The sequence below is a fragment of the Lolium rigidum genome, chromosome 7 (assembly GCF_022539505.1).
Source record: "Lolium rigidum isolate FL_2022 chromosome 7, APGP_CSIRO_Lrig_0.1, whole genome shotgun sequence".
In the NCBI taxonomy this organism is placed as follows: domain Eukaryota; kingdom Viridiplantae; phylum Streptophyta; class Magnoliopsida; order Poales; family Poaceae; genus Lolium; species Lolium rigidum.
Window position 1 is genome coordinate 194,458,975 of NC_061514.1, and position 71,342 is coordinate 194,530,316.

General features: G+C 45.5%; 2 protein-coding genes and 2 long non-coding RNA genes across 7 annotated transcripts; all 4 read left to right on the forward strand.

The window, feature by feature from the left end:
• The first annotated feature begins 32,325 nt into the window (after positions 1–32,325).
• Positions 32,326–44,911, forward strand: LOC124670157 (CLIP-associated protein-like). Of its 3 annotated transcripts, none has more exons than XM_047206663.1 (21): positions 32,326–32,661; positions 33,483–33,638; positions 33,735–33,797; positions 34,491–34,559; positions 34,774–34,939; positions 37,073–37,234; positions 37,765–37,862; positions 37,978–38,052; positions 38,132–38,200; positions 38,283–38,368; positions 38,439–38,556; positions 39,213–39,311; positions 39,412–39,769; positions 39,905–41,694; positions 41,779–41,877; positions 42,210–42,314; positions 42,402–42,476; positions 42,568–42,636; positions 42,739–42,807; positions 43,155–43,256; positions 44,462–44,911. In XM_047206663.1, exons 1-21 carry the CDS (start codon positions 32,326–32,328, stop codon positions 44,618–44,620), a joined length of 4,323 nt encoding a protein of 1,440 aa, XP_047062619.1. In that variant the 3' UTR covers positions 44,621–44,911. The 3 variants fall into 3 exon arrangements, with proteins under 3 accessions (XP_047062619.1, XP_047062620.1, XP_047062621.1); XM_047206664.1 differs by having other exon boundaries at positions 39,950–41,694; XM_047206665.1 differs by lacking the exons at positions 41,779–41,877; positions 42,210–42,314; positions 42,402–42,476; ... (2 more) ...; positions 43,155–43,256; positions 44,462–44,911 and having other exon boundaries at positions 39,900–40,212.
• Positions 44,912–46,708: 1,797 nt separating this feature from the next.
• Positions 46,709–48,316, forward strand: LOC124676649. Of its 2 annotated transcripts, XR_006993727.1 has the most exons (5): positions 46,709–46,772; positions 46,893–47,099; positions 47,785–48,012; positions 48,106–48,190; positions 48,284–48,316. It is a non-coding gene; the product is annotated as an uncharacterized LOC124676649 (long non-coding RNA). The 2 variants fall into 2 exon arrangements; XR_006993726.1 differs by having other exon boundaries at positions 47,785–48,190.
• A 1,034-nt stretch (positions 48,317–49,350) lies between these two features.
• Positions 49,351–50,807, forward strand: LOC124672417 (benzyl alcohol O-benzoyltransferase-like). The gene is made up of 2 exons (XM_047208645.1): positions 49,351–49,794; positions 49,887–50,807. Exons 1-2 carry the CDS (start codon positions 49,351–49,353, stop codon positions 50,805–50,807), a joined length of 1,365 nt encoding a protein of 454 aa, XP_047064601.1.
• Positions 50,808–56,965: 6,158 nt separating this feature from the next.
• Positions 56,966–59,655, forward strand: LOC124679449. The gene is made up of 3 exons (XR_006994983.1): positions 56,966–57,078; positions 57,812–57,868; positions 59,466–59,655. It is a non-coding gene; the product is annotated as an uncharacterized LOC124679449 (long non-coding RNA).
• The last annotated feature ends 11,687 nt before the right edge of the window (positions 59,656–71,342 follow it).

Consider the following 71,342-nt stretch of genomic DNA (forward strand, 5'->3'; position numbering starts at 1 on the left):
ATGAGCTTGTCGATGGTCTCCGCCTCCGTCTCCAGAACTTTGTTCTTTGATACCAAGGAAGTAACACGGCTTTGGTTCTTCTTGAGTTTGTCGTTCAGTTCCGCCAGGTCGCGAGCGTGCTTCGGAGAGCTCCTTCCTCGCCCGATTCTCCTTCTCGGAGGAGTCTTTCATGAAGGTCTTGAGGGACTCGTTCTCCGCCTCCAAAGACTCGGACTTTGGCGGATAGCTCGTCAAGCTTGGAGTGCTTGCGCGTCTCTTCGCAGCGGAAAGTTGCACATATTATGCATTTTTGGACATTTATATCAGCACAAAGAGTAAGACCCGGATCTCGTACCCTGAAGGCGGGTCTCAAGCAGCTGGATAGCCTTTTGGCTGTTTTCCGCATTCTGGCGCAGTCCCTCGATCTCTGAGATTTGCTCTAGCACGTGCACGTGCAGATCTTCATGCAATTTCCGCGTGGTCTGCAAGGCAGCAAGGAGTTAGCCGGATATTTAAAATCTTGGGGGCTAGCGAGGAATTCAAAGTCTTTGAGGTATAAAAATTTTAAATTTCCGCCTAAAGGTACATTCTGGGAAAGCATCGGCTAATACATGTTACACGGAAATATATCACCCAATGCTTGGGGGCTAGTGTTACCTGCCGCACTTCCTTGTGCTTGGCGAAAAACACCTTCAGTGCCGTCCTCCGTGTCGGCAAGCTCTCGGATCTCCTCGTCCGGCTTTCCCCACACTTTGTTCAAGCATGGCGGAAACTTCCGCGTGGCGCCGTGCAAGGGTAAGTTTTTGAAGGGATGGAGTCTGGCCGAGGGTCGACCCGAGTCGTGTTGGTGACTTGAAGGAGCTTTGCCTTTTGCTCCTCGCTCTTCCTCGTGGGTTCCGCGAAAGCACCGCTTGGTTGGTCTGGCTGAGGAGCTGATGAGGAGGTCCCCTTGGCAGAATCCCCATGATCAGCAGGACCTTCCGGAAGGTCATCAAGATTGATGACATCTTTGGGATCCGGCTTGGAGGCGGATGAAGCTTTGGGCGGAACTTCAACCTCGGGGGTGACAGGAATTGAGGCCGGAGACGGTTTGGTTCTCTTCTTCAGTATCCTTGGAGTTTTGGGGGTTGGCTTCCTGAGCTTCAACGAAGAACATAAAAGTATAAGTAAGAGTTTGAGCGTGAAACCGGAGCTTGGATCTTGGAAATAGGCGCTTACCCGGAAGGTTTAAAGAAGTGCTGGATGTCAGGTTGGCCTTTGTTGCTGGTATTAATCAGTTTAAGGCGCTTCGCCTCCGCCTCCGCCTTTCGGGTAGCCGCAGTGCTAGGCACTCCGCGGGCGCGTTTCGCATAAGGGCTCGAAGGAGCAGGCTTCTTCCTCTTAACGGGGCGGGAAGCTTCGGGAGCTTCCGCCTCCGATGCGGCTTCCGGATCCGTGTTACCGGTGGAAGGAACCCGGATGATAGTTCCGAGTTCGCTTTCTTCGAGCGCCTCGAGCTAATACAGAGTTAAACACTTAGACAAAAGTTTGAATGCAAAAAGAAACAAGAGACTATAGTCACGCTGACGTACCGCGGTTCCGGAGCCATTCATGTGGATATCCTTGTTGCACACGTGAACGTGAAGTTCACGCGGAATCTTGATGAGGACCCGGATCCTCTTGTCGATGGCGTCGGCGGAGAGATTATCCTTTGTGGCGCGCATCGGGTCGTCGCGCCCGTGTACCGGAACATCAAGCGGTCCCCGTGTTGGAGCGGTTGAATCCGCTTGGTGAACCAGAAAGGGTCAAGTCCTTTCCCGTCAGCCCCTCCTCCGTCGCTTGCGTGATCCGCCTGACGGCGCGCGTGAGCTGAAGTGACTCGGAGAGGTGGGGGCAATGCGACCATGCCGGAAGCTCGGTGGCGGGGGAGTTCTTGAATGGTGGAAGTTTTCTTGTGCTCACGGGGTCGGAGACGTCCTTCAAATAGAAGAAGCCCCCGGACCAGTACCGCGCGGATTCGTGGCGGTCGGTGTGGGGGTAGACGCGGCCAGGGCGGATCATGAAGGTGATGGATCCGCATGTCGCCAGCTCGGTGGACTGCCGGATTCTCTCCTTCTTGACAGTAAAATAGTATTGGAACAGGGAGAGCTCGGGGGTTACCCGGAGATGGCCCTCGCAGAGGGTGACATGGTTGCTGATTGCAAGCACGCTGTTCGGCGAGATGTTGTGGGGTTGGAGCCCATAGGCCTTCAGAATCTCTAGGAAGAAATCGAAGGCGGAAATGAAAACCGCGCTCCACCAGCGCTTTCGTCAAGACCATCTCGTTGTCCTCCGGGCTGGGGCTAGTTCATTCGGAATCGACCTCCAGCCTTCCGTGTTGCGAGAAGCCTTCCGCCTCGAGGTTCTTCAGCCTCCATGTCGGTGGTGGTGCAGTGGCCACCATTTCCCTTTGGCTTCCGAGTCCCGCTGGCGGGCTTTGGATTTTTTGGCAGCAGCTCTCTTCCGCCTTCTTCTCCACCTCCGTAGGCTTTCTCCGGACAGCCGAGGTGCCTTCGGTGTCCTTGCCGGAGTCCTTAGTGGGATCCAGCTGTACTGGAATGAAGGGAGGCGGAGCGGAGGAGATAGGTGTCGCCATGATCGGCTCGCTGGTGGGAGGCGGAGTCGTGGAAGACATCTGAAGATGTAAAAAAGATCGCGGAAACGTAACTTAGTCGAATCCTACATCGTCAACCTAGCGATCATCCCTACCAACTACGGCAAAGGTCGAAGCTCGGAGCTTACTGTAATGGACTTCGCGGTGGTCGGAGTAGCCGGCGACGAGGTTTTTCGTACGGTGGCTCGCCGGAGTTAAGAACACGAAGAACACTGCGGTGGTGAGCGAGCTCCGGTGATGCTCCGGCGACTATTCCGGCGGGTTCCGGCACGGCAGAGGAAGAGCTCACGGGGGGCGCTCGCGTGGAGAGGTGAGAATGGGGGTGAATGAGAAGTTAGGGTCGACGGCGGATATTTATAGGCCGAGGGACGAGATTCGTGCTCCGCATCCTCGTGGTCGGAACGCAAGCGTCGCGCCGTTGGATGCGAGACACGTGTCCCAAACCCTAACCAGTAAGAATGGCTAGAGATAAGTTACCGCAGATATCGCGCGAAAATGGCGCCGTGATTGGCGGAACCGTTTGAGTCTGTTAAGATTCCGGGTAAAAGCGTGAAGATAAGCAATTCTCATTCACAAGCAGGGAAGTAACCCGGAGACATGTTTGAAATTGTCGATGGATGAAGTCCCGCGGGATGGGGGATTTCTTGACTAAAGGTTAGGAAAGAAGAAAATGTAAAGTTGGAGTTCTTCAAATTTCTCCGCGTTACCAACGATGCCGGAGACCTGAGGTGCAAGCATGGCGGAAACTGCAGGCGAAACTCGGAGAACTCTGGGGGCTACTGTTGTGGGTATACTTCATGGGTGTACCATCGACAAGTTGCCTAGATCCGGCAAGCCCGGGTGGCCCACGAGACGGTGATGAGGCATGTGGCCCATCGGGCGGCCCAGCTTGTCGTTGATCATGAAGGAAGAAGTCCGGCCCAGGATCGCAAGCCGGATCCGTACCGACATTAGGAGGAACCCGGATCCGTGGAAGCCCATGAGGAACCCGGATCCGAGTATGACGTATATGGAAGGCGGATCCGTGACGTACACGGCAAGACATTGTACCGTAGTTAGGCTATCCGTAATCCGGCTAGGACTCTCCATGTAAACCCTAGATCCGTGCGCCTTTATAAGCCGGATCCCGGGAGTCCTAGAGGCACAACCACAACTCATTGTAACAACGCGAAAGCGCCCGCATAATTCCGGCATAAGCAGCTAGTAGGGTCCCGTCATCGTGCAGGTGTTCCGAAGCTGGGTAACTCGCGTACCACCGTCCCGTGTGCACTCCGCCCTATGGCCCCTACTTCTTCTCTCCCTCGTGAGGATCCCTCCTCGGAGGTACCGTCGATTAGGCAACGACGCTGACGAGACGCGGGTCCAGGGTGTCAACGTCAGGGAGGCCATTTGCTTTGTGACCTGCGGCTCCTATCTATAGCTAGGAAACAGACTTGCATCCTTGGATTGGACTGCAAGATTAGTTGCATTTCTGGATTGGTTTCTGTTTGGGGAGGACGCAGGCTCTAGCGATTCATCAGTACTGCCGGTAAGGATACTGGTTGTAGCACTTGCTCGAGAATTGGAAACCGAGCTTATGGGCATTTAACCCCCATCGAGATCGGGGAAAGCACCGGTACTGTGGCAACCGAATTTGAACTGAACAATCTTCTTCTGAATCGTGAGTTCGCGACCACGCTATACAATTTATATTTTTTTATGCAATCACTATTGACAAAAGTTCAGTTAGATACTAGATAAAGTAAGTGTCTACTTGCCGAAGCATGTGTTTACTTCTAGACAGTTTTACATTGATGTCTCAAGAAGGACATATAAAATGGTTTAAATATCCTTGCAATGGATGAATCTGCTGTGCCAACTATGAAAACAAGGAACATTGTATGGCAGAAAGTATTTAATTAACCATCTTCAGAAATATAGACTGCAACACTTTCATGTACGTTCAATACTTCTAATATATTTAATTATTTATGTTATGGATCATAATAACTACTAAATAGTTTATGCTTTTATTTTATTTCAGGGTACATTTCATGCTGATGGTATTAGGTGGTCCAGAGATATCCATGTTGTCTACGTATGCCTTACACTGAAACTACTTGAGATAGTGATGGTTGCCGGAACTAGCTCTAGGATCCACATATATATAGTTTGTGCATTGGCCTGAGGCCTTTTACAATGTACAGATTGTGCACAAACACTGTAGTTTGTTTCCAACTATCACATCTAAACGATGAACTGGCCTTTTTATTGTTGGCTGTTTTGCTTCACATTGATATTTACTGTTTACTATCAGACCTGCACATTACATTAACGTGATTTAAAATATAACTTACTCTTTAACTCCAAGCTGGGCACGGTGGCACGTCGCGCCTGTCCTTTAAAGGTCCATTTGAAAACTTCTATTAAAAATTGTTAAGAGCCATTTTGCAAAGTCCGGCTAAAATATGCTATTTTTTGGGGCAATCTGCCAAAGTGCGGCCAAAGATGTATAGAGGCAATTTGCCTAAGTGCGGCTAAAGATGTATGCATGCAAATTCCAAAATGCGGCTAAAAATGAATAGAAGCCATTGAAAAAACTGCGGTTAAAAATATATAGAGGTAATTGATCAAAGTGCGGCTAAAAATATATAGGGGCATTTTTTAAAGTGTGTCTAAAAATATAGAGGGGCACTTTTGAAAGTGCGTATAAAAATATATAGGGGCACTTTTGAAAGTGCGTCAAAAAATACTATTTTTAGGGGCATTTTTTCAAAATGCAACTATAATTTTTAGCAACATGATTAAATTGGGCACCTTTTAAATGCCCCTAAAAATAATTAGAGCCACTTTAGTTATTTCTAGGGGCACTTTTAAATGCCCCTAATAATCTGCTCTTCCGTAGTGAGTAGGGAAAACAGAAGTAAAATTTGGTGAAGAATATGTCTACCAGCAAAGCTACTCTGTCCATGCTAGCTTGCCAGAGTAGCCTTCGCCACTCGCGCGACGACTCACGAGTCGTCAGTGGCGCGCGTCCGTCCATGGACTCCACACTCGATCAGTTTAGAGTTCAAAACGCCATTGCAAGCCTCCTCTGCGCCCGTCCGCCATAACCACCAGTCGTACCTTCAAGCGTTGGAGAGGCTGGCTGGCAGGTAAATTGATAAGCCTCTCCTCGGATACCAACCGGTAACTCCCACCAGAAAGAAGCTTGATATGGTCATAATTCAGTCGCGATAGCATGCATGTACTGATGTACTAGTAGTACCGACGTCCGTCCGTACGTACTGGCCGCTATTACAGCTAGCTCAACGGCCATCCTTGCTAGCTGAAGCAACCTGTAGGCTGTAACTGAAAGAGGTACATGTTCCCATGTTCTGAATATACCATACTCCGCAAAGCTACACCGGCCGGCGTAGACAGCTACGCCACCACCGGCGGCCGGCTCCCATTCATTGTGTGGTGATCGATATACCGTGCCGTGCTGCCAATATCGGATGCGCTATGCATTGCAGGACATGTCTGGCAATGCATGTGAAATTCATAGCGCGGTGCCGCGCGGTGGGGTAGAAATTTTTAATTTTGAGTGACGCCATGGACAACCTCCCCAGCTACCACATCCAACCGATCGATCATGTGGTCGGTCGATCGATCGCTCGCTCGCCGAGGTAAAATAAAAGGAAGCACCGAGGTGCAGTGCAGTTACACAATTGTTCTGCCAACCATGAATTCATAGTACGATTCGTCCAACAACGCGATAGTAAGCTCAGATCTGTGGTGGCTGGTTCAGAGAAACAACATTAACTCTGCACCTCTCGCGTTCTTGAATTTCCTGAGCTCTGAACGCACAGGCACAATCGTTTCTGCGCCGCGGAACAGCCAGCGCACAGGCTGCGGAAGCTTCTCGAGACAGTAAATCTTCTTCACAGTTCACAGCACTACAAACCGCGGAACGCAGAGACCTGTACTGGAACAGGACGCAGGTTAACTCGATCGACCGATCGCCAGCAGCTTGCTGCCGATCGATCTAGCTACCAACCGTAAGGCCTGCAGCAGGCATTTATCTCGCACAGCAGCGGCGGTTACAAGCCGACGTGGCTCACTGTACCCTGGTGGTGAGAAGATCGATCTGACAGCAAGTACCGTCGCCAGCTCGCGATCTTCTACCTGGACGCTAGCGCGAACCGGCGATCACCGTGGGGTTTGCCGTTTGCACTTTGCACCGCAGAGGTGAAAAGCTGCGATGCCTGGCTCGCCGTAGATCGAAGATTCCGATCGATCTTTGCATGCCCACGCCGGCCATAAGTTTCGACTGTGCGAAGTGAACATTTGCTCGGGTCATTCAGATCCGCTTCTACCGGGCTGGTTCGTGCATCGTGCGTGGATAGATGCGGTAATGCTGGACTTACGGAATCCTGCTTACGGAAGACCCTTACGGACAGACGTGGAGAAAATTGATTGGTGTACTTCGCTAGCTCTCCTTGATTTTAGGCGCGTGACCCCTCCGGCTGATTACCACGATATTTCCGTAAGCTGATTTCCGTAGAAAATATCCGTAGATGTAGCATTACTCGGATAGATGCGTGCACGAATGTGCTGGTGCGCAGCTCGATCCCATCCGTGTCACTTTATAGCTCAGCCTGCCAGAGTTCAAATCCTAGATTTAACATCTATATGTCTCATAAGGCGGAATATTTTTTCAGCGGGAGACGACGTTACCGTCGATAGCGAGGCGCCCGTGGTGACTTCGTCAATTTTAAGATTCAATCCGCCGGCTTAGTCTTCCGGAGGTGCTCATAAGGGTAGGATATGTGTGTGTGTGCGTTCATTGGGGTGAGTGTATGCGCGTGTATGTGAGCATCTGTGTTTATATTGTGTTTATCAAAAAAAGAAAAAGATGTGCGCGTGAGTTACCTTGAGATCGAGATGGTGTGTTTTCACGGACCAACTGATTGAGCGGCGCTGCAGAGTTTGTTTACCTTGCAAGGGCAGGTGGTGGACAGAGAAAGATTGTGTGCCCTTCCCCAACTTCAGCACATCACCCCACAGAGATGGATCCCCACCCACCCCCCACCCCCCCGATGAGTCTTACAACATGCAATTGAACCATAGTGATCAAGAGCTTGCTGGAGTCGAGCCTCAACACCATGTCTGGAACCTGCTTACCGATTTCTTCTTACATCTCATGTTTTGCTAATTGAATTGATAAACAATAGTTTTATGGTGTCACGAGCTTCTAGCCAGGCTTCCAAAATCACTCGATTAGCTGATGTGCATTTCCCCAAAGATGTCTAAATTGTAATACTCCGTACAAATTTCGTGGTCAGAGTTGGCATATGCCAAACATGGACACCACCTGTTTGATGCTATTCTTTGGCGAGTTCGGATAGGCAGTAGAGTTGGTCGGGTTTCCTTTGTTGAAACTCATCCAACATTTATTTAGCAAAGTTGATGATTACATCAATGTTTAAACCCTCTAGTGTAGGAACCACAAGTATCTACCTACCGGCAAGGAAGAAGCGGACCTTGCCAATCTATGGGCTTCACCGTTCAATTCCCTCCTTTCATGGATGAAAGCGGTACTACCCCTAGCTCGAGCTCTCTCTCGAATTTCCCTTACAACGCTGCCAAAACAGCCCATGTTGAATTCCTCCGTGTTCAAGACCTCCTCTCTGCGCATGTGCCTCGTCGTGCCCTGCTCGTTGGTGTCCCTGGTGTCGTTGAGCTGAGGTCTTTGCTTCTGCCAGTCGTAGTGCTTGTTAGTGTAGTGTTGTAAGTTATATGGTTCGGTCGTTGTGGTGTGGTGTGGGGTTGTGTTGTAATGCCGAGTGTACTCCGGGCCGATTGAAGGATTTGTTAATTCAAAGTTGGGCTTTCGAGCCTTATGCTTTAAAAGAAGAGTCCATGTTTCCTTCTTACAAGCCTCTAATTACCTCAAGACATTTTTGAGGCCACATGTATTGAACCCAACGCTACGTCATCAGCAGCATCGAGTGCTTCATGACATGCCAGTGCTTCAAAAGTCCCAAGGTGAGAAATCCCCGCATAGACTGTCGCGGTTGCTACTACGTAGACGCCCTCCCGCGATTGGCAGACATAACTTGTGTAGCCCCTTGTGTAGTTTGAAGCGTGGCATCGAAAAAGTTGGGACTGCCTAGGCCACCGATGTGATCAAAATCTCCTCCCCGTAAATATTTGCTAGCCAAGAACCTTTTGTCCATACTTTGTCCCGTAAATATTTGAAAGCAGCATTCTTGGAGCTCCCAACATTAGATGGCATCCCCAGATGTTTCTCACTAAGGGTCTCCATATGAACATTTAGTTCCTCTTTTACTCCTTCTCTAAGCACCGTTGGACAGCCTTGGTAAAGAAAAATGAGAACTTTTCCATATTACAGTATGTGTCCAACACATTCATTGTCTCAAAAGCACCCTCCCTTGCCTTGAGGGACAACATTCTATCATCAGTAAAGAGTAAGTGGTTTACTGCTGGAGCTGACAACGTTGTCACTCTTAATCCCGCAAGCGCTGACAATTGGTATTGGTCTTTGAGGAGGCACGAAAGACCCTCTGCTGCCAACAAGAGCAAGTAGGGCGAAATAGGATCTACTACTAGGAGCCCCCCGCCGTAGGGGCAAGGCCACCGACCCAACGCTATCTTCTCTCCAACTCTCGTCGACCATCAAGCCGGCCATGTTGTCGGTGGCATCGGCCTTGACCTTAACCACACCTACACCGACTCACTGGCCATCCGTCGGGCACTGCTCTTCACCGATGATGCCGGCGAAAAGAAGAATTTCGAAACGTGCACCACCGCGCACATGGAGTGCAACAAGTTGGGCAATATACAAGCGGCGTGCAACAAGTTTCATGACAATTATCACCAGTGTGATTAATAGGAATGAGAGTGGCGCGGCAATGGAAATTGAAGTAAGGCTCAAAACCGTGCAGTTTCACTTCTCGGAGGAATTTGTTTGACCTGCAGTTCGGTCGGGCTACAGCTACAGTATAGGCGTCCTGAATCCCGTACTACTACGTACGAGGGAGAGATAAACCAGCAAGTAACACAATAGGAAGTTGAAAAATCTGTACTGCATGCTTCAGAAAACAACGTCTCCGCGCCGCGCCGCGCCACTCACACTCTTGAATTTGTGAACTTCTGAGCACGCGCAGTCATCTCTGCATCGCGGAATTGAACAGCGAGCACGCCAGCTGCGGGAGCTTCTCGACCAGCCAGCCATTCACGCGGAGACAGGTAAATCTTCTTCACTTCTCTCCAAGCCAGCTGCCGATCAATCGAGCTACCAACCGTAAAGCCTGCAGCAGGCATTTATCTCGCACAGTCAGGCTCTCCCCCAGCGGCGGTTACAAGCCGACCTGGCTCAGTGTACTCTGGTAGTGGTAAGATCAGGCTGGTCGATCTGACAGCAAGTACCGTCGCCAGCTCGCGATCTTCTACCTGGACGCTAGCGCCAACCGGCGATCGCCGTGGTGTTTGCGATGCAGAGATGAAAAGCTGCGACTGCCTGGCTCGCCGTAGATCGAAGATTCCGGCCGACCTTCTGCCCACTCCGGCCATAAGTTTCGACTGTGTGACTGCACAGTAGCTCGGGTCATCCAGATCCGGTTCTACCGGGCTGGTTCGTGCGTGCATGTGCCGGTGTGCAGCTCGATCCCATCCGTGCGACTGTATATCCTAGCTGTGCGTCTGAGTTAACTTGAGATGGTGGGTTTTTTAGGGACCAGGTGATTGAACGGCGTTGTGGAGTTCGTACTTTGGTAGTGTGCACAGCCAGCTCCCTGAACCTGCGACAAAAGCTCGTTCAAACGCGACGCGCCCATTCTCTACCTGGATTTTCCCGCTGAGTTTGTGCAGCACTTCGAATGTTTACCGAGTCTAGAGGTTCGGATCAAGGGTACTCCGCTGTTTGCAACTGAGGGACTGAAAGTTCCGAGAAGACTCTGATCATGTTCTACGGCGAGTTTGGGTGGGCCGTGGAATTTCCTGGGTGGGCACCGCTGCATCGGCCAGGGGCCATCTTCAGTGCGGCATCAAACGAGCGTTGCTCCGCTGAGCGTTGCCAAACCCTGTTCTCCACTCTGTGCGGGAGCAAATCCCTCCCGCCTGAGGCGGTCGGCAGGTGAGCCGGCCCAGTTAGGGCCGACGACGATGGTTTTCTTTAGTTTTTTATTTCTTTGTTCCGGTTTCATGGGTTTTATTTCGGTTCCAGTTTTATTTTTCCCTCCGGGTCTTTCAGTTTTGCTGGTCAGGTTTTATGAACATTTCTCAAGTTCAAACTTTTTAAAAATTTGAACATTTTATTAATTTGAACAAATTTTAAAATTTAAGATTTTTTAGTTTGAACTTTTTAAAATTTTGAACAATTTTTAAATCTTAAAAAGGAATACATGTTAGTGGGCATTTGGCGTAGCCCATGATGGAAACGGTACAGGCGGGAGCGAATCCATCCCGTACAAGGCGGAGAGTAGGGTCTCCCTTGAGCGCTCGGTTGGTAAATCATACTCGATGGCACGCGTACTTTCACACTAGCCGGCGCAATAAGTTCAGATTTCCTTGTCCTTCTTCTAACTGGCAACCTTTGATGTTTTATGTTTTATTTTTTAGAAGACATAATACAAAAAAGAAGAAGATTGCACTCGCTGCGAACAACAAGCGATGCGCCTCCTAGCCTAGCTCCTTTGCTTCGCCTTACCTATGCGTGTGCCAGAGTTGATAAATTTGCCTAATTTTTAGGGAATGCCAAATCTCCAAGAGTAACATGCAGAACTCGTCGGCCGAACGTGGTCTTGTTTGGTGCTCAAGCAAACTCAAACTCTCAAAGAATTGTGCTCACCTCACATTACTAGGAAAATGGCTATAGCTGCATGGAATAGTGCCGGCGCACCATTATTGACGCCGGTGGCAAATACCGCCGGCGCGCCATATTAGGACCGCGCCGGCGAAGAACAGATACTGCCGGCGCACCAAAAATTTATTGCTCCGGGAATAAAATTCGAAGAGGTCTGAGCAGATCAAAAATTATGTGCACCCCTACCCCCGGCGCGCCTCTGTGGTGGTGCGCCGGTGGTAGACAATTTACCACCAGCGCACCTGAAAGGATCGTATGCCGCACCTAGAGGGGGGGGGGGGGGAATAGGTGCTAACCAATTTTTAGTTCTTTTTCAATTTAGGCTTGACACAAAAGGTAAATTCTCTAGATATGCAACTAAGTGAATTTACCTATATGACAAGGCTAACAACTAAGCAAGATATATCTAAGCAATATAGAGATAGAGTGGGATAGAGGTAACCGAGAGTGGAGCACGCGATGACACGGAGATGATTCCCGTAGTTCCCTTCCTTTGCAAGAAGGTACGTCTACGTTTGGAGGAGTGTGGTTGCTACGAAAGCCAAACCAACAGCCACGAAGGCTTCACTCGGATCTCCGGTGAGCAACGCCACGAAGGCCTAGCCCACTTCCACTAAGGGATTTCCTCGAGGCGGAAACCGGGCCTTTACAAGGTTCTTGGGGCACACATCCACAACCAAATTGGAGGCTCCCAAATCTGTTACAACACAACAAATCAACAAACATACATCAACAACAACCACTAGGGATCCAAAGAGGAACACTAGCAAGGGGGCCCTCAAGCATAAGAGGGGAAATGAAAAACGCTTCGGTGAGGATGTAGATCGGGGTCTTCTCCGTCGATTCTCCAAAGCACAAGGGATTTGGGTGGTTGAGGAAGGAGATCCGATGGATTTGATGTTCTTGGTGGCTCAACAATGGTGTATGTCTTTTTAGGAGGGGGAATGAGCAACCCTAGCATAATGGAGAAGAAGCCTTTAAGTAGTAGCTGCTGAACCAGATGTTGGAGCCGTTGGAGAGGGGTGGCCGGTAGTACCGGCCAGTTTGGGCCGGTACTACCGGTCCTAGGCGCGCGCGCGAGGCCACCAGGAGAAGGCCACGTGGCCAAGGAGCTCGGTCCGGGAGGGGGGGCCGGAGCCTCCGGCCGGGGTACCGGCCGAGGTACCGCCGGGGCTCCAACCCCCCTGGAACTTTACTGAGCCGCTCGCCGCGCCCCCGGTACCATGGGCGGTACCATGGCCGGAGCCTCCGGCCGTGGCCAGGCCGGCGGTACCGCCCAGGGCCCCCGCTCCTTCTTCTCTTCCTTTGCTTTTCTCTTCTTCTTCATATTTCTTTCTTTCTTCTTTTCTTTCTTATCTCTTTCTCTTCTTCTTCTCATTTCTTTCTTTCTTCTTCTCTTTCTTATCTCTTCTGATATCTTGTATACTCTTCACTCTTTAAGCATCTAGAGAATGTAATAACCTACAAATCTTATAAACCGAAATGTTCATATATTATCATTGTCATCAACACCAAAACACATATAAAATGAGATATGATCTTTCAATCTCCCCCTTTTGGTTTCTTGATGACAATATAAGATTTGCAAAAGATGAGAGTATTTGAGCAGTAGAAAATATAAGATATGCATAAAAGGCTCCCCTAGACATGTGCATCTAATAGAATTAACATTTGAATGAGAGGCACATAATCTAGGATCAAACTACTCAAGTAAGTACGAATCACCAACAAGTGCAAAGATGCTAAGTAAGCAAATAAATTCATCACTTGTATATAGAAGAGACAACCATATGTGAGTAAAGACAAGTGTTGAGTTTAGAGATCATACCACATGAAGTTCACTTAGTCTTTACCATAGATAGATAGATAGATAGATAGTGTCTCATACATAAATAGATAGCCCCTATGTCTCACACACATAGATAAGGTGCATAAAACATGATAAGTAGTTCTCAACAATAGATAACCATAAGTCACAAGCATAAAAAGTCAAAGAAAAACGCAAGCTTGTGACTTCCCATGCAAATCCCGAACCTAATAGAACTCTTCTCCCCCTTTGACATCAAGATGCCAAAAAGGTTGAAGAGCGATGCTACCATCCCTAGCCATCAAGGAAGTCCTCGGCAACATCGGAGTCGACATCATAGGAGGGACCATCCTCGCCATCAGACCACTGGCTATGAGCAGAAATCCACTGAGGCTTCAGAAGGATATTCTCTTCAGATCCTGGAGGAGATACTTCCACACCAAGCTTTGCCATGATGCTCTTCGACGGCGTCGAGCTTTCTTCTCAGCCACATAGGCGTCATACATGCGCTCCTGAATATCCAGCTGGAGACAGAAGGTCTTCTTTACCTTGATCTTGAGTTTGGTGTACCAAGAGGGCTCGAGCATGGGATCATATGCGGAGTGAGCCGGAGGCCCCCCAAGGGCCATATGAGGAGTAAAACCATCAAGGAGTCTAATGCCAGCAAACCGGCGATCAGTGGGAGGATCTGCAGGACCTGCTGAAGGAGGTGCCGAGGCGAAGGTGCCGCCGAGGCGAAGGAGCTGCTGGGGCTGAGGTAGAAGCTAGGAGCTCATGATCTTTGATAAGAAGATTCTTGCGTTTATGAACAGTGAGTGTAGAAAATGGTTCCAGAATGGCACCCTCAAACTTCTGACGCCACACCTCAGAAATAAGCTTCATGATGAAGGGACCAAAGGCGGGAGACCTCTTCTCAACCATACGCAGGAAAATCTGGTTCCACAGGCAATCCATGACATCCATCTTCACACCCTTGCCCTTTCGGAGATGAGTTTGAAGCATCAAGTCAATGAAAAAAGAATGGATCTCATCAACATTACCCACTTTGACGGCAATAGTCTCACGGTAGATGCGAAGCATAATATCATAGACGGGTTGGAGACCGGAAGTGAATCCAAGCTTGCATCGACCGGGCATATAGAGCGGCTCAAGAACATCTTTGGTGCTTGCATTAGTCTGCCCATGAAACCTCCAACCACTATCAGTGTCATGTTCACAATCTTCCGGAAGAGGATAGCCAAGAATCTGTCCAAAGGTGCTCCAAGTGGTAGTGAGTACCTCATCACGAGTCATCCAAGTGATGGAGCGAGCGTCATCCTCATGAAAATAGACTGTGGCAAAGAACTGAGTCACAAGATAAGGATCATAGTTGCATTGGAAAGTCATAATGGGAAGCAAACCAAACTCCTCGCAAATACCAAGAGCTTCATGAAAGTAGGCATCCTTCTTCAAATGGTCAATGTTGATATACCGTTGATCAACCACCTTCACCTTGTTGGGAGGATAGACTTCATTGAATATGCGTTCTTGAACCTCGGTGTAGAAGTGGCGGTTGTGGGTGCGAGAAGACCGAGGCCCCAAATAGGGGTTAGCGGTGCGAATAGCCATGTATGCATGAAGGCGGACGCTGCCATAGGACTCAATAGCCTTTTTCCCTTTCTTTTTATTTGCCAAAGAAGCACCACGCGCAGTAGTGGCACGGGGTAACACTTCATCTTGTTCAACAAAATCATCCTCAAGGGCGGATCCCCTCTCCTCTTCCGACTAGCACCTGTGAAATAGACGAACAGAGCCGAGGGAAATTTGGGATAAGGGCACAAGCTCATCTCAACTTAACAAAATTTTGACCCAAAATACACATGCATGATGAGAAAAAATAAGGCCACACACAATGGGTAGAAAAAAAAGCTACATAGTAGAGGTTTACGGTGCTACGTACTAGAGGACATAGATCAGCAATAGATACAACCTCTTAGAGTAAGATTTAGCCAAAAATCTAAGCATGTAGAACCAATAACCAACACACATGTGAGCCAAAAATACGAGCAAAATACACGGGGGGAGAAGCTAATACCGGGAGCCATGGAGGAGGAGGGGTGGGGGAAGGCTCCCACGGAGCCGATCCGGCCGGAGATGGCCGGAGAGTGGCCGGGGGAGCACGGGGAGGCGGCAGGGGCGGCCGGGCGGCTGGTGTGTTTGGAGCTGGGAGAAGGGGGCGAGTGGGGAGGGTGGGGAGCGGGGCTCGACCCGCCCACACATGGAGGCACCGGCCCGAGGCCGGCGGTAGTACCGGCCAGGCCCCAGGCGGTACTACCGGCCTGGTCAGGCCCGGGTCGGCCAGCCTCCGCCCCCGATTTTTTTTTTTTTTGTAGGCTGTTTTAAACAAAATCCCCCCCCTTTTTTTGTAGGCTGTTTTAAACAAAATCCCCCCTTTTTTTATAAAGACACCCTCTTTAAAACAAACAATTTTGATATGCATTTTTTGAGACGAGCTTGTGCAAGATATAGAATGTTTTAGAGGTGAGAGAATGGCTTAGGATGGACACAAAGAGGGGTAAGGTAATATGAACTCAAGTTTGCAAGGAGCAAATCAATAGAAGCCAAACATTGAGCCAATTCCCCTAAAAACAAAAGATAGGCAAATGAAGTCCAATAAAGATCCAAATTACTCTAACTCTTCATAGAGAAGAGTGTGGTGGCCTAGGCCACCATATATGAGTGCTATGGCATGGCACCGCGAAGATATATCTTGGGCCCAAAAACCACTACTCATCATTGAAGCTCACATATCATCATATGATATAACGAGAATGATTTCTTAATGTTGGCATTATGGGGGGAGGGATAGCTCAATAATTTAAACCGCACTCCCCCTATTTCCATGCCTACATCTAAACCAAATAAAGTTTTGAGACGGAGGTGTGTTTGCAAGATGGTCAAGCTATACTCCTTGAATCAATGATATTTAGCTCATTCCTCAAATAAGAGAACCTTGCTTCATCAAGAGGCTTCGTGAATATATCGGCAAGTTGATCTTTGGTAGGAACATAGATAAGCTCAATATCACCACGGGCAACATGATCCCTAATGAAATGATTCCGGATCTCAATATGCTTCGTTCTTGAATGTTGCACCGGATTATAGGCAATCTTGATGGCACTTTCATTGTCACATAATAGAGGCACTTTGTCACAAATGACACCGTATTCCTTTAAAGTTTGCCTCATCCATAACAATTGAGTGCATCCACTTGCGGCGGCAACATATTCGGCTTCGGCGGTGGAGAGAGATATGCAATTTTGCTTCTTAGAAGACCAACACACCAAGGACCTACCAAGGAATTGGCAAGCCCCGAAAGTTGATTTCCTATCATCCTTGTCACCCGCCCAATCCGCATCGGTATATCCATTGAGAATAAAACTTGAGCCTTTGGGGTACCAAATACCATATCTTGGGGTATCAACCAAATATCGAAAGATTCTTTTGAGAGCCATCATGTGGCTCTCCTTAGGAGAAGCTTGATACCTTGCACACACACCAACACTCAACTCTATGTCCGGTCTAGATGCACAAAGGTAAAGCAAGGATCCAATCATGGAGCGATATACCTTTTGATCCACCTCTTTACCATTGGGATCAAGTGCAAGATGACATTTGGTAACCATAGGAGTAGCAACACCTTTCATCTCGGTCATCTTGAACCTCTTGAGCATGTCTTGGAGATATTTTGCTTGATTGATGAAGGTTCCTTCTCTCAATTGCTTGATCTCAAAACCAAGGAAAAACTTCATCTCTCCCATCATAGACATCTCAAACCTATCGGTCATAAGCTTTGAGAATTCATCATTGAAAGCTTTGTTAGTAGAGCCAAATATAATATCATCAACATATAATTGGCAAACGGAAAGCTCCCCATTGACCCTCTTAGTAAAAAGAGTGGGGTCGATTAGCCCAACATCAAACCCACGGTCTACCAACAATTCCTTAAGGTGCTCGTACCAAGCTCTAGGAGCTTGTTTGAGACCATAAAGTGCTTTATCAAGCTTGTAGACATGGTTAGGAAAGTTGAGATCCTCGAACCCCGGGGGTTGCTTAACATAAACCTCTTCATGTAAAGGACCATTAAGAAATGCACTTTTCACATCCATTTGTTGTAACTTAAAGTTATGATGCGATGCATAAGCAAGAAGGATACGGATGGACTCAAGACGAGCCACGGGAGCATAGGTCTCTCCAAAGTCAATCCCTTCAACTTGAGAGAAACCTTGAGCCACCAATCTTGCCTTGTTCCTCACAATATTTCCAAACTCATCTTGCTTGTTCTTGAATATCCATTTAGTGCCTATAACATTGCGGCACTCCTTTGGCTTCTTTACTAAGGTCCACACTTTGTTGCGCTTGAAGTTGTTGAGTTCCTCATGCATAGCTTCCACCCAATCCGAATCTTCAAGGGCTTCAAACACTTTCTTGGGTTCCACTACGGAGATATAAGCATGATGATTGCTAAAGTTAGCCAATTGCCTTCTTGTGGAGACTTTTGCTCGAACATCACCAAGGACCTTGTCATGAGTGTGTCCACGAATTTCAAGGGTCCTTTCTCTTCTTGCTAAACGACGGGCCTCGATCTCCTCCTTGGTTCTTCTTGGCCTTGGAGGTGTCACTTGATCAACTTGATCATTTGGGTCCCCGTCTTGACCTTCAACTTGAGCAACTACAATCTCTTGTGGGTGCTCAACATCATGTGCTTGATCTTGGACATCATTTGGTGCGGAGCAAATATCAAATGGATACTCGTCGGAACCATCATGAATTCTTGGTTGATCATGACCTTGATCTTGTCCTTGATCTTGTCCTTGATCTTGTCCTTGATCTTGCACACTAGAGGAAGGGTTTTGTTCTTGTTCTTGGGTTGGTGCATCATTTGCTTCACTTGATGGGGTTTGTTGATGTTGAGAAGATGAGGGCTCCACCGTGGTAGAGCATAGTCCTTCCCGAGACGCCACACCGTGTCCCTCAATGGGGCGGAAAAATCCCACACCCATTCTTACTATGGCATCTTGAGGTATTTCATCACCTGCACAAACATCAACTTGCCCCACTTGGGAGCCATCATTTTCTTCGAACTTCACACTACAAGATTCAATGATAATCCCGGAGGATACATCAAAGATTCTATAAGTGTGAGATTCGGCACCGTAACCAACAAATATACCCTCCAAAGCTTTAGGAGCAAATTTAGACAAACGAACCCCTTTGATTTTGTAGAAACACTTACACCCAAACACCTTGAAGTATGAGATATTAGGCTTGTTCCTGGTGAGTATTTCATATGGAGTCTTGTTCAAGCCCTTGCGGAGATAGAGCCGGTTGGAGGAGTGACAAGCGGTGGAGATGGCTTCGGCCCAAAAGTTATAGCGGGATTTATACTCCGCCATCATAGACCTTGCCATATCCATAAGAGTCCGGTTCTTCCTCTCCGCAACACCATTTTGTTGAGGGGTGTAAGCAGCGGAATATTGATGACGAATCCCCTCATCACTAAGAAAATCATTGAGTGTGTAGTTCTTGAACTCGGAGCCGTTGTCACTTCTTATTGCCATAATGAGGAGGTTGTGTTGACGTTGCACCTCGTTAGCAAAGTCAATGAATATTTGTTGAGTCTCATCTTTCGTCTTGAGAAAGTAGACCCAAGTGTATCTTGAGTAGTCATCGACAATCACCAAGCAATGTTTCTTCGCACCAAGACTTGCATGAGTAACGGGACCAAAGAGATCCACATGAAGGAGCTCCAAGATCCTCTTGGAAGAGATGATGGTCTTGCTTGGATGCGGAGAGTCATGCATTTTGCCTTCAACACAAGCCCTACAAACACGATCTTTGGCAAAAGACACATTTTCCATTAGTCCCACAATATGGTTCCCCTTGTGAAGACTTTGCAAAGTTCTCATGTTGACATGGGCTAGGCGGCGATGCCACAACGAACCCACGTCCGCCTTTCCGAATAGGCACATCGCACTTGACGTGGTGGTCCCCGAAAAGTCCACCACATACAAGTTGTGTTCGCGATACCCAACGAATGCGACTTTTAGAGTCTTGCTCCACAAGAGGACCACAATATCATTATCAATAAAGACGGCGAAACCCATCTTGCCAAGGGCGGAAACGGAAAGCAAATTGTAGCCAAGGGTTTTGACAAGCATGACATCCACAAGAGTAATGTTGTGTGCAACCACAACCTTGCCAAAACCCAATACCTCGGATGTAGAATTATCGCCAAAGGAGACGGTGATATCATTTATGTTAGGCCTCAACTCCTTGACGAGGTTCTTGCCGCCGGTCATATGACTTGTACATCCACTATCAAGTACCCATTTTGAACCTCCGCGGCATAGTCCTACATGAGATCAATTCTTGGATTTAGGTACCCATTTTTCAATGGGTCCTCTTTTGTTAGCAACAAGGGTCTTTGGAACCCAAATATACCAAGCAACATAACCATCATATGGACCAACATACTTAGCATAAACATCACCATAATAATCTTTAAAGAGAACATAGTGAGGATTATCTATTCCCGCACCATCATCATTAATGGTGTTGCCCTTTCGGGGTTCACCATTAGCTTTCTCATGTGCGGGCTTGGTCTTTTTCTTGTTTGCCTTTTTAGCCTTGGAATTAAAACCAAGTCCCTCCTTCCCATTGTTTGACCTTTGCTTACTCAAAAGATCATCCAAGGAAAGTTTACTTTGGGGAGAGGAGGTCCTAGCAAGTTCATCTTTCAACCTAGCATTTTCCTCAATAACATTTGCATGATCACATGAAGGAGTAGAGGAGCTAGGCACATCATATGAGGCAAGCCTAATTTGAAGTTGCTCATAAGACTTGGATAAGAGAGTGTATTCACTCTTCAAAGCTTTGTGAGCTTTGTCTAGTTCATCTAGACCTTTCACAAGTTTCTCATGATCAACCTCAAATTGGGCCTTTTCCTTTTTAAGCACTTTAGACTTAGCCCTAGCAAGATCTCTAGCTTTTGTGAGCTTGTTAATTTTATCTTGAGGCTCTTCAAGAGTTTCTAGCCTCTCCTCAAGAGAAGCTATAGTTTCTTGACTTTCCTCAAGAGCATGGATTTCAAGAGAGTCTTCTCTCTCTATTTGACCCTTTTTCTCAAGCATATCACCTTGTTGAGCTATACGAACCATGAGGCTAGAAACATGCTTCTTAGTGTTACCTTGTAGGTTAAGAATGAAATCATCAAACTCTAGCATTTCTTGTTTCACTTTTAGACTAGCATCATCCACCCCTAGATCACTAGATAAGTTAGGCATAGAGGGGTTAGGGGATGATACCTCGGAGGATTTAGCCATAAGGCAACTTTCTTCCTCCACATGAATGACCTCATTGGGGGATTCACTTGGTGATGAAGAGTTAGTGGAGAGAGAGGCAAGAGCGACCAATCCATTAGATGTTGCATCTTCTTCATCATCAACATCATCATCTCCGGAGGTATACTCTTCTTGAGTTGATAGCACAATAGGTGTGTCCAAGGAGGACCTTGCCATGAAGCAATGTGCATTCTTGATATGAGGGTTCTCATTGGGAGATTCAAAGAGAGATGAAGAGGTTGTGTTGGTGGTGACGATGGCGGCTAATTCCTTTGAGCTTTCTTCATCTTCATCACCACTAGAACTTTCAACTTCATCGGTAGAATATTCTTCCCTTGTTACTAGCACAACTCTTGAGGGCCTCTTGCCCTTCTTGGTCTTGTTGTTGTAGAACTTCTTGTTGAGGGGCTTTGAATATTTGCCCTTTGAGTCTTTGCTCTTGTCCTTGGGAATGAGCCTTCCATTATGAAGCTCTCTATTCTCATAGGGGCATTCGGCAATGAAGTGGCGCTTGTCATCACAATTGTAGCATGATCTTGTCTTTGGACCAAAGCTAGTGAACCCACTTTTGTTGTTCCTCTTGATGTTGTCTTCCTTGGCCTTGGAGGGATCAATCCAAAACGACTTTGCATGGAAGGCCATGTGGTCATGGTAGTGGCATTGCAAATCTTCCGGATAGGTCATGCTCCAAGATGCCCTATAAGATTCTTGAGGAATCACTTCATCGACGGAGTTGACCATCAAGGCAAGGTTGGAACCTTTTGCCATCCCAAGAGCACGATTGCGAGAATCATGAGAGGCTTCCTCAAGTACCTTGAGAGCTTGCATCTCGTGCACGACTTGTTGAGAGGTGAGAGAGGAATAGCATTCCCTCCCACAAGAGTCTTGACATCAATGGGTACAAATGGCATCATGCATTCAATGTACTTCTCCTTGATCCAAGAGTCATTTATGTGGGTGGCACCAATAAGCCGGAAGGCATCGGCAACGGTGAGAAGTCTTCCATACATGTCTTCATGATCTTCATCCGGTAATCTCAAGAACCCTTCGGCTTTATTCTTGAGAGCATTATACTTGTTCCTCCTTGTGCTCTCACTTCCAATGCAACTAGCGGTCAAACCATCCCAAGCTTCCTTGGCGGTGGTGTAGTTCCGGACACGATGCAATTCCTTTGTCCCCACACTAGTTTAAATCATGTATAAGGCGGTGTTGTTGAGTTGACTATCAACCGCTTCTCTTCTTGTCAACTTGTCGGGGTTGTATGGCTTGAAGCCCTCCAAGATGATTCTCCATAATTCATTGGAGTCACTACAAACATGAGAGCGGAACTCAAATTGCCAAGTATCGAAATTCTCAATAGAAAACTTAGGTGGGTCGCCCCTAATGTTCAAATGGGGATGGGGAACCGGAATATCGGGTGATTGGAATGGTGGAGGTACTCGATTGTAGCTCTCACTCCCATCGGTTCCCCTAGGAGATGCAATGGGAGATTTATTAGTGTTTAAGTTATCACCTTCCACGGGTTTGGTAGATGAGGGTAGGTCCGAAGACTCTCCCTTATCTAATGCACCCGTGTCTTTTACCTCTACACTAGGAGCCTTGGGAAGGGCCGGAGCCAAAAGCTCGGCAATCATCTTTTTCATGCTTTCCATTTGGGCTTCCATGGAGGACTTCAACGAATTGAAGTCTTCCACGGAGACCATCTTGGCGGCCCCTTCCGAGGACTCCTCGTCCAGGCATACTCTTAGGCGGTTAAGCCCGAAATAAGAGCCGAGGCTGCGATACCAATTGAAAGGATCGTATGCCGCACCTAGAGGGGGGGGTGAATAGGTGCTAACCAATTTTTAGTTCTTTTTCAATTTAGGCTTGACACAAAAGGTAAATTCTCTAGATATGCAACTAAGTGAATTTACCTATATGACAAGCCTAACAACTAAGCAAGATATATCTAAGCAATATAGAGATAGAGTGGGATAGAGGTAACCGAGAGTGGAGCACGCGATGACACGGAGATGATTCCCGTAGTTCCCTTCCTTTGCAAGAAGGTACGTCTACGTTTGGAGGAGTGTGGTTGCTACGAAAGCCAAACCAACAGCCCACGAAGGCTTCACTCGGATCTCCGGTGAGCAACGCCACGAAGGCCTAGCCCACTTCCACTAAGGGATTTCCTCGAGGCGGAAACCGGGCCTTTACAAGGTTCTTGGGGCACACATCCACAACCAAATTGGAGGCTCCCAAATCTGTTACAACACAACAAATCAACAAACATACATCAACAACAACCACTAGGGATCCAAAGAGGAACACTAGCAAGGGGGCCCTCAAGCATAAGAGGGGAAATGAAAAACGCTTCGGTGAGGATGTAGATCGGGGTCTTCTCACGTCGATTCTCCAAAGCACAAGGGGATTTGGGTGGTTGAGGAAGGAGATCCGATGGATTTGATGTTCTTGGTGGCTCAACAATGGTGTATGTCTTTTTAGGAGGGGGAATGAGCAACCCTAGCATAATGGAGAAGAAGCCTTTAAGTAGTAGCTGCTGAACCAGACGTTGGAGCCGTTGGAGAGGGTGGCCGGTAGTACCGGCCGGTTTGGGCCGGTCACTACCGGTCCTAGGCGCGCGCGAGGCCACCAGGAGAAGGCCACGTGGCCAAGGAGCTCGGTCGGGAGGGGGCGGAGCCTCGGCCGGGGTACCGGCCGAGGTACCGCCGGGCTCCAACCCCCCTGGAACTTTAGTGAGCCGCTCGCCGCGCCCCCGGTACCATGGGCGGTACCATGGCCGGAGCCTCCGGCCGTGGCCAGGCCGGCGGTACCGCCCAGGGCCCCCGCTCCTTCTTCTCTTCCTTTGCTTTTCTCTTCTTCTTCATATTTCTTTCTTTCTTCTTTTCTTTCTTATCTCTTTCTCTTCTTCTTCTCATTTCTTTCTTTCTTCTTCTCTTTCTTTTCTCTTCTATCTTGTATACTCTTCACTCTTTAAGCATCTAGAGAATGTAATAACCTACAAATCTTATAAACCGAAATGTTCATATATTATCATTGTCATCAACACCAAAACACATATAAAATGAGATATGATCTTTCAGCACCACCATAGAGGTGCGCTGGGGTAAGGTGCTTGATTTTCTCTCCACCCCACCCCCCCGAACCGCCTTTTCAGTTTTGAAAATAATAATAAAAAATGATAGAAATTTCGAAAAAAATCCTTCGATATGACTATGTATTATGGCATCTACTTTCAACAAAAAATTAAAAACATGAATTTTGATATATTATGCAAAATGGCGTCATCTTTCGGTAAAACAGGATTTCTGGTTGCATACGACCTCCGATAAAAAACTATTTTATATCAAAAAGTATCTACGCGAAATTTCCTATTCGAATTCAACCACCTACGGTCGTTTGGAAAAAAATGGATTCGTCAAATTCAAAACAGAATGAGGACTTTTTTCAGGTTTTAGATTTTGATGAAAAAAAATAAAAAATACCCCCGGCGCACCACCTTGCTAGGTGCGCCGGCAGTAACCTTTCCTCTATAGGTGGTAACTTCCCTCCTCCTCCTCCTCCTCCTCCTCTTCCACTTCTCCTCTTTCACTTCTCGTCCACCTTCGGCCTCCTCCTCCTCTTTCACTTCTGCTACTACTCCTCCTCCTCCTCCTCCTTCTCCATTCCCCCTCCTCCTCCGGCCACCTTTCTCTTCTCCTCCCTCCAATTTCCCTTCTCCTCTTCTACCTTCTTCATATCCCACCCTTCGGCAAGATCCTTCTCAAGCTCCGACCACCTCATCAACCTCCCTCCAACGAGCTTCTATCACCGGCCGACCGGCCTCCCTCCGACGAGCTTCTACCTCCAGCCGGCCTCCCTCCGACAAGCTTCTCCGGCGACCTAGTCTCACTCCGGCGGTCACCTCCTTTCACTCCAATGGCCACATCGTCAACCACGGTGATGGAGCCGACCACGGTGATGGAGTTGCCACAGTCACGAACTAGAACTCGACCTACACCAAGATCTAGATCTAGATCTAACTTTTTTTTGAATCCTGGAAATAATACCGCCGGCGCACCAGGCTGGTGCGCCGGCAATAACTAGTATTACCGCTGGCGCACATGCTAGTGCGTCGGCAATAACCCATTATCACTGACCTGTTCCCACCGGCGGGCTCTGGTGCGCCGGCAGTAGGGTTTTTTGGTGCGCCGACAATAAGCCTTTTCCTAGTAGTGTCAAACGCAAACTTATTGTTTTGTACCAGTGCCGGACTTGATAAATTTTCCTTGTCCAACTTTATGTTGTACCAAACCTAGATTCTACACATGTTAGATTATGCTATTTTGAATTTATGCAAATAATTTTGTAATGTCGTGTTCATTCTATAATTCTGCACCGTTCTGCACCGCGGAGTCGGCAGTGGATGTCCATGTTGTGGTGATACTCGTGTTGAATAGAATCACCTAGTCGGTCTTTTGGTTGAATTGGCTAGAACATAATTCAACATGGTTTTAGTTCTGCAAAGTTCTAGGTTCAAATTCTAGCCAATGCAGTATTCGAAATAAATATTTGCGAAATCCATAAAAATCCAACGATCCACGTCTAAGGCCCGTTACATAGTATGTTTCGTGGAACTCGCTATAACATGCAATTCCACAACTCGAAGTTGGTTTCTGAACTTGTCCTCACTTTCACGGCTTTATCGTGTATATTGTCTATGACTCATATAGAGCATCCAATTCCACAACTCGCACTAGTAGAAAACCCCCCCTTTAGTACCGGTTCCAAAGGGCCTTTAGCACCGGTTTTGGAACCGGTACTAATTATCCGGTACTAAAAGCCTCCCACCTTTAGTACCGGTTAACCGGTACTGAAGGTACCTCCACGTGGGCACGGAGGAACCCGTGGGGCTGGAGACCTTTGGTACCGGTTCGTAACACGAACCGGTATTAAAGCCTATTTCGTTTAAATTTTGTTTTCCATTTTTTCTAATTATTTTTCACACCCTTTTTTTCACGGCCTCTTTTTTTTATTTTTTTCAGAATTACTAGTATTTCCGTTAGTCTCTAACTACACTTAATCTCTAGTCAAATTACTTACCCGTAGTCAAACTTCCCGGTCGGTCACCCATCCTCACACTACTCCCGCATTAGCACGCTTAACTTCCAAGTTCCATCCCGTTCCACTTCCAAGTGCTTCGCGCGCATGTATGTGATAATAGTATCATATCAATCCTATTAACATGTTGGTCGATGTCACACTTTTTATCGTTTGAATTCCAAATAACTCTTTTAATAAATAAAAGTAATGATGTAATAATAATGTTGAATAAATAAATAAAATTAACTTTTTAATTTTTATTATTTTTAATTATTTTTAAAAAATTTAATATTTTTTGCAAAACCTAAAACTTGAAAAATTGAAAATCTTATAATTTGATAAAAGTAATAGTAATATGTTAGGACTCAAAAAATCTTACAATTAATATTTTAATTTAAAAAAAATAAAAAATATATAAAATTTTAAATTTCTGGAAAAAAACTAAAATCTTCCTGCTTTCATATTTTCATTTGGAATTCTGAGAATCTAAAAATTGGCTAACCGGGTAAACCCTGGTGAAATCGGATGTAACTTTTTCCCAGGATTTTTTTGATATATTATACGTATTTTTTCGACGTCGTATGCAAAAGTTATTGCGGTTTTACCATTTTCAAAACTTTTTTGGAAAAAAGTGAAAATTCAAATTTGTTAATTTTTCCTAATAGTAGGTTGCATAACATAGAAGAATCTGAAAACATTTTATTTTTTGAATTTTCTATCATTTTCTTTTCTATTTTACGAGTGTCAAAAAAGGCGATCGGGGGAGTGGAGCTTGCGTGGGGAAGCGAGAAAAACCTTTAGTACCGGTTCGTGACACGCAAGCGGTATCGCAGCCGGTATTAAAGGTCCTACGAAGCCGTACTAAAGGTGCGAGCAGGTGCAACCGGTACTAATACTATCGCTAGTACCGGTTCGTAAGGGAACCGGTATTTATGGCTTAGATGGATGAGAGGTTTTCTACTAGTGTCGAAGTTCATTTCTGAACTCGTCCTCACTTTGACGGCTTTTTCTTGTACATTGTGTTTGTGTGACTTGTATATGGACCATGTTATGTATACACCCGCCAAGCTTAGCCATTAACTGCAATCGCCAATTTGCGTTTTCTCCACACAAATTTCATAACCTTTTTTGCACGACAGAATCAACAGAGAAGCTTTATCGGGATCGATGCCCAGACACCGGCTATAGGCGAGCAGACTGCACACCGGTCCCTCCACCATCGCCATGCCTGACGACCGACCTCCCTCAAGTAGTCCAGCGATGCGATGGGATGCCATGGGCACATTCAGGAATCAGGAGCATGCATGTGTGCGTCTCCAGAGTACAGGCTGATCCAGACTGTGTCCTAGCTCGTGGGGTAAAAAGTAAGTAAAGGCGATGATGGACACATGAATTGGGTTTGGGTAGCGTGCGACAGCATGACCGCCCCACTATTAGCAAAAGCGTGGTGACAAAAGAATGATGGCACACTCTCCTTAGATTAGCATCATTGTGTTCGTGTAGGAGCCCGAGCAAGACCCCAGGTAATTATCACGGCCAGCCTATACCTGCATTGGTGAGCAGAGATGGATGTTTTAGTTTCACGCCCCAGAACTTGAGTGCGCATCTAGTCCACTCGGGTTCGAGTCCTAAAGAGATTAAATTAAACTGAGTGTTATATAACGCGTATAAATTCACTGCTGGAGTGATTTCATCATCTATCTAACAACGATATAGCCAAAAGAGGGAAACTTCACCTGTTGGTCAACGTTTTAGTTTCACGCCCTGCTTTTTTTCGAGTTTCTCAATGGTTCCTCTACGAAATTCCTTCGAATTTTTAATAAGTAGCTAATTACTACTAGTACTACTAGCAGCTTCGAAGTGATCTCAATAATGTTGGGTAAAAAACGATGCCAGGACATCAATTGTTCCTCAAATGTACCACTACCGATTATTAGGCGTATACGTGAAGTGCAGAACAAGCTAGGAGATCGTTGAGCTAAGATGTGAAATGATCTGACGTAAGGTCCCCTGTGGCGGTACTGTAATGCGTTCGACCATCGCTCAGCTCGATGGCAAGGTTTATGTACATCTCCGCGGGGAAGAGACAGCGACATAGTACCTTTGTGCTATAAAAACTGTCTGAGCTTTGTTAAAATTTAAATGTATTTAGCTAACAAATAACATCTACATATATCTGAATTTTGATAAATCTCGGCTGAATTTCGTGGGACGGAGGGAGTGTTTCTTTCGACACCCAACAAAATTATTTTCAAATATTTTTTCTCCTTCTAATTCTAATAAAAACTTAAAAAGTGCGGCCAATGGCCCTTCGAGAAAACTATTTCTAAGAGCATCTCCACTCGTTGGCGCTCCCCACGTCCAAATCCGGCGATATTTTCCGTCGGGGATTGGAGGAAAATTTGGCCTGGGGAGCGCCGAAGTTCCAGCCGCCCCCCGGCAGGACATCCCAAACCTCAGCCATTTGACATATTTCAAACAAATTCGACATAAAATTTAACAAGTTCGGCGAACAAGATTCAAAAAATTGCTGAAACAAATTCGGCGAAAATCAGTACAATATTTAACAAGTGCTGAAACAAATGAAGCACACAATTTCACAAGTTTTGAAACAAACTAATAAAGACAGACTAGTTGGCGTCGGTGTTGGCGTTGCCTCAGAGCGTCCATATGTGCTCCACCAGATCATCTTGCAGCTGTTGATGCAATGTAGAGTCTCGAATCTCCTAGCGCATAGCAATGAAGACGGCCCATGATGTCGGCACCTGGTGATTAGGCTGTGCAAGAGGACCCTCTCTCTCATATGGTGCTTCTTGCTCAGTCAGAGGAACCGGATGTTTTCGCTCATTTTCAATAATCATATTGTGTAAGCACACACAACAGTTCATCACCTCCCACATCTGATCTTTGGACCAAGTCATAGCGGGGAACCGGACGACAACAAATCTCTGCTGGAGGACACCAAATGCACGCTCGACGTCTTTTCGACAAGCTTCTTGTTTCTTGACAAACTCGGAATGTTTGGGGGTGCCGGGTCTCGAGATAGTCTTCACAAATATTGCCCACTTTGGATAGATACCATCTGCAAGGTACTATCCTTTGTTGTAGTGCCGACCATTGATCACATAGTTCACCGGGGGAGCATGACCCTCAACAAGCTTGGAAAAGATCGGGGAGTAGTTTAGGACGTTGATGTCATTGTTGGATCCAGTCATACCAAAGAAAGAGTGCCAAATCCAGAGATCATGGGTAGCCACTGCTTGAAGTATCATAGTGCAGCCTTTTTTGTGACCCTTGTACATTCCCTGCCACGCAAACAGACAGTTCTTCCATTTTCAATGCATGCACTCAATGCTTCCAAGCATCCCTGGAAAACCCCTAGCTTCATTTGTTGCAAGGATCCTCTGAGTGTCTTCGACAGTGGGTGATCTCAAGTAAAAGTCCTCGAACACTGCTATGACGCCCTGCAGAACCGGTAGAAATAATCAAGGATAGTGGACTCCACCATCCGAAGATAGTCATCTGCACCATCACCGGGAGCTCCATACGCCAGCATCCTCATAGCCACTGTGCACTTCTGCAGTGCCGAAAATCCAACCAAACCAGTGCAATCCGCCTTGCATCTGAAGTAGGGGTAAAAGTCTCGGATGGCATACACAATTTGCAGAAATAGCTTTCTACTCATCCTGAAACGACGCCTGAAAACAGTCTCACCGTGCAATGGATTATCGGCGAAGTAGTCGGCGTACAACATGCAGTAGCCCTCCATTCGTTGTCTCGGCTTGCACTTCCGGTGACTCGGTGCCGACCCACCACGTCGACCGGTTGCCACCCCGGCGTACATGCTTGATAAGCAGCCGAGGATCATCATGTGCTCCTCGTCTTGGGCGGCGGCTGCCATCTATTCTCGCATAAGCTCGACGAACATCTGCTCCTCCTCTTCGTCCGAGTCCATGGCCGGCGAGGCAAATGGACAAACACCTGACGGGCGTGGTCGAGGCTAGCCGAGACGTGAACGACGAGGAGTAGGCCGTCATCGAAAAACAGGCAGGCAGATAGGGCGTCGTCGAAAGACGACGGGATATAGGCAGGTGGGAAGGAGTGACGGCGGAATCTGGGCAACAAGCCGGCGGGGTAGTGCCGGCGCGAGAGAGATACAAGGGGTGGGGGAATTTGAGCGAGGTGGTGGTGGGGTTGGTGTGTCCAGTCGCCGACAGAGCGGGCCCTTCCCCGCTTTTCACTCGTCCGGACGTCCCGACAGCTCCCCGGGGGATCGGGGATGGCGTGGGCTCGCCGGATGGATGAAGGGCCAAATCCGGACGAAAACGAGAAATCGGGGGCGCGACTGGGCCGAATTTCGCCGTCCGGATGGGAAAAACGTCGCTCGGGGGCCTCCTCGGGGAGACGAGTGGAGATGCTCTAAATACATCCCTGTGTTTGAGCCAACGAAAACAGAGCCGAAGACTAAAGTAGTAAGGTCAGCATGAGAATTGACAACACATGGTATCTTCAGCTCCATTCTCGTCGGCGCCAAATGCAGGGCATTCTTCCCTGGTGATCCGGTAGGAGTGACTGGCGGTGTGGGGGCTGCTGGTATTGCTTTGTTTTGGTGGCGATCCTCGGGTTTCTCGCAAGCGAAGGTGAAGACCTTTCGGCGATCAGTTTGCTTTGATATGGCTAGAGAGATGAGTTCCGGAAAGCTCTGCCGGCGAACGGAACAGTGCATCTTTTGCCCGAATTTTCCTGGATCGGATGATATTCGGTCGCGCACACCTATGTTTTTATTCCGACCGTTTGGTTCCGGAGGGAGTGACGCGAAGCTCTATTCTGTGTTGACATCAAGTGACTTTTTGATTCATGGTGAAATCAGAAAAAGAAATATCATGAAGGTCGGATTGGTGGACTTGCTAAAGGAGGTCCAAGTCTCCGCGATGTTGAGGAACTTGCTTGTCGTTCCGGGCTTCGCAACAGCGGTATGTAAGTGGGGGCGGCAGCACATGTGAAGTTTAGAGTCCTACTCCCTCCGGTATTTTTTAATTGACTCGAATTTAGTACAACTTTATACTAAATTTGTGTCAATTAATTGAGACCGGAGGGGTACCTTTCATGGTGAAAACCCAAGGTCTGGCCTTAACTGATTGTGACTGGCAATGACCTTGTTGGAGGCATTGTTTTGAGAGCGGGGACTATCTTCAGGGTGAAAACCTAAGACCTTTGGTCGGGCGATGACGGCGCTGGTGCACCGTTCTATTCTTGGAGGCGTCGTTTTTGGAGAGTCAATATTTCAGGTGTTGTCACGGTCGTTATTTTATTCTGGAATGTTGTAGCGAGACTTTTATTTCTTAGTTTTATTTTCTCTTTTTTAGTTGTGTGCATCCGTACTGTCACTAGGTTGTTGTGTTATTGCAGAGGCTGGATGTAATTGGTATCTTTTGATATTAACTAGGACAATGCCCACGCGTTGCTGCGGATGAACGAAATATGTTCACTTCAAAAATAGAAAACAAAAAAGAATTATTTATCAATATGCCAGAATAAACTAAACTGCAGAAGTAAATTATAAAGTATGTAAGATGACCGCATATAAAGAAGAACAAACCTAAAGATATAAGACAGACCCATGAGCTGGAGCAGGATTACTTTAGATGAAGCTCTAATAACAAATATTAGTTGGATCGTGATATTAAAATATTTTCTTGATTGAAAAAAAGGGTAAGATTTCGAAATAGTTTGGCTGAATTTCGAAATAGTTTGGCTGAAAAAAGCACATGGGACATTAGTTTTGCTAAAGGTTAGATTTGTAAATAAAAAGGAGTCAGTCAGTTAAGGCAGCGCTCGACTCAGGAGAGGATTAGTTCAGGCGTAAGCATCACACGCAGTTGGTGCGAGTAGTTGCCATTACGACGCTGCTTACGGGCGGGATGCATGCTACAGCAGCCTCATAATCCCGCGCGCGGATCATACGGATATCTAAACTCAGCCGTATTTTAGAGCTAGTACATGGTATAGTGTATCATCCATGTTCAGTCAAGTCTTGCTATTTTGTAGCGTATCGTTGATCGCGACACGAAACGACGCTTTGCTCTCAGAGTTAAATTACAGTCAATTGGAGCAAGGAGTTGACCGTACACTACTGTATATGTTCTTTTTGCATGGATTGCGACGTCTCTTGTACCGTATGCTGAAATTGCTGAAGCTACGTTTGAACAGCAGCAGCAAGGATCTCTCTCTCTCTCTCTCCTGAATTTTCTTTCGCGAGTTGAACCATTTCCCGATGTCAACAAACACGCCAAATTTGGGCGAATTTCAGCCGTGTGCTCGACCCAAAGTTTCCGTAGCGTGCTCCGCTTTTGCAGACTACGCTCGTATCCGAAGGGCATCCACGTGAAAAGTTACAAATTACGAGGGGCGTTTGTGCATAAATCCACCTAAAGCCCCAACCACCCTCAGCATCGCTGTGTGTTCGCGTCTCGCTGCGCTCGCTCTCACACTGCCCAGATCCGACCGCTCCCCGCAGCTCGCCTCGCCGCCGGCTCCCCGTGCGCCGAACCCTAGGGAGGAGACCCCGCGGCGGACTCTCCAGCGCCCGCGCGCGGGAATGGAGGCGGCGCTGGAGGCGGCGCGCGCCAAGGACACCAAGGAGCGGCTGGCGGGGGTGGAGCGGCTGCACGAGGCGCTGGACGCGGCGGCGCGCCGCGGGCTCGCCCCCGCCGAGGTCACGGCGCTCGTCGACACCTGCGTGGATCTCACCAGGGACGCCAACTTCCGCGTCGCGCAGGGCGGCCTGCAGGCGCTCGCCGCCGCCGCCGTGCTCGCCGGGGACCACTTCAAGATCCACCTCAACGCGCTCGTCCCCGCAGCCGTCGAGCGGCTCGGGGACGGCAAGCAGCCCGTGCGCGAGGCCGCGCGACAGCTCCTCATCACCCTCATGGAGGTACACGCTATCTTTTTCATCTCTAGTCTATCTATTCGGAGGGGAGCAATGTGTGTGCTTTGCAACTGGCCTGGAGTGGGAAATTTGGGGTAAGAGCTCCATCAGGTTAAACTTCGGGATTCAGGGCGTGCTTTGGGTAGTTCGTACGGGGGGAACTTGGAGTTGTCGAGACAAGCTGAGCTGAAGTGAAAAATCTGAAGCTCTATTTACTGCATCAGAAACGATTGCCAGTCCTCGTATCAAACTGAACTAGCAGGATATGTGTTGCCTGAATCATGTGCTATCGAGCTCGAACAATTCTGTTCCACAAACCAATAACGACTGGAGCAACTTTCTGAATTTGTTTGGTGAAATGTGGGTTCTTGCTTCGGGAGAGAAGATAGAAACTTGGGTTTCAAACGAAAATTTGAACTTTCTTCTATACGGTCTGGTTTTTGCTGGACTGTACTGCTCTTCTGTGGCGGCGAACACTATAATATGCCTAGGTATTGTGAACCACATACAAAGTTCTCAATGCTTCAATACTCATCACAACGTAATATATGCCATCTTTTCTCTTTTGTGGCGGCGAACACTATAATATGCCGAACTGTTCTGAACCACGTAGAAAATTCTCAATGCTTCAATACTCATCACAACGTAATATATGACGCCTTTTCGCTTTTACTTGGTCTACTATGTTACCATCACTAAACAACAATTACATCTATGCACTTTCATCCAACGCCCATCAAAGAAAGATCGAGCTAAGCATGCTTGCCTTGTTCTCAAAGTTTTGGACTTGTTATCGAGTAGCCTTTCTGAATTTATCCATGTCCCAGATTGCTTCGCCAACAATCATTCTCGAGAGGGCTGGAAATTATGCATGGGCTCATAAGAGTTGGAGGGTTCGGGAAGAGTTTGTACTTACAGTGGCAACTGCAGTTGGACTGTTTGCTTCTACGGAGCTTCTCATGCAACGGGTTTTATTGTCACCTGTAAGTCTAGGCATCAAGATGATTTATTTTCATATAACTTTTGTGAGTATCTCAGACTTCCATAGATAGATATGCTGAGACTATCTGGCTTCACAGGTCTTGCAGTTGATGAATGACTCGAATCAAAGTGTTAGAGAAGCTGCTATATCTTGTATTGAGGTTAGCTGGCTTCATCCCATATATGCCTGCTTCCGCAGTGACTTTCATCTTTGGTCCACCTGTATTCCTTCATTTTCGTCCTTTCATATTTTCCAACATTTATCTCGCTCACCTTCTCGCAATAGTTCCGTCCCACGTTTGCAAGCTGGATAGGCTGAACCTTTCCTATACAAGTAAATAAATGTACTCGGACAATTAACTTAGTTCCAATTCCTGCTACTTCTAGTTACTTTTTATTATTCACCTGCACTGAGTTTTATCTCTTTTTACGTGTTTTATGCATCACCTTTTTTCTAAAAATAATACTCCCTCCGATCCTAAAAAAATGTCGGACGTACGATTTTGCAGAAACACCCTCTATTTTATTGTCTTATTAACCCGCACTACCCAGTCACGCAAGGGCGTGGTGTACTGCTGCGCGCATGTGCTGCTTTGCATAGCACATACAGGTCGCATGCATGTGTAGCTAAATGAATTGATTAAATTAGAAGGAGTTAATCATAAAACGTAATTAGACTATGATTTCTGACACTTTTTTTTAGGATCAGAGGGAGTAGTAGTTTATTCCATGCTTCGGAACTCTTGTTTTAACTAGCAGCAATTTGGCGATACTGACTAACTGTAGACTGTACCTGCTATCTATGCCATGTGAAAATTATATGTCAATCCTAATATCACAGTTTGCGATTACAGGAAATGTACAAGAACATGGGATCTCAGTTTCATGAAGAGTTGCAGCGCCATAATCTGCCTCCATACATGGTAGTGTGTTTGGTCCTTAGATTGTTTCTCTGCACTTGTCCTTACTTGGTAGAAGCATCTTTTTTAATACTACTGTACCACTCTTACTACATGTGGATATTTTGGACTGGAGTCTGGTACAAATTCATATGATTGAACTTATGTGTCCATGCTTTAAAGGTCTGGAAAGCTAAACCTGGATTGCCCTAATTTGTGTATTGTCCAATACCTGCAGCTAAAAGAAATAAATTCAAGATTGAATAGAATAGAACCAAAGGTCCCCTCATCTGATGGTGCTGCAACACAATATAAGGTTGCTGAATCTAGATCACTTAGTGTTAACCCGAAAAGAGGCAGTCCAAAGACGAAAAGCACAACGAGGGAAAGCACGCTATTTGGAGGTAAGCTCTACATTTCCCCTCAGAAGTTCAAACATGAGCATTGAATATATTTCCATTTGAACGATGGTTTCAACCTAGGACATTATTGATTTCTAACTGCAATAGTTCAAGAAAAATCTGTGTAATGTTTTTGGGTGGACATTTGCAAATGCCCAGATTCTTCTACCAACTCATGATAATATGATGGACCCAGCAATAAAGGGGACCCATTTTCCAAACAGAACTAATCAGCATTGCGGCACCCATATATCTTGTTCTTGCCTGTCCCCGCCGCTTATGTCAAGAACCCTTGAAACCACATATTCAACCCCCCTTAAATATATTGAAGCTGTTTACAAGAGGTCCTAATCAAAATTTTCATGCTCTGACCGCTTAGGTGGGCTGTTGACCATGCCGCCGTTTTCAGTAAGCAGGGCTCGCATGTCGTCTACCCTCTCTTCTTTCTCCCATTGGTGCTAACTTGCTTCAACACGCTCCTTGGGGCTGTCAAGTTTCATGCACTAGCCAACGCAACCAACCCCTGCCCCCTCACATGTAACGGAAAGACAAGTCAACACGTGTAGAGACTCAGAGGTAGGCTCCAGAGGCCTTGTACGTGGACGGATGGGGAAAGTCTTAAGTTTGGACTTTTGGTTGCAGTATCCAGTGCATGAAACATGACACGTTATCAGAGCCCAGGGTCTTGAGTTTGAGTCCTGGCTTTCGCAATCCTAAAATTGTTGTTGCTCCCTCTGTCCATGTACAAGACCTCTTGAGCCTACCTCTGAGTCTCTACACTTGTTGACGTGTCTTCCCCGTCACACGTGAGGGGGGAGGGGGAGCAGTTCGGATTTTGCTTGCGTCAGCTAGTGCAGGAAGCTTGACATATGGTACCAGAGCCCAGGGTCTCGAGTTCGAGTCCTGACTTTCGCAGTTTATCGTAAAATTGTTGTTGCCCCCTCTGTCCACGTGCAAGGCCTCTTGAGCCTGCCTCTGAGTTTCTACACGTGTTAACTTGTCTTCCCCATCACACACTGAGGGGGGTGTTGAAGTGTATATGTGGATTGCCTAACACTTTCCATCAGTTTGGACTTTTAGTTGCGTGGGGCTAGTGCATGAAACTTGACAGTGGCTACTCATCTCCTTGCACTGGTTGCCAGACACACATCCTCTCCTCTTCCTCCCATCCCTTGCAAAAATTCCCAGCCAAGCCAGATCCTCTGGCCTGCTGCCCTGAGTTTTTGTATGTGTCCCACCGGACCAGATCTGGTTAAGGTTCAGTGAGAGCAACAAAGAAGCTGGCCACAGGGATGAGATGCGAGATGGGAGTCACAATTGGAGGCTTAGGGCTGATGGAGATCTTACATTTGGCAAACGTGGCAGACTAGATCTGCGTACCAGGGCTGAGAAAGGTCCTGCTGATTGGCTTACACAGTGGCATGGTTAGCACACCACTTAAGTGGTTAGAGCAGCAAAACCAGATCTGAGAACTACCGGTGAACCAGTTAACAAGTTTAGGTGGGTGATTACGTGATTTTAGAATTTGTGGACCTTAGTGACCAGGGTGCACAAGTTTTACTGTGCGTACATTGCTACATTTTATTCTTTACTAATTTAAAATGGGATCGTTTAGAAATATAGATCTTATTGAGTATAAGTGTTTCGGAGATACCTGATTAGATGAGTTCTGAGGCCTCTAAAAAAAAGATGAGTTCTGAGGCAAAATAGGATATTTTTTCTGATACTTGACTGGATGAGCATGAGTTCAAACAGGTATTTTTCCAATCTATTGGTATGATTCATTAAGTTATCTTTGGAAAGCAAAACGTTTATGAATTCATGATCTGAAGGCAATCATGAATGTTAAAACATTTGAAGATCCATTTCATGTATTGAGATATATGTTTTTTATTCAGATCAAGTACTCCTATACCCATTTCTTCATTTAGTATCTTCTTACATTTTCTCAATTTGTAAGCCAGACACTCATTTGAGCTGTGTTCCCTGAAAGTTCTTTTGAGTATTTGACCTATCGAGCCGTCAAGAGGAATTGTTATTTTCTCACAAGTCAATGTTCTTCTGGTGATTTTGCTAGTTGCCACTTGCTACACATGCAACATATTTCTCCACTGTATTTTGACATGTTATTTACAGGTGACACGGATATAACAGAAAAACCAGTCGAACCAATAAGAGTTCACTCAGAGAAAGAATTACTTCGTGAGTTTGAGAAGATCGCAGCTACTCTTGTTCCAGAAAAGGACTGGTCAGTTCGTATTGCTGCCATGCAAAGGATTGAAGCCTTGATCTATGGAGGTTGATGTCCACACCTATATCCTATATTTCTAAAGAAAGCTCTATGAAATTATGCTAGGCTATAAGTCCTCTGTAGCAAAGGTTTTGCAGCAAGTCTTAACTGCGCAACTTTCTGCATGTTTTCTCTAATCAGAAAGGGACCTTCATTGGTAGAACTTATGACTTGGAGTCTAGAATGGAAACATTTCCCCTTATTCACTGATAACTATGTCGGCCATACCGATTCAAGCTCTTGAAGTATTTGGTGAAGTGAAATAGACAGAAGTTCCATCTTTATAAAATCTGTGGACTATCCTTTATTGTAAACAGACTTTCGTGTAGTAAATATCCTATTTCATGCTCTTGGGTGTTGACATCAAACGGAAAAATTGTATCATAGTCCAGTGACGACTTAATATGCAGCTAGGGGATAGTTGGGAAATTTGTCAATCTAAATCTCTTTTACAATGGGCAGCAACACTGCTGTCATTCATTGCTATTATGGTGCTGAATGCTTATAGCTTTAAAATCTTCTATTTCTATGTTTCCAGGCGCTATTGACTACCCGTCATTTCTTGTGCTCTTGAAGCAGATGGTTCCTCCATTGTCCACTCAGCTAGCCGATCGACGGTCTACCATTGTAAAGCAGGTATTCACCCATTTATCCTTTTGTTAAATATGTTTTTATGGGAAACCTCATTGATAAATATAGAATCGATTATTTCTAACAGTTGACGCTTACTAACTCTCTCCTTTATGCCCAGGCTTGCCATCTACTTAATGTGCTATCCAAAGAACTCCTTGGTGACTTTGAGCCATGTGCTGAACAATTTATTCCAGTAAGCTATCCTAGCAGGTTACTTTTCTACTTTACCTTATATTATTTCGATGCATTCAAATTATTTGTGGAACTTTCAGATGCTTTTTAAGCTTGTTGTCATAACTGTGCTTGTCATTGCTGAATCTGCAGACACCTGCATAAAAACTGTGAGTGAGTTCTATTTCAATATATTTTCATTTCATTGATGACATTTGTTTAATCTTTTGCTGATATGGGAATATCTTGCAGATCCTACGAAACTGCAAGGTTGCACGAGTTCTTCCTCGTGTAGCTGACACAGCTAAGAATGATCGAAGTGCAGTTCTCCGTGCTAGGTATGTGTGTTCACACTGTCCAGTGTCTATGTTTCTTCAATCTACCCAAGCTTACATTCTACTTTACCAGGTGCTGTGAATATGCTCTTCTAATATTGGAGTACTGGGCTGATGCCCCGGAAATACAGCGATCGGCTGATCTATACGAAGATCTAATAAAGTGCTGTGTAGCAGATGCAATGAGTGAGGTATGATCTGTTTGCTGCTCTGTGGTGCATTTAGTTTGTTTTATTTGAAATCAGGAGGTTGAATAAATTGTTCAATATTTCACACTACCAGACACACAGTTAATGTGTGTATGGTATGCTAGTGTCTTCACAATTGAAGGGTCTGGCCACGGTTCCATTCCATTGAAAGGAAACCAAACTGCAATCCTGATCTGATACTCACTGGGGCCCTGAATCAACCATTACACTTTAACCTAGCCGCAACTGCCTGCCACCAGAATTGCAGAGATGATTGTTGCATTGCTGAAACAGAATCTATTGGTGTTATTTTGCGGACTCTTTGTAAATATACACATGAGCAATGAATCCATTTGGAAATATGTTAGCTTATTCGGCATGAAAATGAAGAAGATAGGTTTGCTTTCTGTTCATAAGTGAAATATATGAATAAAGTAATCTGTTGCTTAGAAACCAGTTAAATTATGAGGTAGAGGATTAATAATGTGGTAAATGGCGAGTCTATATTTTGTGTTCAAGCTTTATATTGGTATATGATCTTGTACCTGCTTATGATGGACAAAATTGTTAAACGTAAAATAGCCTGCTGGTATGAGGCCATTTTGGTTCTGTCCACATTCATTCTGATTAATTTTCTGTTCCATGCACTTTGCAACTAGGTCCGTGCAACTGCAAGAACTTGCTATAGATTATTCACAAAGACATGGCCTGAACGCTCACGCCGTCTTTTTATGTTATTCGATCCTGCTATACAGAGGGTACGCCATACTGCTTTCCTTTTGTGTTTTTCTCCTCTTACAGAATTTTTGTAAGAGTTAAACATCCTGGATTGTAATGTGCAATTAACAACCATTGCAGACAATAAATGATGAGGATGGTGTGCACAAACGTTACGCTTCTCCCTCACTACGTGAGAGGGTTGTGCAGCCTTCTCGTGCTTCATCTCATGCAGGAGGCACACATATGCCAGGATATGCCACTTCAGCTATTGTTGCAATGGACAAGAGTGCAGCTATTTCTTCAGATTCATCTCTTTCATCGAACAATCTTCGTTTATCGCACTCAAAGACAACCAGCAGAATTTCTGAAAGAAGCCTAGAAAGTGTGCTTAACTCTAGCAAAGAGAAGGTTTCTGCCATTGAAAGTCTGCTTAAAGGTGCAAGCATATCAGATAGGCAAAATCTCTCAGTTGCACGCTCAACAAGCTTGGACCTTGGTATGCTTTAATTCACTTAGTCGTAAATTGCTTTTAAGAATTTGAATACTCTTTTTATAATGTATTTCTTAACTCATTTCTAATAATATATGATATTAGCAATCCAGTTTCTTATTTTTTGTAATCCTAGTGCAGGGGTTGATCCTCCATCATCTCGTGATCCTCCTGTTCCTCTTGCAGCACCAGCTTCAAATCATCTATCCTTGCAGAACTCTACATTCTTGGATTCAACCATTCCTAGCGTTGCGCGAAATGGAAGTTCACGTTTACTGGATACAATGTCAACACAGTTGGCTACCAGAGAGCGATCAAGATCACCATATTTGAGTAAACTGCCATCCGAGTCCATGACAGGCTTATCGCTACCTTATGTGAGAAGATCTGCGGAGAGGCTACAAGATTTTGGCCGCATGGATGAGAGTAATGATACCCGATCAACTAGGCGATATCCTCAAATGCACACCGAGAAAAACTATGTTGATATGCCTTATAGGGATGCACCCGCTCACAGAGATTCACATAATAGCAATGTCCCGAATTTCCAGAGACCTCTTCTAAGAAAGCAGGTAATATCAAGGGCTTCTGGAAGTGGCAGACACAGTTTTGATGATAGCCAAGCACCATCTAGTGATGTGTCTAGATATACAGACACTCTGGTATCTCTGCATGATGCACTTTCTGAGGGTCTGAATCCTAGCTCAGATTGGATAGCAAAAGTCTCAGCTTTTGATTTTATTCGGAATATAGTTCAACAAGGTCTGAAAGGTGTGCAAGAAATTAGTCAGAATTTTGAAAAGGTCATGAAGCTGTTTTTCCGTCATATGGACGATCCTCATCATAAGGTAGCACAAGCGGCCTTTTCTGCACTTGCAGAGATTATTCCAGCTTGCAAGAAGCCATTTGAGAGTTACGTCGAAAGGATTTTGCCACATGTTTTTTCCCGCCTTATTGATCCAAAAGAGTTGGTAAAAAAACCATGTTCGTTGACGTTGGAGATTGTTGGTCGGATATATGCTGTTGATATGTTGCTACCTGCCCTAGTACGCTCGCTAGATGAACAGAGGTCCCCAAAGGCAAAACTGGCTGTTATTGAATTTGCAAACAAATCATTCGGCAGGTACACTGTAGATTCTGAAGGTTATAGTAACAGCGGCTTCCTTAAGCTATGGCTTTCAAAATTGGCACCTTTAGTAAATGAAAAGAATGCAAAATTGAAGGAGGCATCTATTTCTGGTATCATATCTGTGTATTCTCAGTTTGATTCTACAGCAGTGCTAAATTTTATATTAAGCTTGTCAGTTGAAGAGCAAAACCTATTGAGGCGTGCCTTGAAGCAAAAAACACCTCGTATTGAGGTTGATCTGGTTAACTACTTACAGAGCAAGAAAGAACGCTCCCGTCCTAAATCTTACGACCAAGCAGATTTTGGAACTTCTTCCGAAGATGGTTATTCACAGACAGTGAAAAACAGCTATCCTTTTGGGCGGTATTCTTCTGGTTCACCTGATGCTGAAGGGGCAAAGAAGACAAATACAGTGCAAGAGTCCACACTGCATAACGTCTCTATGGGTCGAACAACTTCTGATATGAGCGTAGATACTAATCAAAGCTCGGATCTGGCTGCAGGAATTGAAGTTCTTTTATCTAGAAGTAGAGAATCAAAGAAGAATACTAGCTCAGTTGTGGAAGACAAACGTTCTTGGACAAACTATCCTGAAAAAACTGATGCCTCCTTAGATGGCGAAACTCCTCTGAGCACTCCTCGCTTAGACTTCACCCAACTCCGCAATCCTGATGGGCATAATGCCATTAGTTTAACTACTGTAAAAAACGTTCAAGATGGAGATTTGGTTGTAAACCTTAGTTCTATAAAGACCAGCCTTCATGCTGACAACGGTTTGAGCATACCACAACTTCTCCATCAGGTACTAATGAAAAATCCTTTCACTTTATTGTGCTTCCCTAAATCTTTGTCAAGTGCTTTATCTCTTTTCCTAACATTGTTTTAGATAAGCACCGACAGTGAAGTATCAAGTTTGGAAAAGAATGCATCATTGCAACAGTTGATTAAAGCTTCTCTTTCTAATGACAGCTCCATTTGGTCAAAGGTTTGCAACCTGATTTCCTTTCAAACAACTGTATTGATTTCATATACAACGATAAAAAGGTTTAAGAAAAAATATATAAGAAAACGTAACATAATATGCTCCTGTGCATTTGCATCTCACAGAGAATGCCACAGATAACTAAAATCAGTTGAAGTGCAACCATGCCATTCAAATACTCATTCAAGTATTGCTGGGGATTTAGCAAATTGTGCTTTGTAAAAGTTGAAGTGAAATTCATTTATAACTGAGTACTTTAATTACAATACATACTAAGCTAAATCTGAGCAGTTTCAACTGTTTGCACGCTAATTGAAGCCTTTGATTTTCAACAGTACTTCAATCAAATATTAACAGCTGTACTTGAGGTGCTGGCTGACTCCGACTCGTCTACTAGGGAGCTTGCTGTATCCTTAATTGGCGAGATGCTCAACAATCAGGTCTGTTGTTGAAAGTTTATGCACTTGAAGATTAGTTTAATTAATCATCTCCTTTTTTTTTACTAGTAATGATTATTTTGCTTGCAGAAAGATGCTATGGAAGAATCAATTGAGATTGTTCTTGAAAAACTCCTGCATGTGACCAAAGATATGGTGGCAAAGGTATTCCTGCCTTTCTTTTTCCTTGTTAGAATGTTTCGACTTATTCTAGGTTTTTTTGTGTGTTAACTTAATGTTTTTTGTGGCTATGCAGATTTCTGACGAAGCAAACCGATGCATAAATGTTCTGTTGTCAAAATATGACCATTTCAGATGTCTTTCTGTATGTACCAATCTTTTCTCTTATATATCAGTGCTAATTTTGTTTCTGCTAGGTGTAAGTGTGTAACTAAATTTACTTCCATGGTCTTTCGTTCTAATGCAGGTTGTAGTACCTCTTTTGGTCAGTGATGATGAAAAGACGCTTGTTGTGTCTATCAACTGTTTGACAAAGGTATCTCATATAGAGTTCTAAAAGTCTGCCATAGTGAGCAGCAGTACTGCATGTGAACATGTTTGAGAATCTAGTTCAATTCTTTATTTAGTGTTTCTGGCCTATCACAAACAACTAAACAAGGAATTGAACATATCTTGAACAACCAGTTTTTTTTTCTTGAGGCGTTTCATTTCATTGAAAAGATAGAGTTTGTTTACACGCCTCCTAGGAGGTACACACTATACAGTATATAGAAGCTAATGCACATCCCAACTTGTCGGCAAGATATCTCTTAGGCCTTTAGCCCCTGCTGTAGCCCTAAACAACCAGTTTTGACTGCTAATATCTTCTGGTAATCTTCGCAGCTTGTTGCACACCTTTCTCAGGAGGAGTTGATGAATCAATTGCCTACATTTTTGCCAGCACTCTTTGATGCTTTTAGTAACCAAAGTCCAGATGTTCGAAAGGTGGGTACGAATGTACTGTAGATATTATCATGGCGTATTTCCTGCTATAGATATTCATTGGTTTAATACCTCTCAAGTTTGGATTTTGTATTTTGTATTATCATGAAGCTATGATGGTTATGATTTTTTAATGAGTACATGTCATGTACCCTCTACATAATATGTTAACTACCATTGGGAGGATGGCCAGGATGTCAGGGGTGAAGGCATTGAGATGATGAAATGGGGAGGGGACTCAATGAATAGATAGACTAAATATTCTTAGTGTGCTAGTTGTGTCAAGAGATGATGAAATGGAGAGGGACAAGAATTATTAAGTACAAACCTAACGCTAGCTCAACTAACTAATGCAGCACTATCTCAGCCAACTCCAGCTTGCTGCCCCTTATGCAGCCTGCTGGCTGTAGGCCCATGGTCCACACTCCTAGTAGTATGCCTAGCAGCATGCCTCGTGGAAGCTATGGCTCATGATCCAACTTTGTTCAGCCTGTGGGTAGCGTAGGAACAGGAAAAGAACGGACAAGTGGAACGGAATCCTGTCATTTCGCTGAAAATTAAGTTTATTAGGGATGATACTTCCAGGTTCCTTTTCCATATGGTTCCTTAGTATGAAGTCACATCCAGGATCCAACTGAAATCCATTAGTGATCTATGATCTGTTCTGCTGATCTGGAACAAGAAAAGTCATAGTTCATGAATTTAGGTTGCCAAAGTGAACTTAGCATGAAACTTATTCTGGATAAAATGTGTTATTCCCTATCCATTACAATACATGATGTACCTCCACTTTCTAGGTACCGTGGTCTAGTTGGTTTGTATGTCCATGCGTTTAGTTTAGCATTGATTATTAGCACCATATTTAGTTAGCTAACCATTATTTTGTATTCGGATCTTAAATCTTTGACAACCAAAATCTCCTTATGTAGTTACTGTTTAGCTTACAATCTTAGAACATTTTCTCATAGTACCTTGTATTAGAGTAATTAATTTCCTACAATTGTTGCAACTTTATTTTTCTGATTAATTGCTTTGCTTTAAGCATAAAAAGTATACAACTCTTTAAACTTGTTATGATCTATGGCATGCCCTAGGTGGTGAATCTCTTAGCACCTCATGGCCTGCAATTGCGGACTGGCATTTCATCTGATTTTGAATGCGTTCCTTATGCTCTTGTTGATATCTGATATTATTTGCACATTTTTTAGACTGTTGTATTCTGCTTGGTGGATATCTACATCATTCTCGGGAAATCGTTTGTTCCCTATCTGGAAGGGCTTAGCAGCACCCAGCTGCGCCTAGTAACCATCTACGCAAACCGGATTTCGCAGGCAAGGTCTGGTGCGCCAATTGACGCTAACCAATGAGCTGTAACATTCTTATTTCTGTCCAGCATGCATATTTGGTTGGTAGGTAGGGGGTGAGATTTTTGGGGGGTTTCGTTTGTTTGTTTGTGTATGTGTATAGTATAAACAAGCGCTTCCCTTGTTGTATTGGAAGTTCCTGGCTTTTGTTCTTTGTGTGATTATGTATTCTCTTTTCTTTGTTTGGTTAGCATGGGGAGAGTGAGTATTAACGAGTGTGTTGTCTTCAGTTGTACAAGTTAGTTACACTGTAAAGAGAAAGGAAATGTAACTTAATGGAGTATCGGTGTGCAAGTTCTCCCAGGCCCTTGTTCATTTCCTGATGGTGGAATTATTTGTCCTGAATTCTCAGTTCTAGACTTTTTTTGAGTTTGGATTCACTCTATAAGGGCACACCACGTTTGTGGTCCACATGTATTTTTCTTGTAGAATCAGAGCTTTAATATTGCTCAGTACTATTGGTTACAATCAACGGTAAGCAGAGCTGTCTTCCACACGTTCTGGAAAAGAGTGCGGCAACATACCGTTCAACTGTCCAAGTCTTGTGAGTAGACTGAACATGTCTAGTCAGGAGCTTAACCTGATGGACCAAACAGACAAGTCCATCTCTCAATACCTCGGTCAAAAAAACAAGTCCCTTGCAAAAGCATGTGCTTAGCTTTATTGACCAAAACAGGCGACAAAATGCTGGACCAGCGCCTCAGGGTGGTGCCAGGGTCAGACTAGAGCCAAGATCTTGTCGCACCTACCCACATCTTCAGATAGATCGACAGATCCTCCATCTTGGCCACTTCGATGATAGCACCGGGGATTTCCACGCGCGAACCGGATAGGAAATGAGTGCGCGACGGGAAGCGGTCGGACTCGGAGCTAGCCCCGCCTGGAACTTTCAAAAGGTGGTAGCACTACTTCGTGCTGGCGCAGGCGATGATTGACTCATGCAATGCTCCAGACTCTGAAAGTGCGTGATTCCCCAGAGTTGTTCACGTCAACAAAAAAGACTCCCCAGAATTCATTCATTTCTTCGTGGATTTGAGCGGAAACGAACGAAACTAAGTGGCACCAACATATTTTTGCGGAAGCAAAAACGAATACAGAAACCCAAAAACAAAAAAAGGAAGCAGATATTGTCAGATACGAATTGAAGATGGCGCAAACATGGACTGATGCAGCTATCGGCCGTCGCCAATTTTGGGAACAGACCCTTTGGAAGTTCGGCTTGACAAGATCATGTGATGGGCATGTGGGATTGGGCCATGCACATCAAATCTAAGGAAATTCCATATTAGCCGGAAACGTAAATTCAATTGTTTCCGTTTCCTCCAAAAGAAATCCGCTTCCATTTTCGTTTTGCAAAATTTCGTTTCCGTTTCGATATTTCCATCCATTTTCGTTTTTCCATGGAAAAGTGGGAAACTTTCCGCTTCACTTTTATGTTTTATCCCTACGACCAAGGCTGCAAGGGCAAAGATAAATTATACTCCCTCCGTTCCGAAATGTAAGACGTCGGGGAGTGTCACGTACAAAAAAATTTGCACTACGAAATATGGTGTCTTACCCGTTTTGCCCCTCCACCGCCCTCTGTCCATGCCTCCACTCGCGCAGAGCACACCTGCTCCACCGGCTCCTCCCATGCCGTCGTCCTCTCCCCGGCGTGCGCCGCTGCCCTGTCTCCCTAGCGCGCAGCGCCGCTGCCGCCTCTCCCTGGCGCGCGTAGCCGCCGCCCTATCGCCCTAGCATGCGTCGCCGCTGCCCCCTCTCAACCGCCCGCGTCGCCTCCCTCTCCAACAGAGCTACCGCATCGAGGTCGACTTGAAAATTCGTTTTTTCCTCCACCGCCTGCCAAATCTGCAGCGGCGGTGCTCGATCTGACGAGCCAAGGTGAGGGCGGAGCTCCAATCGTGGTGTTGGCGGCGGTGCGCTCGATCTGACGAGCCAAGGTGAGGCACGGAGGATGAGGTGGTGGAGATCGCCGTGAAGCGGCTGTCGGCGAGGTCGCGGCAGGGCGCGGCGGAGTGCCCGAACGAGGTGGAGCTCATCGCCAAGCTGCAGCACAGAAACCTGGTGCGGCTGCTGGGGTGCTGCGTCGACAAGGACGAGAAGATGCTCGTCTACGAGTACCTCCCCAACCAGAGCCTCGACGCGTTCCTCTTCGGTTCGTTTGCTTTTCTTTTTTCCCTTTCCATCAACTGAACTCCGGTGAATTATTTTCTTGATCGTGCAGCACGGCTAAGTCCGACATTGGTCTGATTAATTGGCCATTTTGGTATTGTAGGAATTAGGTGTGAAGATCTGGTTTGATTTGGTGACACATGGGGCGAGCGTGCACATAACTTGGGGCGCATGGCTGAAGTGCTGAACCAAATTACAGCTCGATCTTGGGTTGTGCAGTCTCCGTAGTTTACTGATTTTTAGTCAGTTAGGTCTAATGAGGCTGCCATCAGGTACTACAAGGACTTGCTTTGATGATACTCCATCTTAGGTATTTAATCGTCCATGCTATTATCCTTGCTTTGCTGAATATATTTTCTGTGCATGTCTAATAACCGTGGGTTTATCTAGCAATGGTAGTATCCGGCTTGTACATGCAGACATGTGTTACCATAGTATCTCATGCCCCAACTCTTACCACCAATCGAATGGTTACTCCAGTGATCTGCCTTTAAGCCTGTGACTGAAATGAAACTTAGGCAAAAAAAACTTGAAATTGCAGCAAAAGGAGAACATATTTGCTCAGCTTTCTTTTTGTTGATCTTCTTTAATTTTCTGTCACTTGGACTGAATGAAACAAACCTAGAATCAACACAACCGGATAAGATCTTGAAATGGAGTCTTCAGAAATGATAATTTGCTCTGGTTTCTTCCAATGCTATTTTTCTTTGCATCACTTAAGAGATTAGGCATGATCAGAACAATATTTCAGTGTATTGCCAAGTTAATAGCACATGTTCTTCATAACTCTAGTCGTTTATGAAATGAGATCTACCTTCTTTTTTATCTTCATTGCATGATATATACGGTGCTTTCGTTTATCTCAACCCTTCTGTCTAATATTGTCACAATGTTTTCTTTCATGCACTTTAAAGTATTTCTATCCAAGCTTCCTGCACTTATTTTCTGTGATGCTACTACACATGAATGATTTATTTTCTAACTTACTGGAACAGCCCAGAAGGCATCGACAAGGTTTCAGTAAGCCCAGAAAGATAACCTGTGAAGGTTCCTGGTCTCCAGGATGTGTTATGTGTGTTGCATGAACCAGATATCTGATGGCCAATGCTTCCTCGAAAGGACATTCCTGAGTCATGCTTCCATCAGAGCTACTGGTGTCATTATGAGCTGGATGAAAGATGCTGGACTTACGACGGTTGGGCCTTATCTGTCGAGTTGGGCATGTTTGTGACTGTAGTCATTTTCCCACACTTTTGCCTTAACTAGCCGATTTGTGTTTATTATTTATTGACGATTTTGTTTTGTTCATTATGAAGTTGGATTGATCAAATGGGTAACATTCATGGTCGATATGAACCGCCCAACTCGACAGATAAGGCCTTATTGATTGGATCTCACATGGTTAGAACTATCAACTGCATGTTTCATTTTGTGATTCTTTCAGTAATCAAAGAGCTGTCACTGATTAAATGTATCTTATATGTGAAAAAACAGTACACTGTCATTGATGCTGGCATGGAGCTTTGGATGAAATCGTTCTCCAAAGCGCCTAGACGAGGAGATCATCGTCCAACAGCACCTGGGGGAGGAGATCGGCCTCCACGAGCACCTGGGCAAGGAGCTGCCTGTGTCGGAGGTGCAGGGAATGGAGGAAGAGTTGAAGGGGACGGAGGTGGAGCCGTGGAGGAGTTGGGGCCGGAGGTGGATCTGCTGTCGTCGGAGGAACAACATCTGGACGAGGAGATTCGTCCTCCAGCACCTAGGAAGGAGATCGGTCTCCGCGAGCACCTAGGCGAGGAGCTGATTGGGTCGGAGGTGCAGGGGCCGGAGGTGGAGCTGCTCGCGAGGGGGCGGAGGCGGAGGCGGAGGGCGATCGGCAGAGGGTAGCGATTGATTCTAAATCTGGGAAGCGTACCGATTCGGAAGGGTAGAGTTGTACTTTTTACACTTTTCACCTGGTCGGAACCATCCCTTCAACGTCTTACATTTGTGAACGGAGGGAGTAGATCTTAGAACATGAAACGCTTAACACGCATCTCGATCAACAAAGCGCCCACACCACATACGCACGGCTCACAACGACTCAACCGCTTGTTTGGCTAAAGTTTTTCTAAAATTGAAGTGTAACAAGATCATAGTATTTCAGGAAGTGTCTGGGCTGGCAATATTTCAGTTTTAGAAAAAGTGGTCCAGAGTTGTTTCTCCAAAAATAGCATGTATTGTGAGATACTGAAGTATTAATACAATAATACCATAGTTTTTAGTTAAATAGCTGAACACATCAAAGTATTTGAAACCGTGGTACTTTAAGAAACTGTAGTATTGTTGAAATACTTTAAAAATACTATGCTACCAAATAATGAAATAAAGCCTCGGTTCTTCAGATTGTAAGGCCGTAAAACTCGACCACTCCACAATTATCTAGCTGCTATTATATATGAACGTGAACACGCACACAGATGCATCTGAAACGATCGACTAGTCGAGTGTCGCGCCATTCCACAGTCAGGATCAACTAAATTAACGCGGCAGCCTCAAAACCGAGTGGTTCTCGATCTACTATGGCCGCCTCGTCGCTGGCTTTCGTGGCGCGCCGTGGCGAGCCCGAGCTGGTCGCGCCGGCCGGGCCGACGCCGCGCGAGCTCAAGCGGCTCTCCGACCTCGACGACCAGGAGAGCCTCCGGTTCTACCGCTCCGTCATCTACTTCTACCGGAGCCACCCGTCGCGCTCGGGCTTGGACCCGGCCAGGGTCATTCGTCACGGGCTTGCCGCGGCGCTCGTGCACTATTACCCCATAGCCGGCCGGCTCCGCGAGCTGCCCGGCAGGAAGCTCGTGGTGGACTGCACCGGCGAGGGGGTGTGCTTCGTCGAGGCCGATGCAGACGTCTCGTTGGACGAGTTCGGCGACACGCTGTGTCCGCCGGTCCCTTGCGCCGGAGAGCTCCTGTGCTTGCCCGAGAGCAACTCCGCCGTCGTCGTCAACCGGCCTCTGCTCTACGTTCAGGTAACTAGGCATGCACATTTGTTTTTCGATTGTTTATTCTGTAGTTCATGACGCTGACATGCACTGATGCACATGTGCATGATGGCGTGAAGGTGACGAGGTTGAGGTGCGGAGGCTTCGTGTTCGGCATCCAGGTGTGCCACAGCCTGGTCGACGCGCCGGGAATCACGCAGTTCTTGCAAGCCGTCGGAGAGCTCGCCGGCGGCATGGAGGCGCCCAGCGTGCGGCCGGTGTGGGCGAGGGAGCTGCTCGACGCGCGCGACCCTCCGCGTCCCAATTACCACCACCCCGAGTACGAGCTCGTGGCCAACGCGGCCAACGACAAGCTCCGCCCGGGTGAAGAGCTCGTGCACCGGGCCTTCCTCTTCGGCTCCGAGGAGATCGCCTCGCTCAGAGAGCAACTTCCGCCACGGATGAGGGCCCGGTGCTCCCGGTTCCTGCTTCTGTCGGCGTTCGCGTGGCGCTGCCGGACGGCCGCGCTCGGGTACGAGCCCGGCGACGAGGTGCGGTTCATGTTCGTGATGAACGCCCGCGGGAAGCGCGACCGCCCGCTCCCGGAGGGGTTCTACGGGAACGCGCTCACCTTCGGCGTGGCGCGGACAACGGCCGGCGAGCTCTGCTCGGGGTCGCTGGGCCGCACCGTGGAGCTGATCGTGGCGGCGAGGGCTCGGATCGCCGCCGACGACTACGCGCAGTCGGTCGCGGACGCACTGGTGCTGCGCGGGCGGCCGCGGTTCACGACGGCGCGGACGTACCTGGTGACAGACCTGACCAAGTCGAACCTTCACGAGGTGGACCTCGGGTGGGGGATGCCGGTGTACGGCGGGCCGGCCACGACGACGCTGGCCACGTTCCACATTCCCGCGACGGGCGGTGGGATCACCGTGCCCATGTGCTTACCACCCTGGGCCATGGAGAGGTTCGCGGACAATGTGTGCGCGGGGCTCTCGCCGGCTTCTTCGTGCCGTGGACGTTCCAGTAGCGTGGAGTCCGCTATACAGTCCAATTTGTAGCCATTTAGCTGGTGCAAGCGTTCCCATGTTCGGAGACTCGCATGCTTTGTTTTTTTCTTTAAAGAAGTGACTAATTACCGGTCGACTGGGTATCGTTATGGGATTTCAGCTGCAGCTTAGGTTACAACTCATAACTATAAAGCAATCCAATGGTTGGGACATATTTTCCGAAATTGTAACTCATGTATAATAAAAGGATGTGACTATTTCTCAGTCGACTGAGAACTAATTTTGTTCTCAGTTAGATGATATCATCAAATTTCAGTTGCAACTTATTTTGTAACTCATCGCTAGCACGAATCAAAATACAAATCAAATGGTGCAAAATTTGACTGACCATGAAGTTAGCTGAGAACTAGCAAATCCCATAATAAAACCTCAGTTATAACATCATCTGTAACTAGGGGTGGAAACGGGGCGAATAGTACACTTCTCATATCCGTTTTCATACTTCCAAAACGAATACATAATCCATTGGTTGCATTCCAGCTAACCAATATACTTATTACAAATTTTCACTAACTCCTCGTTTCGAAACTTGTTAGTGTTAGCATTAGGTTTTAATATGATGTGCCTAACCATCATCTAGAACACCTAAAAGGGAATGGATTCGAATGAACTTACAAGCTATTGAAGCATTCCCGTGCTTGCTCGATGTAGGCATGGTGAAGACGTGTTGGGGTCGAACAAGCCAACAACAAAAGGCAGATTGATGGCTGGCAGTGGTCATCGTTCTTCTGATCCCCATCATCACATCTTTAGGGTTGGAGGTTATGAGGTGGGGTGTGTTTATGTGCCTGTGTCCACTACCTAATCTTTTGTTATAAAGTGCCGAGGGAATAAAGGGATCAAAACCAAGTTTTTTTATTTTATTTTGGTGCCCCGATCAGGTACCAGCATAATAAGTGGGTGGTTGACCAGGTCCCCTATTTTCTCTCTTGGTTTTAGCCAAGATCTACTCCAACATTCTCTCCCTAGATCGTATGGATAAGAAATATCATAAGCCCACTCTCAATAGGAATAACATACCAAAGTATGGTGTTACAATGACGAATAACATGCCACTGAACCTTGGTACTTATAATGCACCATCCTATCTTGAAATGAAAAACGTAATACTTTATGGGAGTTAGTTTATTTGATGGTCCCTATTTCCAGGACCAAAAAAGCTTCTCATCAACCCATGCTAGCAATATAACCGTAAAATGGGTAATAGGCCTTCGACAAATGGATCCATAAACATATAAATCATAAATATTTGTTTAACTTGAAACATATTATTAATGGTCTTAGCAACACCATTTGACTTGTTGCTACTCGCATAGAAGACTGCGTGTTATAATGCAGTAAGTGGTTTCGAAGTGTTGTATATCACCTTAATTTTGCGAAATACCTTTGACATACAACCTGCAAGATAGCCTATTATCATGCCACATAATAAATTGCATCATTACTGATGCCGCCTTTGTCATTTTGAAGCTTTTCCACGATATAGCTCCACATGTGAGTGTGAGGATGTGACATAACGTGGAAACCTTAATATCCATGCACCTCGCAAAACCAATATCTGAATAACCCACAAAGTTGAGGCTACTAGACATCTTATTAGTGAGCATGCAAATTTCATTGTCTTGCATGCATTGCAAGACTTTTAAGCAACTTTTCAATGGTCCATTTCTGAACTTATTGCATATTTTCCAATTATTCCGATCATAAATAGGGTGTGTTCATTCTTAAATACACTTGTTGCTTCTGATAGATGAAGCATAAGGATTCGATATTATCTTATCAGTTTAGAATAGTTCCTTGAATATTAAAATGTCCACCTTTATCGCCCTTAATTTTAGTAGCAGGCGAAGCGGTACTGGTGCATAATATTTTTCTCTCGTACTCCATCAACATATGCCATCATAATATAACATATACTCCTTTTGATATAATGAAGGTATGAGGCATTACCAAGATCCTTCATATCATAATATGGATTATTGAAATCTCTTGGATAGCCAATAAGATTCAATCTACATAAAATATTGAAGCTTTATCCCTCTCATCTTGAGGTACTATTGTAACATTCTTCGTTTGAACCTTTCGAGATTTCATGAGTGTCAAATTTTGTAGAGCCATTAAGAGCCTACCATATTTAACTCATTTCAGAAACTCTATTAAGTTCCTTATCATATATGGAAAAAAGGCCACCAAGATGAATTCTCACACACATTATTTATCACGGAAATTTTTTCAAGACTCAACACAAGTGTTGCATTAAGGATTGCATAACTCTCACCCTACCTAATGCATATGAACAAAGATCTAATGGAGTTCTTTCCTTAAGATTTATGTTCATATGCTCCAGATTCTTGTGGTCACTTTATTTTGGAAAACATACATCCAAAAACTTGATAATATGTATTTCATTTCTAAGCTACAACACCCGTTGGGTAGAATATGGAAAAGAACTTAATGAAGTGTGACACATATTTATAAACAAAATTGGTTAGAAATATAACCATACACCACATGATCGTTAATTAGGCCGGTAAACTTGCCACATTCATGTGTGTTTCATATTGTTCATAAGGGAGTAAACATGATAAAATGAGTCGAAACATTAGCTTAATTCATTCACTCTCTAAATAAGACTTCTCGTTGGTTCCATCCTACTTGGAGAATTCACCATTGTAGTGTAAGAGAAGTGAATGTCATCATTTCCCATATTTCACTGAGACAACCCATTCCGCCCTTGAAATGTGGTAAACTTGACCATAATTTTGACGAGGTCTAACTATTCAACTCAATCAGTTACATCTTAATTAGGCCATAGCACACATCAATATTACACAAGATTCATTCATCGAGGACATAAATTTTCTCACTACATGGTGAGACTAACAGAAGCTGATTCATTACAAAGAACAAAAGGTTCGTTTGAATAAACAAAAAATGGTTTATAATGCTTTAATCTTTATTGTCCTTATAGCAAACATCTTTTCCAATTACTGGAAATGGATAGCATCTTTACGAGCATCATTATAAATATTAATATAACTTGCAGTGACAAGCTCATTTTTATTCTAACCCGTAACATTGTTGAGCTAAAACGGGAAAGAACTTAATTATTTAAAACAGACACATGCCAATAATGAATGTTGGTCAGAACATTGCCATATACCATGATAACATTTGCTCATAAATAAATCTCTAATCAAAACTTTTCCTTGGTTTCGTATTGACTAGAGAAACTGTAAAATCACATATTCACCAGTGAAAAACATTTGCTAGGTTAACATTCAATATTAACATAAAATAAAATATAATGCAATCCAACATGTTATTAGACACATGGATTCATAACAAATTGGTCATTCTGCCATCAAATTTTGACACTATAATCTCAGTAACATTAATCAAACATGTCAAAATAATCATTAAAACTTCCACCGGTATGGTAGAAATACCATTTATTTTGGACATTAACATCATACAAAATGACACCTCACTGAGTAAACATTACAGTGACATAAAATGACATTAATATAATCATACAAGATGTCCAAATGAAAATTGGACATAGTATTACATCATGATTCACCGAAACATTGGTAAACAATAATAGTCAAATACATGATAACACATGACCATAATGTTAACCATCACACTAATACATTACACTTCTTTAAACAGAAACATCCTTCATCAGAGAATCAACATTATTTTGGAACCTTCATCTTCAGCCAATGCGTGTCATAAGACATACCCAAGTGCTAAAAAGTGCTTGGATGCTATTTGATAGAACGAGCACTCGATTTTGTGCCGTCCGATCTTTCCATCGTGGTCGATCGTGCGAGTCTGCGGGTGGGACTGTCCCGACAGGACTGCACCTGACCGTCCTGTTTTTTTCCTTGCTCGTCTCCCCCACCACTCCCGAATCGACAACATCTCCTCCCCTTTTCTTCCTCACGATGTCGCCGCCGCGACCAGCTACTTCTCCGGCCGCCGCCGGCTCCTGCCACCTTCATACGCTGGCGCCGCACCGCGCCCTCCTCCTGCACGAATTCCCACCAGCGCCGTGCTACTCCGCCCCCAATCTCTTCGCTATGGCTAACCCTAGCTTCGCGGCTCGGGCTCACCGACGGGGCTCCAACATCGGCCACTCGCCTGCGCCACCTTGCCATATACGCCTCCACCATTCCTACCAACACGCCTCCTAGGCACGCCCCGATATTCGATCGGCCTGCTGGCGTTGCTCCCTGCATCGGCTCGGGCTAAGAGCATGTCTAACAGGCCCCGTATTTTTTCGCCCCGTATAACACGAGTAAAGGGCCCTGTATCCGGTTTTCGCCGGCCAAAAACTCGGGCGAGGGTGGGGATACGGGCTCTGCTAGCTCGTCCGAGTTTTTGGCCCCTCAAAACAGGGTTTTAGACAGAAATTTGCACAACAATTTCACATCAAACATAGCACATCCAAAATATGTGATGCATAATTCATAGTTTTAACATCACAACACGATCATAGGCAATGTTCAAGCCACGGAATTCCCAAATGTGATCAACCATCAACGGATCCATCACCACCGGCGCCACCGCTCGCCGGAGACTCACCTTGATCACGAGCTTGACGCGCAGCCTTCTTCCTCGCAATGATGTCCGCCTTGGTATCCTTCCACCACGCCAGCTGATCCTCGTCCATGCCGTCGGTGCGCATCATCATGATTTCCCTCTCCTCGGCCAAGAGCTCTTTCATGGCCTTGGCTTCTTTGGCTGCGATCATCTTCATGTCAAGCTCCTTCCTTGCTTGCACCTTGGCAAGCTTCACCACACTCTTCTTGTCGGTGATGATGAGCTTGGTCTCCAACGTCTTCATCGTCAATGCCTCCTTGGACTTCATGAGTTGATCCAACTTCTCCCGGAAGCTAGCTGCTTCAAGTTCTACCTTGACCCTCTCCTTGGCCTTCTTGTTGCCCTCGGGCTTGCCGGTGTTTCTCCCCCTCATGTCCTCCGCTTCATCATCCATGGTGATAAGTGCCTCCTTCTTGCACTTTGGCTCGTTGTCCCGCAACTTCCATTTAGGAAGATGTTGAAGGATGGAAAAGCAATGTTCAAATTGAAATTCCTTGTTCTTTGAGCCGGCCATGTCCTTGTACCTACCTTGAGCATACTTGGGCTGCACAACAATAGTATGAGGAGATGTTTCCACATCATGAACACATCATCAACACAAGGAAAACTTACGTAGTCCTCCGGCACGCATCCACTAGGAGGGTTGTCGGCCACTTGATCCATGGCAGCACTCCAACGAGAACAAGCCGGCTTGATGATGTTCCATCGGCCTTCAAGGGAGCGGTAGGATCTGTCCGCCATGCTCTTCGTGCGAGGCTTCAGCTGGTGGTATTGATCCTCAATGCGCTGCCAACCGGCCCGTCTTCTTGGCAGCCGGCGGCGCTTCGCCCGGTGAATCGGCGGCCGCCGCCGGTGCTTCGAAGAATTGCTTCGGGATCCTCTTCCTCTTCGACGGGATGGTGGAGGCGATCATGGCGGACACGATGCCGGCGGCCGGCGGACCTCCGACGGGGACATCAACCACCGCGCCCGAAGGAGGTGTACCGCCGGCGGTAGGCGGCTCTTGCGGACGGTCCATGGCGGCCGGATCCGGCCGGGAATGGCGCGGGGGAGGAGATCGGGCGGCGGCAGCGGCAGTTGGCTTCAGCGAAATGCTTCCCGCGCAGTGGAGTGGACGATAGTGGTTTCGCCCACTATCCCGCTCCCACCCCGCACAAGTAGGGGGCGAGGACCCGCCCCGTACTCGAAAACAGCAAAAAACGATTCGGGGGCCGTTTTTACGGGGCGTGCTAGACGGCCGGGTAGAGCCGAAACCCTCAAACCGGCGGTTATTATACGGGTTTGCCCCTTTTACGGGGTCTGTTAGACCTGCTCTAAAGGCGTTGCTCCCCGCACCAACGCATCCTGCTGCACCCTCGACGCCCCTGATCTCCTCTCCGTAGACCTTGCCCTATGGTACTCTTACTTCACCACGAAGCCCTCTCCTTCAACCTTGAGCCCCAGATCAACCATATTGCTTCGGCCTCCCCTGGTTGTTGTCTGTGCTGCCTCGGATGTGTAGTGGTGTGGTGTTGGTGTTGGCCTGGGCTAGCGGTGGCCTTCCGCCTGCGGACTTCCGCGACGACACCTTCGTCACCGACAACATCCATTTGGGCTGGCACATCAAGCGCCTCTGCACCGGCCAGAAGACTTTCTGCCATATATGCAAAGAGTAAGTTGGTTGTTCATTTGCAATTTAGCTGGGCGTGCACCAGGTGCTCGTTGAATTGTTTTCAGGGTCATGATAGTCTGGATTTACCTACAAAAATTGCACACTTGGTTTAGATGATTTGGTGATCTTTCATACCTTTTTTGTTCTTATGTTATGGCCATCTTGAGATGCTTAAACTAGGAAGTCAGGATGCAGGTGCACTTGTCCGCGGCATCTGCGTCCGCCACTACATGTTTAGCGGTGTCTGTGCCTGTGAGATAGTCTGTCCGCGGAGACCCGGCGGTCATACAGCTAGCTTGTACATACATGCATATCTAGATTAAGCATTAGAAGTCATTGCACAAAGAAGCACCACCGTGCGAGAGCCTAACCACCTCAAGCACACCACAATGAGGCTTCAAACTAGGAGCACACAAAGGCACAAAGCCGCCGACGTCGCTTCTCATAGAGGGAAACGTGGCCAGGCGCTGCCGACGGCCCGGCGCTACTCATGGGAAGGACAATACAAAGCCACCGTTGTCGCGCTGGTCGGCGAAGCGCTGGCCAGTGTTTTGGTGGTGCGAGGCAGCCCTAGCAGGATAGGCAGGACGTGCGCTATGTCTGTTTATTTTCTATTGTCTGTCCGCTCTGTTGTTTAGGAGTTTAGAGCGGCGTAGACTTATCTCCTCGCGGACGTCCGCGTCCAGCTGCATCCATACTAGGGAGATGCATAACCATGATATTTTTGATGCAGAGAAATAAATGTGCCTAATGCTTATATGATGGAGCGACCCCAACCTCATACCCTCAAGTAAGTTTTTTACAGGTCATTTTTATCAAATTTTGTTTTGCTGCCGTATCCATGCTATCTTTCACTTCGGTAGAGTTGCTAGTCACTTCTGTTAAGTTGATTATCCCTGGTAATTAAGTTGATCATAACCTCAAGTAAGTTGTTTACTGCTCATTTTTATCAAGCGTCGAGCTTCGCAAATCCCCCACCCAGTTGTCCTTTGTTTCACTTTTTGTTTATATGTACGTTTGTTTCATTTTCGTTTTCAACATGGAATTTCTTGTTCGTATGCTGGAGAAGACAGCCTGACAGTGAATGTCAGCATTGGGATGTCAGCCATTTTTCTCTAGATGCATTGCTATGCAGTAGAGCATAGTTTCAGTTGGAATACTAGGTGTTTTGTTGGCAGTAGATAGTGCGGCACCTAGGGATATGGTCTCATGGAACGTGCAGAAGTTTTTTGTTTGCACCCAAGGCAATACCCTTACAGAGTGCGCGTAGTTTGGAATGATCGACGCCTGCCGGTAGGTTGGTCCGACGCACGTAACGCGGGCAGCACTTTAACTTAGTTTAGTTGGCTACTTAATCAAACTTATTATTTCCTACTTAAGTTTATTTTCCAACATTTACATTAAGGTGCAGTGTGTTCAATATAGCTAAGTTTGGTACTGGAATCTACCATAGTTGTATTTTTGTAGTAAGTTGTATTATAATTTTCATTTAGTTGTTTGACCAACATGCCTAAGTTGGTTACTGAATTCATATTAGTTACTTTTCTTTCATCATGCCTTAGTTGTCTTTAACTGCTAGTTAAGCTATGTTTTTTTAGCACCATCGTTAAGTTTTGCATTCTCATTCCATGAAGTTGGTTTCTAAACATGGTTAAGTTGTTTATTGAAACTAACATAGTTGCTACTCTGTTAGCGTGCCTTAGCTTTCTTTTATCCGTTAGTTAAGCTATTTCTGCAGCACCATCATTAAGTTTGGCATCTTGGTTTACACTAAGTTGCAGTGTTCAATATAGCTAAGTTGGGTACTGGAATCCACCATAGTTGTATTTCCAGTAAATTGTATAATGATTTCCATTTAGTTGTTTGACCAGCATGGCTAAGTAAGTTTCTGTTTTTGTTCAGTATGCTTAAGTTGTGCACAGAAGCTAACCAAGTTGTATTTTTGTCAGTATGATTTTAGTTCGTGTTTTTATCTTCTAAGTTGTATACTCATCCCTCATAGTTGTTTTGTTGAACTTTCTTAAGTTGTTGCCGAAATAAACTAAGTTGCTTTTTGTATGCTATTAGTTAAGTTCTTTCTATCAGCTGGGCTAACATGTGTTCAAACATCTTAAATCTGAGTTACAAGCCTATGTCCTGATGGAGTACATGCTTTTTGGTTATACAAGCAATGCCTTCACGATTTGATTAATGATTTTTTTATTAGGAAAGGTTGTTTACATTATATAGGCTTTTAAGCATATCTCTTATTAAGTTTTTGTGTGTACATATTTGAACTAGGATTTCTACTATCTCACAAGGTGACCATCATTAGCCAATTGCTTTTCATTTGTATGACAAGGCGATCAGCAAAATGACATGTCTTCTCTTTGGTATATGTTTTGCAGGCAACAACAATCAACATTGGACATCCAGTCGTCGTTACTAACCCCACTGTAGCTGCACCCTGGACTAACGGCTGTAGCTATTGTAGTCACACTTGGGGTTTCTATATGCAACTGAGTTTGTTTCCAAAAAGTTTCTCTTTGTTGCATGAACTTGGGTTTCATGTTTATCGAAGTTGATGCAGGTTTGCTATATGTTGTATGGACACGAGGACTTCTGAATCTAACTTAGTTTCTATAAGGATTGTTCTTGTTTATATCTAAGTTGTTTCAGTTTTGTTCTTTGTTACATATAACTGGGATCTATGAATCCAACTAAGTTCCTGCCGGGGTGGTTGCTATTGCATCGTACACCTGGAAATTTTGATATGGTTCCAGTCCTTGTGAGGTGATCCAGCATGCTTGTATTTTTTTTCTTGTGTTTTACATGTTCCAGGAATGGAGCCTGGTTGGCCCTCGCGAGCTAGAGCTGGTGATCCAGCACGCTGATATTTTTTCCTTGCGTTTTACATATTTAAGGATGAAGTCTGGTTGGCAGCTGGCCCAACCGCGGGGAATTAGCGCAGGTGCCCCGGCCTGGGACACGCATATACTATGCGTCCTGAATTCTTATTTTTGGGCTGAGTGCTAGATTGGCCAAAACACCCGGGTGCTCGGTCAAACAAATGGGCATCCGGATGCTACCTAGCCGCTCCCTAAGACATAACATATTGACACATTAATTTAGCATAATGGTTCAACATTATTAGGTCATATAGTAAGGTGCTGAAAACCAAACCACACGACTATCAACTTTTTCTTAAGGTGGTATAAGCCCATTAGTGATGATCACGTCATCAAGAAATGCCATATAATTATGGCATCAACATAAGATCAATATAATAATGATCACATCATAGAAGATAAAACCTTTTTCTTTTCTTCATATAAACATATACACACCGCCGACACCGTTAAAGCCGATCTAGCGCAAACAGTTTGCCAGCCGAGCTATCTCCGTCACCCATTGTACACACGACTCGATAGCTCCGACAACTTTGTCGCGGTAGTGCCACTGATGATGTACTTTTCCGTCTGTTGAATCGCAGCCAAGCTCATCAGCCTCATCATCGGTGACAGTGGCCACCTCCCGCACGAGTGGGTTATGTAGGACGTGCTTGTCGAAACCCTCGCCAAGGAACCGCTTCAAGAAGCTGAGCTGGACCAGCCTCGCCCACGTCGACATCTTGAGCACGCCACGCCCGCTAGACGACTTGGGCATCGTCGACGTCTCCTCCGGGACCGGGCACTTCATGTCGGCGGCGAGATTGGGTACTCTGTCGTCGGGTTCTTGCATGTTCTTAGGCGAGGCATGCCGCGTCAGGATGAGCTCGGCCCACATGGCCAGCACCACGCCGGCGGCCGTCCGAACAGCAAGGTCGTCGCTCTCGAGGAGCTCGGCAAGGTGGTGGGGCGGGATCGTGGTCTCTTCCCACTCGCACGGGCAGGTATTCAAGCCGACGAGGGTGCTGAGGAGCAACGTCCAAGTGGTCACAGCTGCTTCCAGGATCTCAGGGCTCACCGTCCAGCTCTGGCCTGTTTCGGAGAGGTCGGGGGCTAACCTTGGGTTGAACACGGCCATGGCGGCCTTCATGCACTCATGAGTGTCCTCCGGCCGGCGCGCGCCGGCGAAGGTGACGGCGGCGATGCATTGGAGAGCGGCTACCAGCGTCGCCGTGTCGGACGACTCGTGCATCGTGTTCCTCGCGACGGCGAGCGCAGTTCCGAACACCGCGTCGAAGTAGTACTTGTTGGGTCTGGCCCCGACGGTGAGCGCGAGGAGGCCGATGGCGCGGTAGGCGAGCCTGGCCTCGGAGGCGGTGCCCGCCACGAGCGAGCGCAAGCAGCAGTGGGCGATGGTCATGTCCCGGTGGTCAATCTCGTCCACGGATTTGAAGCCCTCGAGCGCACCGACGAGGTTTTTCATGGCGTCCTCGTATAATGCCTCCTCCCGATTGGGTTGTCTCCTGCTCCCGCGGAGCCTCCAGATGCAGCTATCCAAGGCATCGTAGTCTCGCGTGCCGTTGTTTGTAGCGGAAGCACGAGAGATTCGGGCACCCATCAAGCTAGCTCTCTACGCCAGAGTTCAGAGGATCGATCGATCGATCAGATCGCTCGGGTAACAGCGGGAGGACGGGGACAACGCGTGGGGATTATAACTTCTTGATTACTCCTTCCTTAAAACGAATCGGTAACTCTAAATCTGTACAAACAGTTCGCTAATTTGTCCGCCTGCAGTCCTACTTCGGGCCAGGTTACACGGGCCTCAGGTTTTTGTCGGGCCGGGATTGACTGTTGCAATATTTTAGGCGTTGGGCCGATCTTGGGCTTGATTCTTGAAGATCAGGGTTTTACAAGCCCGTCCTGACACCCAGCCTGGCTCTAGGTATGGCCCAGGCTTGATTCTTGAAGATCAGGGTTTATTTTTTCTGTATGCCGGTTTCTTTGTTTGAAATTTTCTTTTCCGGTTTAGTAATGTGTTTGCCCTAAGGGTAAATCTTCGACTTAGCTGCTGTCTGCAACCCGGCTTCATGGCAAGCAAGACAAATTGGAAGGATTTGAACACACGAAAAACGAAAAAGGAAACCAAAATAAACAATCTGGAACAAAGTTTAACTAACCCCGGTTATACCGGTTTTTTGTGAAAAAATTCGAATTTTTTCTCTAAGTTCGGGAAAGTGTCTGCTTGGAAAAAGAACTTTGGACCTCATACGTAAAACACCCAAAAAAGGTAGACAGAGCCAAAGTAAAAAAACTAAGCATGCATTGGATTGAACTCGAGAATGAATCCGGAGTCTTCACCATGGAAGTTGAAAAGAAAACAAATCGAAAGGTTCCCATTAAACCAAACTTACCGGTTTAGCATAACAAGCTTAAAGAGGTTCAAACATCTCAAACCTAGCAAACTAATCAGTTTAACGCACCGAAGGGACTTAACAGTATATTACATCTTACCACCCGACATATCGGGGGATTTCACGGATTGTTTATGATAAGACAGGACCCAAGTTTTTCACTCATAGAGCGGAGATGAGCTCTCCGAGGCTTGCTCAGTAGCGACGGGTTCGTTGTTGCCAGCAGCGGGTTCTTCAGGGGCATTTACCTCAGCTTCTTCTTCTTCTTCGCCATTTTCGGCTTCTTCTTCATCATCAACAAATTCCTCTTCAAGATCAGCCGGGGGAGGAATGAAGGTGCTGGTAGAGGCATAACACGCAATGCGGTAAGCCCGGTCGCGGCGCGCGTCAGCTTTCGCTGGATCAGTGTTAGTGGGAGCATCACCGCGCATGGTGATGAGGGTGCTCAGATCCAGCGACTCGTACCACGAGCAAACAAACCGCAATGCCGTATCAGCTCCATCCCGCGCAGCAGAATGCCACCACTCGCTCAGCCGCTTGCCGGCATCCAGAAGCCGGTCGGCGAGGGAACTGACGTTATCCGGAACAGGGTCTTCAGGCCAGAGGCACTTGAAAACCTGGATAGTGGCGTCCGGTAGCTGAGCAAGGTGTCGGTCGATGATCTTCATGTGTGTGATGCGCGACGAGAGAGCGGTCAGATAATCTTCTGTAGCCCACGGGGGCTGGTATCAGAAGCCGGATTCTCAACCCGAACCTTGGCAACGGCCGCTTGGGCACGTACCTGAGAGTCCGGGAAGATCTCTGCGGAAAGCTCGAAAGAGGCCGGTGTAAGAACAAACCGGTAAGAAAAGAAAGCTTTTAAGCAAAGGCAGGATACATACTTTGGGCTTTGTCATCCAAGCCCTTGATAAATTGGCCAACCGAGGCCTGGACAAGCAAAAGTTGGTCGTTCCGCTCCTTCTCCAGCTTCCGCAGCTTCCTCTCCTCCTCAAGCTCTTGGCGCAGCTGGTCCTGGGCTTGATGTCTACGCACGCTTCTATTCATGTAGACAGTGTTGGGCCTCCAAGAGCAGAGGTTCGTAGAACAGCAGCAAGTTTCCCTTAAGTGAATCACCCAAGGTTTATCGAACTCAGGGAGGTAGAGGTCAAAGATATCCCTCTCAAGCAACCCTGCAATTAAGATACAAGAAGTCTCTTGTGTCCCCAACACACCTAATACACTTGTCATATGTATAGGTGCACTAGTTCGGCGAAGAGATAGTGAAATACAAGTAATATGGATGATTATAAGTAGTAATTGCAATCTGAAATAAAAATGGCAGCAAGCGAACATGTAGCGTAACTTGTTGGAAACGGTGTTTCAATGCTTAGAAACAAGGCCTAGGGATCATACTTTCACTAGTGGACACTCTCAACAATGATCACATAATTGAATAAATAAATGCTACTCTCAAACACTCTCTTGTTGGATAACAAACACCATTCACTGTGTAGGGCTGCAAAAGCACACCTCAAGCCGGAGTAAACAAGCTCCACAACGTCATAAAGGAATCACACACGATGCGCACACTCGTCACCATCACACCGTGGAGAGTGACTCGGAGTTCATATTAAAGTAACCTCTAGAGTGCATAATAGACAAGAGTAACATCTACATATTCAACTAGATTACAAAGCTCATGATCACATAAAGATCACACCATGGGAGAGAGAGATGAACCACATAGCTACCGATACGTCCAAAACGTATCTACTTTCCCGAACACTTTTGCTATTGTTTTGCCTCTAATTTGTGTATTTTGGATGCAACTAACACGGACTAACGCTCGTTTTCAGCAGAACCGCTCCAGTGTCTCGTTTTTGTGCGAAATCCAACTTTCGGGAAAAACCTCGGAATTTATGCGAAGGCCCTATTTTCCCAGGAAACTAACGGAGCCGGAAGGGCAATTGAAGTGGAGGCCCGAGGGCCCCACACCATAGGGCGGCGCGGCCCAGGGGGGGCCCGCGCGGCCCTGTGGTGTGGCCCCCTCGGCCGGCCTCCGACGCCCTCCTTCGGACTACTTATTCGCCTCGACCTAAAAACGCCAGAAAAGAAGTCGAAGTCGCCAGAAACCCTCCAGAACGCCGCCACATCGCGAAACTCCGTCGCAGGAGCCAGAAGTCTCCGTTCTGGCACTCCGCCGAGACGGGGAATTGGAGGAGATCATCACCGCCATCACCGCCAACGCCTCTCCATCAACCAGCAATGTTTCCCCCATCCATGTGTGAGTAATTCCCCCGCTGTAGGACGAAGGGGGTGGTAGGGATTGGATGAGATTGGTCATGTAATAGCATAAGATTGTTAGGGCATAGTGCCTAGTGTCCGTAGATGGTACTTTTATGATATTGTTGCAACTTGTTATGCTTAATGCTTGTCACTAGGGCCCGAGTGCCATGATCTCAGATCTGAACATGTTATTGTTTCATCATGATATTCATTGTTTATGGTCTTACCTATAAGTTGTATACACATGTCGTCTGTCCGGAACCGATGGCCCCGAAGTGACGAAATCGGGACAACCGGAGGGAATGGTAGTGATGTGAGGATCACATGTGTTCACGGAGTGTTAATGCTTTGCTCCGGTACTCTATTAAAAGGAGTACCTTAATATCCGATGAGTTTCCCTTGAGGCCCTGGCTGCCACCAGCTGGTAGGACAAAAGATGTTGTGCAAGTTTCTCATTGCGAGCACGTACGACTATAATTGGAACACATGCCTATTGATTGATTAGTACTTGGATACCGTTTTATTATTATCCGCAAATGCCCCGCTATGATTGTTACATGAGTTTCTCTCATCCATGCAACGCCCGTCATCCGTCCCCGTGCCTACGGTATTTTAATCCTGTCGTTTACTAAAATCACTACTCGTTGTCTTTGTTACTCTGCTGCTCGTTATTTCACTATCGCTCATTGCTATAAAACCGTTACTACTGATAAACTCTTGCGAGCAAGTCTGTTTCCAGGTGCAGCTGAATTGACAACTCCGCTGTTAAGGCTTTCAAGTATTCTTTGTCTCCCCTTGTGTCGAATCAATAAATTGGGTAATACTTCCCTCGAAGACTGTTGCGATCCCCTATACTTGTGGGTCATCGAGACTATTTTCTGGCGCCGTTGCCGGGGAGCATAGCTTTATTTGGAAGTTCACTTGGATTAATATTGTTCGCTGCAAATTCTCCATCATGGGTAAAACTCGCGATACTAAGGTCGCCATATTACCATCCACTACAAGAAAAGGTACAACTCTGAGTACCTCTACTGCTCTTGATTCACCATCTGTGATTGATAAACTTGTTTCACCGCCACATGCTTCGCTTGCTGGTACTTCGCTGAATCTGAAAACTCTCATAATACCGATAATATTTCTGCTGTGCTTGATGATAGTGGTTCATTGGGAACTTTTCTAGATGCTAAAATTGCTAGGTCTAGACAAATTGAAAATGCCGAAACTCCCGATGTTACTACACCTGTTAATTCACCTGAACTTGAATACTCTAGTGATGATCTTGATGAAGATTATGTGGAACTTGATGATGATTTTATTGAAAAATGCCATGCTACTACTGATGCAAGAAAAATTAAAAAGTTGCTTGCGTAACATACCGTTAGATATAAACTCGTCTCCCGATCCTAAATTTGCCACATCTCCTATAAACATTAAGGATAAAGATTATGATTTTTCTCTTGATCTATCTCATATAGCTATTGTTGAGAAAACACCCTTTTGTGGTACCGAAAAAGAAAGTGTCGTTGAACACATGACCGAGTTATCTACTTTGAGTAGCTTGTTTTCTGATGATGTTAAGAAGCGTACTTACTTTGTTGCTAAAATCTTTCCATTCTCATTAAAGGATGACGCTAAAACTTGGTATAATAGTTTGCCACCTGGTTCTATTAAAAGTCCAAAAGAATTGCTTGATGTTTTCTTCCGCAAATACTTTCCTGCTAGTGCTCAACATGCTTGCTTTGCGGAGAGTTTATAATTTTGATCGTGAAGATGAAGAGAAATTGCCCGAGGCTTGGGCGAGATTTTGCTCTCTTATTAGAGCTCTTCCTGACCATGATTTAGAAAAGCATGATTTACTTGATATATTTTATAGTGGACTAACCATTGAGTCTAGGGCATACCTGGATAGTTGTGCTGGTTGTGTTTTCAGGAAAAGAACTCCAGACGACGCTGAAGAATTATTGGCTAAAATAGGCCGGAATTATGATGATTGGAATACGCCCGAACCAACTCCAACGCCAATAGTCAAGAAGAGGGGTTTAATTAAATTAAATGATGAAGATATGAGGGAAGCCAAGAAGTCTCTCAAGGAGAAAGGTATTAAATCCGAAGATGTGAAGAATCTACCTCCTATAGAAGATATATGTGAGATAATTCCCCCTTCATCCATGATTGAGGTAAACTCGCTTCAACGCTTTACTAGGGAAGATATTCCGTATTCAAAACCTCCTCGCGCAATGCTTAGATGAGTTTGATAATTATATTGTTAAGCAAGAAAATTTTAATATGAGAGTAGAGAATCATCTAATTGAAAATTCTCAAGCTATTAGTCAATTGCATGATATTGTGGAGAGAACCTCCAATGATGTTAAGATGCTTGTTAAACATTTTCATATGATTCAAACTCAAATTGATCAACTCACTAAAGTGCAAAATGACTTGTTAGGAAATAATGCTAAAGAAAAACATGCTTATGAAGTAACAACTAGAGGTGGTGTCTCTACCCAGGATCCTCTATATCCCGAAGGGCATCCCAAAAGAATTGAACAAGATTCTCAACGCATTGAACCTAGTGCTCATTCTAAGAAGAAAAAGAAAAAGAAACATAAAAATGTTGTAGAATCCTCTCGAACTCGTTAATGATCCTAATAGTATTTCTATTTCGATGCTGAAACCGAAAGTGGTAATGAACATGATAATGATAAAGATAATGATAAGAATGATACTCCCGATAAAGAAGAGGTTGAAGAAGAACCCGAAAAGCATGCTAAAAATAAAAAGTATACTAAAGAAGATTTTATTACCGAGAAACATGGTAATGAAAGAGAACCTTGGGTGCAAAAGCCAATGCCTTTTCCTGCTAAGAAACTAAAATCAAAGGAAGAAGAACACTATAATAAATTTTGCGATTGGATGAAACCTTTATTCTTGCAAATCCCTTTAACTGATGCTATTAAATTGCCTCCTTATTCAAAGTATATGAAAGATATTGTTACTAACAAAAGGAAAATCCCCAATGAGGAAATTTCCACTATGCTTGCTAATTACTCTTTCAATGGTAAAGTTCCAAAGAAGTTGGGCGACCCGGTATACCTACTATTCCTTGTTCTATTAAGAATAATTATGTTAAAACTGCTCTATGTGATTTGGGAGCCGGTGTTAGTGTTATGCCTTTTTCTCTATACAAGAGACTTTACTTAGATAAGTTGATACCTACTGATATATCTTTGCAAATGGCTGATAAATCTATCGCTATTCCCGTTGGTATATGTGAGAATGTTCTCGTTCAAGTTACTACCAACTCGCTTGATATTAACTTATTTTGTTGTATTGGAAATGCCTGAAGATGATAATATGTCTATTATTCTTGGGAGACCTTTTCTTAACACCGCAGGGGCTGTTATTGATTGCAACAAAGGAAAGGTTACTTTCAATGTTGATGATAGGGAACATACCGTTTATTTCCCCAAGAGGATTGAGAAAGCGTGTGGAGTTAATACTATTTCTAATGTGAGAACTATCAAAGTGGGAACCATCGATTGTCCTATATATGAGCCTAAAGAAGAATATCAAACTCTTGTTATTGGATCCATATCAATACAATTCAAGGTAACATGATTGATTTGAGGTTTATTTCTTCATATGCTATGTAAAATTTATTTGGTGGCAAGACTTGATCAACCTTGTTAACAAATACTTTTTATATGCATAGAGGAGGTAAACAACATATCTTTCTTCCTCCACTTGCTCTAGTTGCTGTAGCACTTTTAATTTGTAAAGTTCTTTGGTTATTTGAAGATTTCTAAATTTTTCCGGCCAGTAATAATAAACTAAATACCCGTAAATGTGCGTTTTTCAAAGTTTTCAAAAATTCACAAAAATTATACCGTTGGTCCTATTTTTCGACGAGGCACCGGGAGCACCCGTAGGATGACCTGTGGGGCACCGGAGGGCGCCACACCACCGGCCGGCGCGGCCAAGGAGGTGGCCGCGCCACCATGTGGTGTGGGTCCCCCTCTCGCCCCACTTTGTCATCTCTTTCTCCCAGCGACCTTCTCTCTCCCGAAAAAACTCGTACCAAGTTCATCTCTCTCGCGTTTTTGCTCCGGAGCTCCAGCATTTCTCGATCTCTTTGCTCAGCCCGGATTTCTGTCCGAAATTTGGCACATTTGCTCTTCGGTATGTGACTCCTCCACCCATCCAAGTAGAATTTCGTTTGGTTGAGTATATCTTGAATATTTTGCTGCTGTAGGTAACATGTTTAGTGAGCTTGCATGCTTGTTCTAAGTGGTAGAAATTAGTTTTGATGCATGATTAGTACTCTAGCAAGTTCCTATGGTAGTTTCCCTCAATTATATGTCACCAAATCAAGTTTTATATTGTTTGTTGAAAATTTCAGAAAATGAAGAAGTTCAAATTGGGAGAGTTGTTCAAGAAGGGGACAACCAGCACCGGGAGGCCCTCTAGGGCCACCACCCGGATTAGGCAATCATACAATGAAGACATCCTCGCGCCTAGCTTCGCGCCCGAAGAGGACAACGGTCCTCCTAATGCTTCTACTTTTCCATGTTATGATTTTCTAAGGAATGCAGGGATACTGGAGGATTTCTTAACCTTTGTCAACAGGGCAGGGTTAACCACTTATATGGGCGATGAAAGGGAGCAATACTACTTGCTCACCAAAATTTTCGTCGAGAGTTTCCAGTTCGACAACAAACACTATGAGCCAACGGTTGCATTCAGGATTTATGGTAATACCGTGACTATGCCATTGAAGGATTTTTGTTGTGCCTTGGATATTGCCCCTGTAGGTACAGCAAGTAGGATTGATGACAACCCCCGGGACTTGCTGGAGCTCTACCGAGGATCACCGATGATGACTGTCGCACCATTCAGCGGGGCAAGATAAGGAACATCCAACTTCCCGCCATTAAGTATTTTGCATACTACATTGCTACTAGCATTCTTGGTAGGGAGAACACTAGTAATATCTCTAGCTACCATCTTGCTTTTCTGAATGTTGCACTTACTGGTCAAACCTCCTATCACCTCGGTGCTCTTATTGCTCGCCGCCTGACTACCAGGGGGCCTATTTTTGGAGGAACCATTGCACTGCGTGTTTTAACATTTCTTAAACTTCCTGTTGATCCTAATGATGTGCCATTGGCCCCTAGGAGACTTGATATTGCTGCTATGAAGAGTCATCATTTTGTTACAACTGACTCTACTTTAGATAATATGGTATATAGAATGTTGTTTTCTCGACGGGGAGGAGAAGGAAATCCCTCTTCCCCAACCAGGTTTGCTCAGCATTGACAGGCAATCATGGTCGTGCACTAAGGAGGAGGTGGATGAACATATGAAGATACAAGAGTTCCACCAGCAACATGACTCCGAGGACGTCGGGACCTCCTACGACCACACCGTCACATATCCGGGTGCTTCTTCTAGCACATACCCGGAATACGACCCATCTTCATATTACGGAGATACTACTTCATGGGATCGTTGGGATTGAACTCCACTTAGGCCAAAAGCCTAAGCTTGGGGGGAGGTATACCGGCATCACTCATTCTTTGCATATTATGATTGCTGGATACTTGCACATACTTGCTTTGTTCATTTGAGTGGTTTTCTAATGAGAGGAAGATGATATTTGGGGAAGTGCTGCCTGAAAACAGATTCTGGAACGTTACCGTAAAAATTCTCAAAAATAGCCAGAGCGTCATTTTGAGCTGCAAATTTTTGTGCAGGTTCCCCAGGTTGTTATCTAACTTTCATTAGTTGAACACTTTTTGAACTGAGCAACGTAAGATTTTTGTAAAAATCGATTTCTGTACTGCTGTCAAGTTTTGGCAGATTTCTGCCATCTCGCTTTTCTGTGTTTCTTTTAGTTTGCTATTTCTTGTTTTCACTTTGTTTCTTTCCCAAAACACAAAAAGACCAAAAATATTTCTGTTGTTTCTCTTCACCATTTCTTTATCTTGGTTTTTGCATTTGTTTCGCTTTATTTGCTATTGCTAGTTTGCTATAAGAAAACCCAAAAAGATTTTGCTTTGTTTGCTTGTTTCCTTTTGTTCTTGTTCTCAAATTCGAAAACACCAAAAATATTTGCTGTTCTTCTTTGGTTTGTAAATTTCATCATGAGTTCAATGGTCTTCGGTGGCTGGAGCGTGGTTTTCATTTCATATTATCCAAGCTACACAAGTGAAAAGGCAATAATGACGATCTACGACAATCTGATTGTGGTGAGAGGCTGGTATGAACTCTATTTGTTTTCATTTTTGTACATATACTCATCCATGTGAGCATGCTTAGTTGGTTCATGTGAGGTATATGTTATTTAAGAAAGTCTAGTAGTTCATGATCTCTCATGATTAGCTCCAACCTATTAATATGAGTAGCATGTCATGGATGTTTGCTTGCATTGTTTTATTCATAAGTAAGTATGGCATTGTGGTATCCTCCTCTGAATAATTCGTTTATATCGACTTGGCACATGCTCACGCATGCATATGACTGAACAAAAGTCAATTAAGCCTCAATGATTTACATTGATTCAGAGTTCTTGTATCACTTTTATGCCTCAGTTAATTTATTTTGCCGCAAGCATGATTATGACGATTCATCGCTCTCTTGATTTGTCGCTCCCTAGTCTTTTTGCTAGCCTTCACTTGTACTGAGCGGGAACGCTGTTCGTGCCTCCAAACACATGAAAACC

What these genes read in the sequence shown, in the direction of transcription:
- LOC124670157 (XM_047206663.1), top strand. Translation starts at nt 32,326, where the DNA reads ATGGAGGCGGCGCTGGAGGCGGCGCGCGCCAAGGACACCAAGGAGCGG. An exon ending in ATAATCTGCCTCCATACATG is followed by an intron (nt 34,560 to 34,773) that starts GTAGTGTGTTTG and finishes CAATACCTGCAG; the next exon opens with CTAAAAGAAATAAATTCAAG. An exon ending in TAGCAGATGCAATGAGTGAG is followed by an intron (nt 38,557 to 39,212) that starts GTATGATCTGTT and finishes CTTTGCAACTAG; the next exon opens with GTCCGTGCAACTGCAAGAAC.
- LOC124672417 (XM_047208645.1), top strand. Translation starts at nt 49,351, where the DNA reads ATGGCCGCCTCGTCGCTGGCTTTCGTGGCGCGCCGTGGCGAGCCCGAG. An exon ending in GGCCTCTGCTCTACGTTCAG is followed by an intron (nt 49,795 to 49,886) that starts GTAACTAGGCAT and finishes GATGGCGTGAAG; the next exon opens with GTGACGAGGTTGAGGTGCGG.